This window comes from Oncorhynchus keta, chromosome 35 (genome assembly GCF_023373465.1).
Source record: "Oncorhynchus keta strain PuntledgeMale-10-30-2019 chromosome 35, Oket_V2, whole genome shotgun sequence".
Classification (NCBI taxonomy): Eukaryota; Metazoa; Chordata; class Actinopteri; order Salmoniformes; family Salmonidae; genus Oncorhynchus; species Oncorhynchus keta.
This window is the reverse complement of record NC_068455.1, coordinates 8,879,175-8,951,263: the sequence shown is the minus strand read 5'-3', so window position 1 is coordinate 8,951,263 and position 72,089 is coordinate 8,879,175. Positions and strand designations below refer to the sequence as shown.

General features: G+C 46.4%; 2 protein-coding genes across 40 annotated transcripts; one reads left to right on the top strand and one right to left on the bottom strand.

Annotated features, from left to right (window-relative positions):
• Positions 1–27,675: 27,675 nt before the first annotated feature.
• Positions 27,676–61,285, top strand: LOC118381214 (retinitis pigmentosa 1-like 1 protein; the record flags this gene model as incomplete). The annotated part of the gene is made up of 11 exons (XM_052495850.1): positions 27,676–28,018; positions 46,498–46,753; positions 48,882–49,054; positions 49,193–49,421; positions 50,104–50,234; positions 50,311–50,447; positions 51,906–52,231; positions 52,375–58,206; positions 58,501–59,853; positions 59,984–60,178; positions 60,614–61,285. Coding segments are annotated over exons 2-11 (9,285 nt in total), but the record flags the coding sequence as incomplete, so codon positions are not given.
• Positions 61,286–61,309: 24 nt separating this feature from the next.
• LOC127915815 (polycystic kidney disease protein 1-like 3) lies at positions 61,310–66,355 on the bottom strand. 39 transcript variants are annotated; one of them, XM_052496318.1, is made up of 3 exons: positions 65,146–66,355; positions 64,974–65,059; positions 61,310–64,629 (listed from the first exon to the last, which is right to left on the bottom strand). In XM_052496318.1, exon 3 carries the CDS (start codon positions 62,572–62,574, stop codon positions 61,375–61,377), a length of 1,200 nt encoding a protein of 399 aa, XP_052352278.1. In that variant the 5' UTR covers positions 62,575–64,629; positions 64,974–65,059; positions 65,146–66,355; the 3' UTR covers positions 61,310–61,374. The 39 variants fall into 39 exon arrangements, with proteins under 39 accessions (XP_052352278.1, XP_052352279.1, XP_052352284.1 ...); XM_052496319.1 differs by lacking the exon at positions 64,974–65,059 and adding an exon at positions 64,802–64,887; XM_052496324.1 differs by having other exon boundaries at positions 65,232–66,355.
• Between the last annotated feature and the right edge of the window lie 5,734 nt (positions 66,356–72,089).

Genomic DNA, 72,089 nt, shown 5'->3' with positions numbered 1-72,089 from the left:
TCTTAAAAAATATGACTTGATAATTAGTTGAGTGCATCATTCATACTGTACCTCCCATTGAAGTTTTCATCAAATGCATTGTTAACAATGTGACATTTTGCTTTATCTGACCATATTAATATTACTAAGCTTTCTCCCAGTGTTATTACGATGTTGATACTGAATGGAAATATATCTGTCCTGATGAATAACATATTAAAGCCCTTGTCATCATTTTTAAGCAGTACAGTGGTTCCTCCTATAAAGGGTTGTGTTATACTGCGGCTCACCTTTCGTGCTGCTGCAGCATTCTGTGGCACGTTATCTAATTGTCAGCCATTTTTTCTGTTAATGCAAGTTATTGCTAGTTTGACCACCAGAGGGCATCTTTGAGAAGCATTTGATAGTCTTCCATATTGGCATTACCAAAGAATTTTAAACCTTTTTTTTAATAACATGGTATATGGGATTGATTTTAAGAAATTTGGCTTCATTAATTGTATTAATATTATGGTGTTTCTATTCCGAGATAAACGGAAAACGTTGATCATCTCAGCAAGGTTTTACCTGTCCTTCGTGGAGCTGGGTGGAAGTGTGACTAAAATGTAGTTTATATAAAACATCCGCATTTGCATTTCTTTTTTCTTGTTATTTTGTTAACAGAGCATAAAGATGTTGATGAATAAATACTGGACTGCTGTTTTGAGTTAGAAATGTAACACTTTAGAGTACTTAAAGCATCGAATACATTGCAAATTGAGGGTTTTTCATAAACAGTAGTTGGGCTATAAAAAGTCTATTGTCCTGCTAATAGGATCCATTTGCATGATGGGCTTCACCTGCTACAGTTGTGGAAAACAAGTGTTTGAAAACCTGTTTTCAAAATGCCTCCAGTTGTCCATCACTACTGTAAATAAAAACACAGTGTCTTGTTTACATCTTGTTCATTCTTTATTGTAAACACAATGACACACATCATTTGTATCTACCTTTCCAATTACTTTTAAAGTTTGGGGATTACAAATATGTGCTTTCTTTTTAATTACATTGTTTTAGTTTGAACGTGCAGACTTTTTCTATTTAAATTATTGTTTTATGTCGGATGCTACATTTTTGACCAGTTGCAATTGCACTACGCTTGTGAAAAACTAATAATAATACCCTTTCCCCTTTCCACATGTTAAAGATTCCAAAAGATAAAGTGTTTTTAGCCACAATCGGCCCCAACCCCAAATAATACATTTGGGCACAGTCAATGGCGTGCTGGACTTCGGGCTAGAATGTTGAGGGTGCGAAACCTGCTCCTTGCTTCTTTCAGTGCATTCTTATGCAGATCACAGAGGAAATAGCCTGGATTGTTACTCCCTTCCCGTTCCTCCCCCTCTTCCACATGTCATTCTCCGCCTGAGTGGCTCGCTTGTGGGCGTGCTGGCACGAAGTACTGTTTTTTATTCTGTATATATGAATTACAAATCAGCCTTTACTTAAATCATGTTTCTAGTCTACTGCATAGTTACAATGTGTAATCATTGATGTCCCAGGAGCAGGAGTGGTAAACACTGTTGAAGTGTATATCTGTAATATATACATGCAGACACAGCATCATTCAGAGAATGAGTTTGATACACCTGGTATTGGATATGACTGGAAAACAACTTGCTAAATAGCGATTTTCATCAATTAACTTTATGACAAAAATATGCACATCATTTGACTAACATATTCCTGTCAATTGTACATTTTTTGCTTGACTCATTATGACGTTATAACTACTTACATTTGTTTCCACTATAATGTTTTGTCAGCCATCTTTGCTGAAGAAAGTCACCAGGGATGGGTGGCTTGTGTCAAATTCGTCATTGGAACCACTCAATATGATTGGTCATATAAAAACCTTGGGACCCAAATGCATAATGAGTGCTCTATCGCCCCCTTGTGGTGGTCTGGAGTAATAATATAATAATAAATAATATATGCCATTTAGCAGACGCTTTTATCCAAAGCGACTTACAGTCATGTGTGCATACATTCTACGTATGGGTGGTCCCGGGAATCGCCCACTACCCTGGCGTTACAAGCGCCATGCTCTACCAACTGAGCTACAGAAGGACCACTACCTCTAACTCCCCCTTGTGGTGGTCTGGAGCAATGATGCCGTGACGACTCTGGGTACCTCTATCTCCCCCTTGTGGTGGTCTGGAGCAATGACGCCGTGACAACGCTGGGTACCTCTAACTCCCCCTTTTGGTGGTCTGGAGCAATGACGCCGTGAAACTCTGGTTTATCTCCCCCTTGTGGTGGTCTGGAGCAATGATGCCGTGACGACGCTGGGTACCTCTAACTCCCCCTTGTGGTGGTCTGGAGCAATGACGCCGTGACGACGCTGGGTACCTCTAAGCTCGCAACTTTTAAAGGACTGTAGTTGAAATATTGTTTATTACTGTGTTTTTTTTAAAACAAAACATGTGTCTGTAACCCCAGCCTCTTGCCCAGACCCTCTCACCTCCTCTTGGGTTTGGCTGTGTCTGTAACCCCAGCCTCTTGCCCAGACCCTCTCACCTCCTCTTGGGTTTGGCTGTGTCTGTAACCCCAGCCTCTTGCCCAAACCCTCTCACCTCCTCTTGGGTTTGGCTGTGTCTGTAACCCCAGCCTCTTGCCCAGATCCTCTCACCTCCTCTTGGGTTTGGCTGTGTCTGTAACCCCAGCCTCTTGCCCAGACCCTCTCACCTCCTCTTGGGTTTGGCTGTGTCTGTAACCCCAGCCTCTTGCCCAGATCCTCTCACCTCCTCTTGGGTTTGGCTGTGTCTGTAACCCCAGCCTCTTGCCCAGATCCTCTCACCTCCTCTTGGGTTTGGCTGTGTCTGTAACCCCAGCCTCTTGCCCAGACCCTCTCACCTCCTCTTGGGTTTGGCTGTGTCTGTAACCCCAGCCTCTTGCCCAGACCCTCTCACCTCCTCTTGGGTTTGGCTGTGTCTGTAACCCCAGCCTCTTGCCCAGACCCTCTCACCTCCTCTTGGGTTTGGCTGTGTCTGTAACCCCAGCCTCTTGCCCAGACCCTCTCACCTCCTCTTGGGTTTGGCTGTGTCTGTAACCCCAGCCTCTTGCCCAGACCCTCTCACTTCCTTTTGGGTTTGGCTGTGTCTGTAACCCAAGCCTCTTTCAGCATTCTCCCTAGCAGCAGCTCTTCTTCAACAGCCTCCCCAGCAGCAGCTCTCCTCTGGCTTTCACAGTAGACTGGACAAGGTCTGCCCCCTCCTGGAGAAACAGTACAACTACATAGTCACAGCACTCCACTCCACAGTGGTGTGTGGTTTTATTTTTATTTAACCAGGTAGGCTAGTTGAGAACAAGTTCTCATTTACAACTGCAACCTGGCCAAGATAAAGAAAAGCAGTTTGACACTTACAACAACACAGAGTTACACATGGAATAAACAAAACACAGTCAATAATACAGTAGAACAAAATAAAACAAAAAGTCTATATACAGTGAGTGCAAATGAGGTAAGATAAGGGAGTTAAGGCAGTAAATAGGCCATGGTGGTGAAATAATTACAATATAGCAATAAAACACTGGAATGGTAGATGTGCAGAAGATGAATGTGCAAGTAGAGATACTGGGGTGCAAAGCAGCAAGATAAATAAATAAATACAGTATGGGGATGAGGTAGGTAGATAGATGGGCTATGAACAGGTCCAGTGATCTGTGAGCTGCTCTGACAGCTGGTGCTTAAAATTAGTGAGGGAGATATGAGTCTCCAGCTTCAGAGATTTTTGCAGTTCGTTCCAGTCATTGGCAGCAGAGAACTGGAAGGAAAGACGATCAAAGGAGGAATTGGCTTTGGGGGTGACCAGTGAGATATACATGCTGGAGCGCGTGCTACAAGTGGGTGCTGCTATGGTGACCAGTGAGCTAGGTCAGAACTGTCCAGAGTAGTGATGCAAGTTGGGCGGGCGGGTGCGGGCAGCGAACGGTTGGTTTTACTGGCATTTAAGAGCAGTTGGAGGCCACGGAAGGAGTGTTGTATGACCAGTGAGCTGAGATAAGGCGAGGCTTTACCTAGCAGAGACTTGTAGATAACCTGTAGCCAGTGGGTTTGGCGACGAGTATGAAGCGAGGGCGAACCAACGAGAGCGTACAGGTCGCAATGGTGGGTAGTGTATGGGGATTTGGTGACAAAACGGATGGCACTGTGATAGACTGCATCCAGTTTGTTGAGTAGAGTGTTGGAGGCTAGATGACATCACCGAAGTCGAGGATCGGTAGGATGATCAGTATGTTTGGCAGTATGTTTGGTAGCATGAGTGAAGGATGCTTTGTTGCGATATAGGAAGCCAATTCTAGATTTAATTTTGGATTGGAGATGCGAGAGAAAGAGGGTCCAGAAGTGTCGTCTGCGTAGAGGTGTATCAGAGAATCACCAGCAGCAAGAGCGACATCATTGATGTATACAGAGAAGAGAGTCGGCCCAAGAATTGAACCCTGTGGCACCCCCATAGAGACTGCCAGAGGTCCGGACAACAGGCCCTCCAATTTGACACACTGAACTCTATCATGGAAGTAGTTGGTAAACCAGGCGAGGCAATCATCTGAGAAACCTGTCCAGTCTGCCAATAAGAATGTGGTGATTGACCGTCAAAAGCCTTGACCAGGTCGATGAATACGGCTGCACAGTAATGTCTCTTATCGATGGCGGTTATTATGTCATTTAGGACCTTGAGCGTGGCTGAGGTACACCCATGACCAGCTCTGAAACCAGATTGCATAGCGGAGAAGGTACGGTGGGATTCGAAATGGTCGGTAATCTGTTTGTTAACTTGGCTTTCGAAGACCTTAGAAAGACAGGGTAGGATGGATATAGGTCTGTAGCCAATTGAGTCTAGAGTGTCACCCCCTTTGAAGAGGGGGATGATCGTGGCAGCTTTCCAATCTTTTGGAATCTCGTACGATACGAAAGAGAGGTTGAACAGGCTAGTATTAGAGGTTGCAACAATTTTGGCAGATCATTTTAGAAAGATAGGGTCCAGATTGTCTAGCCCGGCTGATTTGTAGGGGTCCAGATTTTGTAGCTCTTTCAGAACATCAGCTATCTGGATTTGGGTAAAGGAGAAATGGTGTAGGCTTCTAATGTTAACATGCATAAAACCAAGGCTTTGCGGTTGCAGAAGTCAACCAATGAGAGCACCTAAGGAGTGGGGGTGGAGCTAGGCACAGCAGGACCTGGATTACCCTCTACATCACCAGAGGAACATAGGAGAAGTAGGATAAGGGTACGGCTAAAGACTATACGAACTGGCTGCCTAGCACGTTCGGAACAGAGGGTAAAAGGAGCAGGTTTCTTGGAACGATAGCATAGATTAAATGCATAGTGTACAGACAAAGGTAAGGTACAATGTGAGTACATTGGAGGTAAACTAAGGCATTGAGTAATGACGAGAGAGATATAGTTTCTAGAGATGTTTAAACCAGGTGATGTTATCGCATATATAGGAGGTGGGACAACATGGTTGGTTAAGGCATATTGAGCAGGGCTAAAGGCTCTATAGTGAAATAAGACAGTAATCACTAACCAGGACAGTAATGGACGAGGCATATTGATATTAGAGAGAGGCATGCGTAGCCAAGTGAACGTATGGGTCCAGTGAGTGGTTGGGCTGACTGGGGACGCGGCAATTCAGACAGTTATCAGGCCGATGCTAACACGCTAACAGTTAGAAGGCCGAGGCTAGCAGTTAGCAGATCAGGGCTGGCAAGCTAGCAGTTAGCAGACCGGGTTAGCAAGCAATCAGTTAACAGGGGCTAGCAGGCTAGTAGACCGGGGCAGGCAAGTTAGCAGTTAGCAGACCGGGGCAGGCAAACTAGCAATTAGCAGACCGGGGCAGGCAAGCTAGCAGTGTGTGTATATGTGTCACAACATCACTCTGAGAGACAGAACACCCACATCACCCTGAGAGACAGTACACACTCATCATCACGCTGAGAGACAGAACACACTCATCATCACCCTGAGAGACAGTACACCCACATCATCACCCTGAGAGACAGAACACACTCATCATCACCCTGAGAGACAGTACACCCACATCATCACCCTGAGAGACAGAACACACTCATCATCACCCTGAGAGACAGTACACCCACATCATCACCCTGAGAGACAGAACACACTCATCATCACCCTGAGAGACAGTACACCCACATCATCACCCTGAGAGACAGAACACCCACATCATCACCCTGAGAGACAGAACACTCATCATCATCACCCTGAGAGACAGAACACACTCATCATCACCCTGAGAGACAGTACACCCACATCATCACCCTGAGAGACAGAACACTCATCATCATCACCCTGAGAGATAGTACACCCTCATCATCACCCTGAGAGACAGAACACCCACATCATCACCCTGAGAGACAGTACACCCTCATCATCACTCTGAGAGACAGAACACCCTCATCATCACGCTGAGAGACAGAACATCCTCATCATCACTCTGAGAGACAGAACATCCTCATCATCACTCTGAGAGACAGAACATCCTCGTCATCACCCTGAGAGACAGTACACCCTCATCATCACCCTGAGAGACAGAACATCCTCATCATCACTCTGAGAGACAGAACATCCTCATCATCACTCTGAGAGACAGAACATCCTCGTCATCACCGTGAGAGACAGTACACCCTCATCATCACCCTGAGAGACAGAACATCCTCATCATCACTCTGAGAGACAGAACATCCTCATCATCACTCTGAGAGACAGAACATCCTCGTCATCACCCTGAGAGACAGAACATCCTCATCATCACTCTGAGAGACAGAACATCCTCATCATCACCCTGAGAGACAGAACATCCTCATCATCACTCTGAGAGACAGAACACCCTCGTCATCACTCTGAGAGACAGTACACCCTCATCATCACTCTGAGAGACAGAACATCCTCATCATCACCCTGAGAGACAGAACATCCTCATCATCACCCTGGGAGACAGAACACCCTCATCATCACCCTGAGAGACAGAACATCCTCATCATCACCCTGAGAGACAGAACACCCTCATCATCACTCTGAGAGACAGAACATCCTCATCATCACTCTGAGAGACAGTACACCCTCATCATCACTCTGAGAGACAGAACATCCTCATCATCACCCTGAGAGACAGAACACCCTCATCATCACTCTGAGAGACAGAACATCCTCATCATCACTCTGAGAGACAGAACATCCTCATCATCACCCTGAGAGACAGAACACCCTCATCATCACCCTGAGAGACAGTACACCCTCATCATCACTCTGAGAGACAGAACACCCTCATCATCACCCTGAGAGACAGAACACCCACATCATCACCCTGAGAGACAGAACATCCTCATCATCACTCTGAGAGACAGAACACTCATCATCACTCTGAGAGACAGAACACTCATCATCACTCTGAGAGACAGAACACTCATCATCACTCTGAGAGACAGAACACCCTCATCATCACCCTGAGAGACAGAACACCCTCATCATCACCCTGAGAGACAGAACATCCTCATCATCACTCTGAGAGACAGAACATCCTCATCATCACCCTGAGAGACAGAACACTCATCATCACTCTGAGAGACAGAACACCCTCATCATCACCCTGAGAGACAGAACATCCTCATCATCACTCTGAGAGACAGAACATCCTCATCATCACCCTGAGAGACAGAACATCCTCATCATCACTCTGAGAGACAGAACACTCATCATCACTCTGAGAGACAGAACATCCTCGTCATCACTCTGAGAGACAGAACATCCTCATCATCACTCTGAGAGACAGAACACTCATCATCACCCTGAGAGACAGAACATCCTCATCATCACACTGAGAGACAGAACATCCTCATCATCACTCTGAGAGACAGAACATCCTCATCATCACTCTGAGAGACAGAACACTCATCATCACCCTGAGAGACAGAACATCCTCATCATCACCCTGAGAGACAGAACATCCTCGTCATCACTCTGAGAGACAGAACACTCATCATCACCCTGAGAGACAGAACATCCTCATCATCACTCTGAGAGACAGAACACTCATCATCACTCTGAGAGACAGAACATCCTCATCATCACCCTGAGAGACAGAACACTCATCATCACTCTGAGAGACAGAACACCCTCATCATCACTCTGAGAGACAGAACATCCTCATCATCACCCTGAGAGACAGAACACTCATCATCACGCTGAGAGACAGAACACCCTCATCATCACTCTGAGAGACAGTACACCCTCATCATCACCCTGAGAGACAGAACACTCATCATCACGCTGAGAGACAGAACACCCTCATCATCACCTTGAGAGACAGTACACCCTCATCATCACCCTGAGAGACAGAACACCCTCATCATCACCCTGAGAGACAGTACACCCTCATCATCACTCTGAGAGACAGAACACTCATCATCACCCTGAGAGACAGTACACCCTCATCATCACCCTGAGAGACAGAACACCCTCATCATCACCCTGAGAGACAGAACACCCTCATCATCACCCTGAGAGACAGAACACTCATCATCATCACCCTGAGAGACAGAACACCCTCATCATCACTCTGAGAGACAGAACACCCTCATCATCACCCTGAGAGACAGTACACCCTCATCATCACTCTGAGAGACAGAACACCCTCATCATCACCCTGAGAGACAGAACACTCATCATCACGCTGAGAGACAGAACACCCTCATCATCACCCTGAGAGACAGTACACCCTCATCATCACCCTGAGAGACAGAACACCCTCATCATCACGCTGAGAGACAGAACACCCTCATCATCACCCTGAGAGACAGAACACCCTCATCATCACCCTGAGAGACAGACACCCTCATCATCACTCTGAGAGACAGAACACCCTCATCATCACTCTGAGAGACAGAACACCCTCATCATCACCCTGAGAGACAGTACACCCTCATCATCACCCTGAGAGACAGAACACCCTCATCATCACCCTGAGAGACAGTACACCCTCATCATCACTCTGAGAGACAGAACACCCTCATCATCACCCTGAGAGACAGTACACCCTCATCATCACCCTGAGAGACAGAACACCCTCATCATCACTCTGAGAGACAGAACACCCTCATCATCACTCTGAGAGACAGAACATCCTCATCATCACCCTGAGAGACAGTACACCCTCATCATCACTCTGAGAGACAGAACACCCTCATCATCACCCTGAGAGACAGTACACCCGTCATCACCCTGAGAGACAGAACACCCTCATCATCACTCTGAGAGACAGAACATCCTCATCATCACCCTGAGAGACAGTACACCCTCATCATCACTCTGAGAGACAGAACACCCTCATCATCACCCTGAGAGACAGTACACCCGTCATCACCCTGAGAGACAGTACACCCGTCATCACCCTGAGAGACAGTACACCCTCATCATCACTCTGAGAGACAGTACACCCGTCATCACCCTGAGAGACAGAACACCCACATCATCACTCTGAGAGACAGAACACTCACATCATCACCCTGAGAGACAGTACACCCTCATCATCACTCTGAGAGACAGAACATCCTCATCATCACTCTGAGAGACAGTACACCCGTCATCACCCTGAGAGACAGAACACCCACATCATCACCCTGAGAGACAGTACACCCGTCATCACCCTGAGAGACAGAACACCCACATCATCACTCTGAGAGACAGTACACCCTCATCATCACTCTGAGAGACAGTACACCCACATCATCACTCTGAGAGACAGAACACCCACATCATCACTCTGAGAGACAGTACACCCTCATCATCACTCTGAGAGACAGTACACCCGTCATCACCCTGAGAGACAGAACATCCTCATCATCACCCTGAGAGACAGTACACTCATCATCACCCTGAGAGACAGTACACTCATCATCACCCTGAGAGACAGTACAGTCATCATCACCCTGAGAGACAGTACACACTCATCATCACCCTGAGAGACAGTACACCCTCATCATCACCCTGAGAGACAGTACACACTCATCATCACCCTGAGAGACAGAACACCCTCATCATCACGCTGAGAGACAGTACACCCTCATCATCACCCTGAGAGACAGAACATCCTCATCATCACCCTGAGAGACAGTACACACTCATCATCACCCTGAGAGACAGTACACTTATATCATCACCCTGGGAGACAGTACACCCTCATCATTGTCCAGAGAGACAGAACACACTCATCAACATCCAGAGAGAGAGAGTGGAACCACACACACACACGTTCTATATCACCTTTGCCTGGGGGAAGGATGTAGGGGTTACTTCCACCTCCAGGTGTTTCTGTCTGATTGACAGGTGACTGGTTCCGCCCACCACAGCTTGTAGCAGCATTTGCCTAGATGATGGCAACAGAACTTTGTGTATATATACCATCACTTCAACACAGACACACGCCCAGTGACACAGGTGTCAGTTAGGAAGTGGAAGAGTATGCTCTGGTGAACAGGAGGGAGGCGGGGCAAACACTGTCAGCCAATCCGAGAAAGCAAAGAAAGCATTTTGGGCAAGTCCAATCTAGGGGAAATAAACATGCAATATATCAATATAAGAAAGGCAGGGTTTCTTCAACTATGGTTTGGGACCCAAAGTGGGCCCTGGGCATGTCAGCGGTGGGTCACAAGTTATGAGAATATATCTAGAATCACAAACAGTTTCTTCTTAATTTTGGTTGTTGGTGGACGATTTGGGTCACTGGAGGATGGTCAACTTCTCGAGGTGAAAAAAGTTTAAGAATCGCTGAATAAAGGTTAAAGATCTGACTGACCAGCTAGCTGAGGGAACAGGTCTCGGATCATCCCGGCTATTGATCTGACAGCACTCCGGGGCAGGCCGCGATCCGACACAAACTTGGCACAGTTGTAAACAAACTGCTGATGGCTCTGCCATATAAATCTCCCCCAGGAACTCCAGCCACGAGAAGTGACCACTCAGCATTAGCACACCATCCACTCTTTGAGAAAACACAGTAGAGTTAACAGAGCTCAGTAAACCAATTTATCCATATGAAGTCTGCATTTCACAAAAATATACATTGTATATAGTGCCTTCAGAAAGTATTGGTGGACTGTTGGAAAGCAGATTGAACCAGGTTTTTGTCTAGGATTTTGCCTGTGCTTAGCTCCATTCCATCTCTTTTCTAACCTGAAAAACTCCCCAGTCCTTAACGATTACAAGCAGACCCATAACATGGTGCAGCCACCACTATGCTTGAAAATTTGGAGAGTGATATGAGGTAATGTGTTGTATTGTATTTTTCCAAAACATAACACTTTGTATTCAGGACAAAAGGTTTATTGCTTTGCCACATATTTTGCAGTATTACTTTAGTACATTGCTGTAAACAGGACACATGTTTTTCTAATATTTTTTAGTCTGTACAGGCTTCCTTCTTTTCACTCTGTCAATCAGGTTACTATTGTGGAGTAACTACAATGTTGTTGATCCATCCTCAGTTTTCTCCTATCACAGCCATTAAACTCTGTTAGTGTTTTATAGTCGCCATTGGCCTCATGGTGAAATCCCTGAGCAGTTTCTTCCTTCCTTTTCCTTGTTCCTGGACCTTTTGGGTCACTGGAGGATTCCTCCTTCCTTCCTTCCTTCCTTCCTTCCTTCCTTCCTGGCAACTGAAAAAGGGCGTCTTAAGAATCTTTGAATGGCTGGTTAAACACCTGAATGTGCAATTACCAGCTAGCTGCTCAAAGACATATTCAATGTCCGTTTCTTATTTTTACCTGTCTACCAATAGGTGCCCTTCCTTGTGAGGCATTGGAAAACCTCCCTGGACATTGTGGTTGAATCTGTGTTTGAAATTCACTGTTAACTGAGGAACATTACAAACTGTCTGTGTGGCTCTAGATGAGGTAGTCCAAAAATCATGTTAAACACTTTTATTGCACCACGAACTCCATGTGACTTGTTAAGCACATTTTTACCCTCAACTTATTTAGGCCATAAAAAAAAACAAAGGGGTTGAATACTTTCTTGACTCAAGACATTTCAGCTTTTCATGTTCAATTCATTTGAGCTTTTGAAAAACATAATTTACTTTGACATTATGGGGTGTTGTGATTTGACACAAAAATCCATTTAATCCATTGTAAATTCAGTAACACAACAAAATGTGGAAAAAGTCAAGAGATGAAGACTTACTGAAGGCGCTGGAACCAGATTTTTGTTTACGTCACAATTTTGGCTTGGAATTTTGTATGACTCTAAACATGTACAGTGCATTCAGAGAGAATACTCCCTTCCTTTTCAGCTTTATTCTAAAATTAATTGAATAATCTTTTTTTCTTATGAATCTACACTCAATACCGCATAATGACAAAGCAAAACAGGTTTTTGGAAATGGTGCAGATGTATTGCAAATAAACAACAGAAATACCGTTGTAAAATTTGGAAATGATGTAATGGATTTAGAAGCTTCTGGTTGGCTAATTTTTCATTTGAAACATAACGTGTTCATGTGGATGTATTTCAGGACCTTCAAAAGGTGCCTTTGCTTGACATCATGGGAAATAAAAAATTCAAAAGATATCAGCCACATCACAGTTGACTGTGCCTTTAAACAGGAAATTCAGAAAATGATGTCATAGCTTTTTTCTGATAAGCTAATTTTTTGAGCCAATTGGAGGTGTACCTGTGGATGTATTTCAAGGCCTACTTTTCAGTGCCTCTTTGCTTGACATCATGGGAAAATCAAAAGATATCAGCCAAGACCTCAGGAAAAAATGTGTAGACCATCCACAAGTCTGGTTAATCCTATCACAGCAATTTTAAAGGTTTTAATCTGTACAAACAATAGTACTCCTCATGGGAAATGCCGCTCAGGAAGGAGACTTCTGTCTCCTTGAACCTTTGGTGTGAAAAGTGCTCAATCCTTCCTTCAGCAAAGGACCTTCCTTGCTGGAGGAAACAGGTCCTATCTATATCCACATTACAGGTGGACTGGTCACTTCACAAAATAGATGGCCTTGAGGCAGGGAAATGATGTGGATATATTGAAAAGAAATCTCAAGACATCAGTTGTAAAGTGGCTGGGTGTATTGGACAATGACGCCAGCATACTTCCAAAGTTGTGGCAAATTGGCTTAAGGACAACAAAGTCAAGGTATTGGAGTGGCCATCACAAAGCCCTGACCTCAATCCTTTTGAAAATGTGTGGGCAGAACTGAAAAAGCGTGTGCGAGCAAGGAGGCCTTACAAACCTGACTCAGTTACACCAGCTCTGTCAGGAGGAATGGGCCAAAATTCACCCAACTTATTGTGGGAAGCTTGTGGAACGCTATCCGAAACAGTTTACCAAAGTTAAACAATTTAAAGGCAATTCTACCAAATACTAATACCCACTGGGGATGTGATAAAATAAATAAAAGCTGAAATAGATCATTCTCTCTACTATTATTTTGACATTTCACATTCTTAAAAGAAAGTGGTGATCTTAACTGACCTAAAACAGGGAATTGTTACTCGGATTAAATGCAGGAATTGTGAAAAACTGAGTTTAAATGTATTTGGCTAAGGTGTACGTAAACTTCCGACTTCAACTGTAAGTTTTCAGACCCTTTGCTATAAGACGGCTGGCCCTCACTACATATTCGTCGCCAGACCCACTGGCTCCAGGTCATCTACAAGTCCATGCTAGGTAAAGCTCCGCCTTATCTCAGTTCACTGGTCACGATGGCAACACCCATCCGTAGCACGCGCTCCAGCAGGTGTATCTCACTGATCATCCCTAAAGCCAACACCTCATTTGGCCGCCTTTCGTTCCAGTACTCTGCTGCCTGTGACTGGAACGAACTGCAAAAATCGCTGAAGTTGGAGACTTTTATCTCCCTCACCAACTTCAAACATCAGCTATCCGAGCAGCTAACCGATCGCTGCAGCTGTACATAGTCTATCAGTAAATAGCCCACCCATTTTCACCTACCTCATTCCCATACTGTTTTTATACTGTTTTTTATTTATTTACTTTTCTGCTCTTTTGCACACCAATATCTCTACCTGTACATGACCATCTGATCATTTATCACTCCAGTGTTAATCTGCAAAATTGTATTATTCGCCTACCTCCTCATGCCTTTTGCACACATTGTATATAGACTGCCCATTTTTTTCTACTGTGTTATTGACTTGTTAATTGTTTACTCCATGTGTAACTCTGTGTTGTCTGTTCACACTGCTATGCTTTATTTTGGCCAGGTCGCAGTTGCAAATGAGAACTTGTTCTCAACTAGCCTACCTGGTTAAATAAAGGTGAAATAAATCAAATAAATAAAAAGACTCGAAATTGAGCTCAGGTGCATCCTGTTTCCATTGATTATCCTTGAGATGTTTTCACAACTTGATTGGAGTCCACCTGTGGTAAATTCAATTGATTGGACATGATTTGGAATGACACACAATTGTCTACGTAAGATCCCACAGTTGATAGTGCATGTCAGAGCAAAAACCAAGCCATGTGGTCGAAGTAATTGTCAAATGAATTGTTGGTAAAGCTCTGAGACAAGATTGTGTTCTGCAGCATTGAAGGTCCCCAAGAAAACAGTGGCCTCCATCATTCTTAAGTGGAAGAAGTTGGAAACCACCAAGACTCTTCCTAGAGCTGGCCACCTGGCCAAACTGAGCAATCGGGGAGAAGGGCCTTGGTCAGGGAGGTGACCAAGAACCCAATGGCCACTCCGCCAGATCTCCAGAGTTCTTCTGTGGAGATGGGAGAACCTTCCAGAAGAACAACCATCTCTGCTGCACTCTACCAATCAGGCCTTTATGGTAGAGTGGCCAGATGGAAGACACTCCTCAGTAAAAATCACATGACAGCACACTTGGAGTTTGCCAAAAGGCATACTCTCAGACCATGAGAAACAAGATTATCTGGTCTGATGAAACCAAGATTGAACTCTTTGGCCTGAATGCCAACTGTCACATCTGGAGGAAACCTGGCACCATCCCTACTGTGAAGCATGATAGTGGCAGCATCATGCTGTGGGGATGTTTTTCAGTGGCAGGGACTGGGAGACTAGTCAGGATTGAGGGAAATATGAACAGATAAAAGTACAGAGAGATACTTGATGAAAACCTTCTCCAGAGCACTCAGGACCTCAGACTGGGGGTGAAGGTTCACCTTCCAAGAGTGGCCCAGCCAAAGCCCAGACTTGAACCCAATCGAACATCTCTGTGCAGCGATGCTCCCCATCCAACCTGACAGAGCTTGAAAGGATCTGCAGAGAAGAATGGGAGTAACTCCCCAAATAAAGCTGTGCCAAGCTTGTAGTGTCTTACCCAAGAAGAATCAATGCTGTAATCGCTGCCAAAGGTGCTTTAACAAAGTACTAAGTAAAGGGTCTGAATATACTACTGTAAATGTAATATTTCAGTTTTTTATAGTAATACATTTGCAAACATTTCTAAAAACCTGTCTTTGCCTTGTCATTATGGGGTATTGTGATGTCATTATGGGGTATTGTGATGTCATTATGGGGTATTATGGGGTATTGTTATGGGGTACTTTTTTTTGGTTCTACAGCACCTCCAGAGACAAATGTTCTACAGTATATACCCTCTTTAAAGGTGGAAGCCTTCCCAAGAAAATAAAAACTCACAAGGCACTGGACAAATACAGCATTATTTTTATGATGTCATGGTTAAAGTCTCCATAGGCTGCGCACAGAATCTCCTGCTGTTCTGCACATCTGTCATTCGTTGTTTTGTGGGCCGGGCGTGTGCATCTACTGAAGGTAAGATAGACAGATACATTACATGGACAAAATATATTTATCCTGGTAGCCTACTTTGTGGCAGAATTTCTTAACTACGATGTGTGTGTGTGTGTGTTGTGTGTGTGTGTTTGTGTGTGTGTGTGTGTGGTGTTTTCAGAACCACCCCACCAGCCACCATAAAATATATCGTCTCCGTAGAGAACTTGTTGATTCAACAGGGGGCTTCTGGGGTGGTTTCAGCGTTGTCAAGGGGGCGTTTTGGTTGCTACGGGAATCATTGTCCAGGTGTTGACCTGGGCTGGTGACGTCGGCTGACTGGAATCTCCCCCGAGTTTCCTCCGGTATCTGAGGCTACCTAACCTTCAACACCACTATTTGTCTATTCTGATGTTCCATTTGGAGTTGACACCCTGTCTGGTCTGTCTTGTCTGTCTGTATTGTCTGTCTGTATTGTCTGTCTGTGTGTCCGTGTGTCCGGTGTGTATAGAGTGTATATTACGGGGGGACCAGGACAGGGACATCAGTGGGTCTGGCAGGGCAGCATTTGTTATACCCTAGCTCCCTGTGGGGATGGAGTTCTCAGGGTGGTGAGAAATGTTGGGTTTGCGCCAGACATAGCATTTTCCTTGATGGCCAAAAAGCTAAATTTTAGTCTCATCTGACCGGAGTACCTTCTTCCATATGTTTGGGGAGTCTCCCACATGCCTTTTGGTGAACACCAAACGTGTTTGCTTATTTTTTTCTTTAAGCAATGTATTTTTTCTGGACACTCTTCCATCAGTCCAGCTCTGTGGAGTGTACGGCTTAAAGTGGTCCTACGGACAGATACTCCAATCTCCGCTGTGGAGCTTTGCAGCTCCTTCAGGGTTATCTTTGGTCTCTTTGTTGCCTCACCGTTTAATGCCCTACTTGCCTGGTCTGTGAGTTTTGGTGGGCGGCCCTCTCTTGGCAGGTTTGTTGTGGTACCAAATTCTTTACATTCTTTACAATAGATTTAATGGTGCTCCGTGGGATGTTCAGAATGTTTGATATATTTTAATAACCGAACCCTGGTCTGTAGTTCTCCATAACTTTGTCCCTGACCTGTTTGGAGAACTCCTTGGTCTTCATGATGCCGCTTGCTTGGTGGTGCCCCTTTGTTTCGTGGGGTTGCAGACTCTGGGGCCTTTCAGAACAGGTGTATATATACTGAGATCATGTGACTTATCATGTGACACTTAGATGGCACACAGGTGGACTTTATTTAACTAATTATATGACTTCTGAAGGTAATTGGTTGCACCAGATCTTATTTAGGGGTGAATACATATGCACGCACCACTTTTCTGGTTTTATATTTTGTATAATTATTTGAAACAAGTCTTTTTTTTTTCATTTCATTTCACTAAATTTGGACTCTTTTGTGTATGTCCATTACATGAGATCCAAATTAAAATATATTTCAATTACAGGTTGAAATGCAACAAAATAGGAAAAACACCAAGGGGGATGAATACTTTCGCAAAGAACTGTAGTTAGTACCAACAAAAATAAGGGGATAAATGTGTGTCCAAAAAGGCAAAAATATTTCCTGCTATTTTATATCTTATATCATATCTTATCTTATATCTTATCTTATATCTTATATTATATCTTAGATGTAGGACAGACACTTCAAAACCGTATTCCTTAGGATTGTTGTCTTTACTGCCATTAATGAATGTGTTATTCAATGTGTTTCTATGGGCCATAGAGCTGTAGTAGAATAGAGATATAGTAGTAAAGAGATATAGTAGTATAGAGATATAGTAGTATAGAGATATAGTAGAATAGAGATATAGTAGTATAGAGATATAGTAGTATAGAGCTGTAGTAGAATAGAGATATAGTAGTATAGAGATATAGTAGTAAAGAGATATAGTAGTAAAGAGATATAGTAGTAAAGAGATATAGTAGAATAAAGATATAGTAGTATAGAGATATAGTAGTAAAGAGATATAGTAGAATAGAGATATAGTAGTATAGAGATATAGTAGTAAAGAGATATAGTAGTAAAGAGATATAGTAGTATAGAGATATAGTAGTATAGAGATATAGTAGTATAGAGATATAGTAGTAAAGAGATATAGTAGTATAGAGCTGTAGTAGAATAGAGATATAGTAGTATAGAGATATAGTAGTAAAGAGATATAGTAGTAAAGAGATATAGTAGTATAGAGATATAGTAGTAAAGAGATATAGTAGTAAAGAGATATAGTAGAATAGAGATATAGTAGTATAGAGATATAGTAGTAAAGAGATATAGTAGTAAAGAGATATAGTAGAATAGAGATATAGTAGTATAGAGATATAGTAGTAAAGAGATATAGTAGTATAGAGATATAGTAGTAAAGAGATATAGAGCTGTAGTAGTAAAGAGATATAGTAGTATAGAGATATAGTAGTAACTAGATATAGTAGTAACTAGATATAGTAGTAAAGAGATATAGTAGTATAGAGATATAGTAGTATAGAGATATAGTAGTATAGAGACATAGTAGTATAGAGATATAGTAGTAAAGAGATATAGTAGTAAAGAGATATAGTAGTATAGAGATATAGTAGTATAGAGATATAGTAGTAAAGAGATATAGTAGTATAGAGATATAGTAGTAACTAGATATAGTAGTAAAGAGATATAGTAGTAAAGAGATATAGTAGTATAGAGATATAGTAGTATAGAGATATAGTAGTATAGAGATATAGTAGTAAAGAGATGTAGTAGTATAGAGATATAGTAGTATAGAGATATAGTAGTAAAGAGATATAGTAGTATAGAGATATAGTAGTAAAGAGATATAGTAGTATAGAGATATAGTAGTATAGAGATATAGTAGTAAAGAGATATAGTAGTATAGAGATATAGTAGTATAGAGATATAGTAGTAACTAGATATAGTAGTAAAGCGATATAGTAGTATAGAGATATAGTAGTATAGAGATATAGTAGTATAGAGATATAGTAATATAGAGATATAGTAGTATATAGATATAGTAGTAAAGAGATGTAGTAGTAAAGAGATGTAGTAGTATAGAGATGTAGTAGTATAGAGATATAGTAGTAAAGAGATATAGTAGTAAAGAGATATAGTAGTATAGAGATATAGTAGTATAATATAGAGATATAGTAGTATAGAGTACAGAATTAAAGGACAAATTCAATATTTTATTAACTATTTTCAGTCCTGTATCTCAGTCCCTTTTCAGGTGTCATTACAGGACAGTCCTGTATCTCAGTCCCTTTTCAGGTGTCATTATAGGACAGTCCTGTATCTCAGTCCCTTTTCAGGTGTCATTACAGGACAGTCCTGTATCTCAGTCCCTTTTCAGGTGTCATCTCAGGACAGTCACATATCTTTTCAGCTGTCATCTCAGGACAGTCCCATATCTTTTCAGCTGTCATCTCAGGACAGTCACATATCTTTTCAGCTGTCATCTCAGGACAGTCCCATATCTTTTCAGCTGTCATCTCAGGACAGTCTCATATCTTTTCAGCTGTCATCTCAGGACAGTCACATATCTTTTCAGCTGTCATCTCAGGACAGTCTCATATCTTTTCAGCTGTCATCTCAGGACAGTCTCATATCTTTTCAGACGTGTCCCCCTGCTTAAGTACATGTCAGTACATGTCCAGGCCCGTCTGAAGTTTGCTGGAGAGCATTTGGATGATCCAGAAGAAGATTGGGAGAATGTCATATGGTCAGATGAAACCAAAATATAACTTTTTGGTAAAAACTCAACTCGTCGTGTTTGGAGGACAAAGAATGCTGAGTTGCATCCAAAGAACACCATACCTACTGTGAAGCATGGGGGTGGAAACATCATGCTTTGGGGCTGTTTTTCTGCAAAGGGACCAGGACGACTGATCCGTGTAAAGGAAAGAATGAATGGGTGAAAACCTCCTTCCATCAGCAAGAGCATTGAAGATGAAACCTGGCTTGTTCTTTCAGCATGACAATGATCCCAAACATACCACCCGGGCAACGAAGGAGTGGCTTCGTAAGAAGCATTTCAAGGTCCTGGAGTGTGTAGTCTAGAGCGATTTTCTAGGTTAGCTAGCCAGCTATTGTCGTTCTTTTAACGCAAAGTAACGTAATCAACACTGCTAGCTAGCCAGCTAGCCCCCGAATAGCTGCACTGTAGAAACTATTACACTCAACGGAACGACTTGATTAGTGTAGTGTCAACAACGCAGCCACTGCCAGCTAGCCTACTTCAGCAGTACTGTATCATTTTAATCATTTTAGTCAATAAGATTCTTGCTACGTAAGCTTAACTTTCTGAACATTCGAGACGTGTAGTCCACTTGTCATTCCAATCTCCTTGCATTAGCGTAGCCTCTTCTGCAGCCTGTCAACTATGTGTCTGTCTATCCCTGTTCTCTCCTCTCTGCACAGACCATACAAACGCTCCACACCGCGTGGCCGCGGCCACCCTAATCTGGTGGTCCCAGCGCACGACCCACGTGGAGTTCCAGGTCTCCGGTAGCCTCTGGAACTGCCGATCTGAGGCCAACAAGGCAGAGTTCATCTCAGCCTATGCCTCCCTCCAGTCCCTCGACTTCTTGGCACTGACGGAAACATGGATCACCACAGATAACACTGCTACTCCTACTGCTCTCTCCTCGTCCGCCCACGTGTTCTCGCACACCCCGAGAGCTTCTGGTCAGCGGGGTGGTGGCACCGGGATCCTCATCTCTCCCAAGTGGTCATTCTCTCTTTCTCCACTTACCCATCTGTCTATCGCCTCCTTTGAATTCCATGCTGTCACAGTTACCAGCCCTTTCAAGCTTAACATCCTTATCATTTATCGCCCTCCAGGTTCCCTCGGAGAGTTCATCAATGAGCTTGATGCCTTGATAAGCTCCTTTCCTGAGGACGGCTCACCTCTCACAGTTCTGGGCGACTTTAACCTCCCCACGTCTACCTTTGACTCATTCCTCTCTGCCTCCTTCTTTCCACTCCTCTCCTCTTTTGACCTCACCCTCTCACCTTCCCCCTACTCACAAGGCAGGCAATACGCTCGACCTCATCTTTACTAGATGTTGTTCTTCCACTAACCTCATTGCAACTCCCCTCCAAGTCTCCGACCACTACCTTGTATCCTTTTCCCTCTCGCTCTCATCCAACACTTCCCACACTGCCCCTACTCGGATGGTATCGCGCCGTCCCAACCTTCGCTCTCTCTCCCCCGCTACTCTCTCCTCTTCCATCCTATCATCTCTTCCCTCTGCTCAAACCTTCTCCAACCTATCTCCTGATTCTGCCTCCTCAACCCTCCTCTCCTCCCTTTCTGCATCCTTTGACTCTCTATGTCCCCTATCCTCCAGGCCGGCTCGGTCCTCCCTCCCCGCTCCGTGGCTCGACGACTCATTGCGAGATCACAGAACAGGGCTCCGGGCAGCCGAGCGGAAATGGAGGAAAACTCGCCTCCCTGCGGACCTGGCATCCTTTCACTCCCTCCTCTCTACATTTTCCTCCTCTGTCTCTGCTGCTAAAGCCACTTTCTACCACTCTAAATTCCAAGCATCTGCCTCTAACCCTAGGAAGCTCTTTGCCACCTTCTCCTCCCTCCTGAATCCTCCTCCCCCTCCCCCTCCTCCCTCTCTGCAGATGACTTCGTCAACCATTTTGAAAAGAAGGTCGACGACATCCGATCCTCGTTTGCTAAGTCAAACGACACCGCTGGTTCTGCTCACACTGCCCTACCCTGTGCTCTGACCTCTTTCTCCCCTCTCTCTCCAGATGAAATCTCGCGTCTTGTGACGGCCGGCCGCCCAACAACCTGCCCGCTTGACCCTATCCCCTCCTCTCTTCTCCAGACCATTTCCGGAGACCTTCTCCCTTACCTCACCTCGATCAACTCATCCCTGACCGCTGGCTACGTCCCTTCCGTCTTCAAGAGACGAGAGTTGCACCCCTTCTGAAAAAACCTACACTTCCCTCCAATGTCAACAACTACAGACCAGTATCCCTTCTTTCTTTTCTCTCCAAAACTCTTGAGCGTGCCGTCCTTGGCCAGCTCTACCGCTATCTCTCTCAGAATGACCTTCTTGATCCAAATCAGTCAGGTTTCAAGACTAGTCATTCAACTGAGACTCTCTTCTCTGCATCACGGAGGCGCTCCGCACTGCTAAAGCTAACTCTCTCTCCTCTGCTCTCATCCTTCTAGACCTATCGGCTGCCTTCGATACTGTGAACCATCAGATCCTCCTCTCCACCCTCTCCGAGTTGGGCATCTCCGGTTTTGCGTCCTACCTGACAGGTCGCTCCTACCAGGTGGCGTGGCGAGAATCTGTCTTCACCACGTTCTAACCACTGGTGTCCCCAGGGCTCTGTTCTAGGCCCTCTCCTATTCTCGCTATACACCAAGTCACTTGGCTCTGTCATAACCTCACATGGTCTCTCCTATCATTGCTATGCAGACGACACACAATTAATCTTCTCCTTTCCCCCTTCTGATGACCAGGTGGCGAATCGCATCTCTGCATGTCTGGCAGACATATCAGTGTGGATGACGGATCACCACCTCAAGCTGAACCTCGGCAAGACGGAGCTCCTCTTCCTCCCGGGGAAGGACTGCCCGTTCCATGATCTCATCACGGTTGACAACTCCATTGTGTCAGCTCCTCCCAGAGCGCTAAGAACCTTGGCGTGATCTGGACAACACCCTGTCGTTCTCAACTAACATCAAGGCGGTGGCCCGTTCCTGTAGGTTCATGCTCTACAACATCTGCAGAGTGACCCTGCCTCACACAGGAAGCGGCGCAGGTCCTAATCCAGGCACTTGTCATCTCCCGTCTGGATTACTGCAACTCGCTGTTGGCTGGGCTCCCTGCCTGTGCCATTAAACCCCTACAACTCATCCAGAACGCCGCAGCCCGTCTGGTGTTCAACCTTCCTAAGTTCTCTCACGTCACCCCGCTCCTCCGCTCTCTCCACTGGCTTCCAGTTGAAGCTTGCATCCGCTACAAGACCATGGTGCTTGCCTACGGAGCTGTGAGGGGAACGGCACCTCAGTACCTCCAGGCTCTGATCAGGCCCTACACCCAAACAAGGGCACTGCGTTCATCCACCTCTGGCCTGCTCGCCTCCCTACCACTGAGGAAGTACAGTTCCTGCTCAGCCCAGTCAAAACTGTTCCTGCTCTGGCCCCCAATGGTGGAACAAACTCCCTCACGACGCCAGGACAGCGGAGTCAATCACCACCTTCCGGAGACACCTGAAACCCCACCTCTTTAAGGAATACCTAGGATAGGATAAGTAATCCTTCTCACCCCCCCCCCCCTAAAAGATTTAGATGCACTATTGTAAAGTGGCTGTTCCACTGGATGTCATAAGGTGAATGCACCAATTTGTAAGTCGCTCTGGATAAGAGCGTCTGCTAAATGACTTAAATGTAAATGTTAAAATGGAGTGGCCTAGCCAGTCTCCAGATCTCAACCCCATAGAAAATCTTTGGAGGGAGTTGAAAGTCCATGTCGCCCAGCAACAGCCCCAAAACATCACTGCTCTAGAGAAGATCTGCATGGGGGAATGGGCCAAAATACCAGCAACAGTGTGTGAAAACCTTGTGAAGACTTACAGAAAGCGTTTGACCTCTGTCTTGGCCAACAAAGGGTATATAACAAAGTATTGAGATAAACTTTTGTTTTTGACCAAATACTTTTTTCCACCATAATTTGCAAATAAATTCATTAAAAATCCTACAATGTGATTTTCTGGATGTTTTTTTCTCATTTTGTCTGTCATAGTTGAAGTGTACTTATGATGATAATTACAAGCCTCTCTCATCTTTTTAAGTGGGAGAACTTGCACAATTGGTGGCCGACTAAATACTTTTTTGCCCCACTGTACATTAATTCAGGCTAGAAGAGTGTAGACCCAATGACAAACGCCCAATGTCATTACACTTTTTGGTGTTTTCTGTGTCTGTGTGTCTGTATGTCTGTACTCCTGTCTTTGTTTGTGTGTGTCTGCGTGTATCAGTGCTTGTGTGTGTGTGTGTGTGTGTGTGTGTGTGTGTGTGTGTGTGTGTGTGTGTGTGTGTGTGTGTCATGTTTTGTCTTATATTGTCTTGTCATTATGCTTTCCCTTCTGTTCGGCTGGTCTTATTAGGTTCGTTCCCTTTTTCTATCCCTCTCTCTCCCCCTCCCTCTCTCTCCTCTCTCTATGTTCCGTTCCTGCTCCCAGCTGTTCCTCATTCTCCTAACTCACTCATTTAGTCTTTTCACACCTGTCCCCTATTCTGTCCTCTGATTAGAGTCCCTATTTCTCCCCTTGTTTTCCGCTTCTGTCCTTGTCGGATCCTTGTATGAAGTTCGCTGTGCTGTGTCTTTGTCTCGCCCTATCGTATCTTGTCTCCTTCAGATGCTGCGTTTGAGCAGGTGTCTGAGTCTGCTACGGTCGGTGCCTTCCCGAGGCAACCTACAGTTAATGGTCGAGTCTCCAGTCTGTCTTCGTCACTACGAGTGATTAAGTTTTGTTTTCTGCTCTGATTGTCCAGGAGTATTGCTTATATCCTTTACTGGAATAAAGACTCTGTTTTCGCCAAGTCGCTTTTGACCTCATTCATCTGCATAACAGAAGGATCCGACCAAGAATGGACCCAGCCACCTGGATTCTCTCTACTCTACTCTCGAGTTCCAGGGAGATGCTTGGAGCAGGAATTGTCTGCTGCTCGGCATGCCGTTGAGACCCTGGCCGCTCAGGTCTCCGACCTCTCAGGACAGTATCAGAGTCTTCGTCTCGTGCCACCAGCTACTTCCGAGTCTCCGGAACCTAGGGTTAATAACCCACCATGTTACTCTGGGCAGCCCACTGAGTGCCGCTCCTTTCTCACCCAGTGTGATATTGTGTTCTCTCTCAGCCCAACACATACTCAAGAGAGAGAGCTCGGATTGCCTGGATATCACTCCTTACTGGTCCTCGGCAGTGGGGCACAGCTATCTGGGAGGCAAGCTGTACTAACGATTATCTGAACTTTAAAGAGGAGATGATAAGGGTTTTTGATCGTTCTGTTTTTGGGAAAGAAGCTTCCTGGTCCCTGTCTTCCCTATGTCAAGGTAATCGATCCATAACGGATTACTCTATAGAGTTTCGCACTCTTGCTGCCTCCAGTAACTGGAACGAGCAGGCGTTGCTCGCTCGTTTTCTGGAGGGACTCCACGCTAAGGTTAAGGATGAGATTCTCTCTCGGGAGGTTCCATCCAGCGTGGATTCTTTGATTGAACTCGCTATTCGCATTGAACGACGGGTAGATCTTCCACTGCTCATAGAAGAGAGCTCGCGTTAACTGTGTCCCCTCTCTCTCCGACACTACCATCTTTCCCCACTGACTCAGGTGTTGAGCCCATGCAGCTGGGGGTATTCGCATTTCGACTAAGGAGAGGGAACGGAGAATCACCAACCGCCTCTGTCTCTATTGCGGTTCCGCTGGTCATTTTGTCATTTCATGTCCAGTTAAAGGCCAGAGCTCATCAGTAAGCGGAGGGCGACTGATAAGCGCTACTAGACTGTCCTCTCCGTCAAGTACCTGTACTACCTTGCCGGTCCATCTACGCTGGACCGGATCGGCAGCTTCCTGCAGTGCATTAATAGACTCTGGGGCGGAAGGCTGTTTTATGGACGAAGCCTGGGCTCGGGAACATGACATTCCTCTCAGACAGTTAGGGAGCCCACGGTCATGTTCGCCTTGGATGGTAGTCCTCCCCCAGTATATTATGTGAAACACTACCTTTAACCCTCACAGTATCTGGTAACCATAGTGAGACCATTTCTTTTTTGATTTTTTGTTCACCTTTTACACCTGTTGTTTTGGGTCATCCCTGGCTAGTGAGTCATAATCCTTCTTTTGATTGGTCTAGTAATTCTATCCTTTCCTGGAATGTTTCTTGTCATGTGAAGTGTTTAATGTCTGCTATCCCTCCTGTTTCTTCTGCTCCCTCTTCACAGGAGGAACCTGGTGATTTGAAGGAGTGCCGGAGGAAAATCATGATCTGCGACGCTTCAGTCGGTCCAGAACCAACTCCCTTCCTCCTCACCGGTCGTATGATTGTTGTTCTGATCTCCTCAAGAAGCCACCGCTGTTGCACCTGACGTCACTAAACAGTTCATTGTCGAGGTTTTGGGCGTGGGAGCCATTCTGTCCCAGCGCTCTGAGACTGACGATGGGGTCCACCCTTGCTATTTTTCTCAAATCGCCTGTCGCCGTCGGAATGTAAATGTTAAAACTGCTCGCCATCCGTTTAGCCCTAGGCGAATGGCGACAGTGGTTGGAGGGGGCAGTGTTCCTTTTGTTGTTTGGACTGACCAAAGGAACCTTGAGTAAATCCGTTTGCCAGGACGTTGAATGCGCGTCATGCTCGTTGGGCGTTGTTTTTCGCCGTTTCAGTTCAATTTCTTATTGCCCCTAAAACATCATGCTTTATCCCGCTCTTTAGTTCTTCTGTGGCTTCTACCGAAGGGGATTCTTCATGGGGAATGGGCTGTCTGTGGAATTGAAAAGGTACCAGCACTCACAGTGTGCCACGCGCTGTCCTAAACCTTCTTTTCGTTCCTGTCTCTAGACTGGCTGTTCTTCAGTGGGCGCACTCTGCCAAGTTAGCTGGCCACCCCGGCGTTGACGCTCTGTCTGGTGGCCTACAAAGGGTTTATGGCTGCTTGTTCGGACTGCGCGCAGAATAAGTCTGGTAATTTTTTTTCTGCTTCTGCTCCTGGTCTTGCTGGGTCTCAGTCTGTCCCCAGCCACCGCATCTTTCCTGCCCTTGCTGTGTCTCAAATCTGTTCCCTGCCACCGCATCTTCCTGGTCCTGCTCCTGCACTTGCTGTGTCTCAGTCTGTCCAATGCCACCGATTTTCTGGATGTTCCTGGTCTTAGCCTTTTTGTCTGTCCCTAGTTGTTACTCTCCTGGCCTGTTTGGTCCTGTTTGCTCTAAAGCTTACAGTTCTCTACCCGTGTCTCATTTTTTTTTAGAGTAGTAGGATTCCCTCTTCTTCACAATTACGGGCCTGAGGAGAGGAGTTGGGTTCTTTTTGCTGGACCGTTTGTGATCTATGATTTCTCCGTGGCCAGTGTTCCTCCTCAGTGCGCCAGGAGGCGCTCGGTGAGTGGGGGTACTGTCATGTTTTGTCTTATATTGTCTTGTCATTATGCTTTCCCTTCTGTTCGTTTCCCCTGCTGGTCTTATTAGGTTCGTTCCCTTTTCTATCCCTCTCTCTCCCCCTCCCTCTCTCTCTCCTCTCTATGTTCCGTTCCTGCTCCCAGCTGTTCCTCATTCTCCTAACTCACTCATTTAGTCTTTTCACACTTCCCCTATTCTGTCCTCTGATTAGAGTCCCTATTTCTCCCCTTGTTTTCCGTCTGTCCTTGTCGGATCCTTTGAAGTTTGTGCTGTGTCTTTGTCTCGCCCTATCATCTTGTCTCCTTCAGATGCTGCGTTTGAGCAGGTGTCTGAGTGTGGTCGTGCCTTCCCGAGGCAACCTACAGTTAATGTGTCTCCAGTCTGTCCTCGTCACTACGAGTGGATTAAAGTTTTTTATGTTTTGTTTTCTGCTCTGATTGTCCAGGAGTATTGCTTATATCCTTTACTGGAATAAAGACTCTGTTTTCGCCAAGTCGCTTTTGGGTCCTCATTCACCTGCATAACAGTGTGTGTGTGTGTGTGTGTGTGTGTGTGTGTGTGTTCCTGTCTCTGTCTGTCTGCTTGATTGTGTGTACGGTACAGTAGTGGTTAATTCCCCCTGAACACAGATGGCTCAGGCGTTCTAATCCTCTTATGAATCCCACCCCTCCTTCTCTCCTGCACTGTCGTGTCCTGGGGATCATAATTAGTTAAATAGAGTGAGCAACAGCGCGAGGAGGACAACAATGCACCTGCCGTTATTTTCGGGGGTCAGTAACGGAGGAAGAGAACGGATGCGTGTTGTTCAGACTGGGACATGGGACTAATACTCCCTCGTGCACAGATAGAAGAGGCACACCTGGAGTTTAGTGTTGCGTATCTGAACTGGAGTTTACCGTTCCGTATCTGAAATGGAGTTTACCGTTCCGTATCTGAACTGGAGTTTACCGTTCCGTATCTGAACTGGAGTTTATCGTTCCGTATCTGAACTGGAGTTTATCGTTCCGTATCTGAACTGGAGTTTATCGTTCCGTATCTATGGATTACGTCTAAGACGCAGCTTCTTCCTGTGAGGCAGAGGGGTGTGGAGGTAATCAACCGACTAGAGTAGAATGTAAGACACATATACCTGTAGAAGACACTTAGTTGATAAAAGCCCTACATCCTGCAGTGAGGATTTGACTGGCTGAATCATATGTTTCTGGGGAGTTGACTGGCTGAATCATCTGTTTCTGGTAACTGACCTGAGGAGTTGACTGGCTGAATCATCTGTTTCTGGTAACTGACCTGGGGAGTTGACTGGCTGAATCATCTGTTTCTGGTAATTGACCTGGGGAGTTGACTGGCTGAATCATCTGTTTCTGGTAACTGACCTGGGGAGTTGACTGGCTGAATCATCTGTTTCTGGTAACTGACCTGGGGAGTTGACTGGCTGAATCATCTGTTTCTGGTAACTGACCTGAGGAGTTGACTGGCTGAATCATCTGTTTCTGGTAACTGACCTGGGGAGTTGACTGGCTGAATCATCTGTTTCTGGTAACTGACCTGAGGAGTTGACTGGCTGAATCATCTGTTTCTGGTAACTGACCTGAGGAGTTGACTGGCTGAATCATCTGTTTCTGGTAACTGACCTGGGGAGTTGTGGCTGAATCATCTGTTTCTGTGTGTGTGTTGACTGTGAATGTCTGTTTCTGTAACTGTGTGTGTTGACTGTGAATCATCTGTTTCTGGTAACTGACCTGTGTGTGACTGGCTGTCATCTGTTTGTGGTAACTGACCTGGGGAGTTGTGTGTGTGTGTGTGTGTGTGTGTGTATTAGGCCTATAGCTCCAGTGGTGAGGTGGATTAGGATGTTTGTTCAGATGAGTCACAGCTGCTTAGGAAGGGATGAGGGTCAGAGAGGAGAGGAGAGGAGAGGAGGGAGGGAGGATAGGAGAGGAGAGGAGAGGAGAGAGGGAGGAGAGGAGAGGAGGAGGGAGGAGACAGGAAGGGGGTGAATTATGGTTGAGGTGCAGCCAGAGTTATGCATTTGAACTCCCAGGAGAAACACTTCCTGTCTAGGTCTTGTCGTCACAGGAAGTTGACAGGCTGTCATACTCAAGGGGCCCAGCCCACACACACACGCACGCACACGCAAACACACACATGCACGCACACACACCACACCACACACACACCACACCACACACACACACACACACACACACACACACACACACACACACACACACACACACACACACACACACACACACACACACACACACACACACACACACACACACACACACACACACTCCAGTTTCACAGATAGTGGAGCTGGTGTCCTCAAAATTGCCAAGGCGGATCTGAATAAAACCCACACAGGAGGCGTTTTCTCTCTGGCTCTGAGAGAAAGCATCGACCTCTCTTACCAGCAGAGGGCTCTCTAGCTCTGAGAGAGAGCATCAACCTCTCTTACCAGCAGAGGGCTCTCTGGTTGCCTCTCCTTCAGTAATAACCAGAGAGGTGTGACAGACAGACAGACAGACAGACAGACAGACAGACAGACAGACAGACAGACAGACAGACAGACAGACAGACAGACAGACAGACAGACAGACAGACAGACAGAGACAGACAGACAGACAGACAGACAGACAGACAGACAGAGAGATAGAAAGAGACAAATAGACAGAGAGATAGAGAGAGAAAGAGACAGAGAGATAGAGAGAGAAAGAGACAGAGAGATAGAGAGACAGAGAGATAGAAAGAGACAGAGAGATAGAGAGAGAAAGAGACAGAGAGATAGAGAGAGAGAAAGAGACAGAGAGAGAGAAAGAGACAGAGAGATAGAGAGAGAAAGAGACAGAGACAGAGAGAGAGATAGAGAGAGAAAGAGACAGAGAGAGAGAGAGACTTCCTCTGGTATCCAACAGACAGTCTCACCTCCTAGGCTTCTGATGTCTGACACTTTTATATCTAAGCTCATAAAGTACCTTATGTTCTGACTCAAATGCTCTGTTTGGTAAAATGTAAGTAAGATGTCATTCTCTAACGGTGCTCTTTGTGTGTGAAGGGGAGGACGAGGGGGGGATTAGCTAATCCCTAACCAGGGAGCCTTTCAGCTGGCAGCCACTGTGAACTGTGAGTCCTACCCTCTGCTCTGACACAGGGGTGGCCAAGCCTGCTCTTGAAGCGCTTCTGGGTGTGCATGCTTTTGTTCCAGCCTTGCTCTAACATACCCGATTCAACTAATCAATTTCCTGATTCAGGTGCGTTAGATTAGGACGGGAACAGAATGTTAGCTCTCCATGGGGAATCTTAGTTGCATGTTCCTCGTGTCCTCTCTCCTCTCTCCTTGCTGCCTTCTCAAAACCCATTGGAGGAGAAGGTCAGAGGGGAAGGACCTCTGTCTTTCTCTTCCAATGGGTTTTGGAGAAGGAGGTGAGTAGTATTTAATTGAGATTCCCTCTCACGAGGAGGGTTGAACATCCCTATCCTGATCCCTGACCCCTGACCCCTAACCCCTGAACCCATACCACAACACTTGTGTAAAAAAAAAAGTGGTTCAGAAAAGTGAGTTGTATTTTGCTGCTTCACTGATGAGCTGTAGATTCTCACTCATTACTGCTTATAGTGGTGTCCTAGATCACAGTGTGTGGATTTCAACTGAGGTTGGACTTCATAAAAGCAAACAGGTGACACATTCATCCAATTTTGGCACAATCTAATTTAGTAATAATAATTTATTACATTTGTAAAGTGCTTTTCATTGTACAAGATTAATCTCGAAGTGCATAAATAAAAGATAAACAATTGAAAAAAAAATATATATATATGACTGTATACAGTTGAAGTAGGAAGTTTACATACACGTAGGTTGGAGTCATTAAAACTTGTTTTTCAACCACTCCACAAATTTCTTGTGAACAAACTATAGTTTGGGCAAGTCGGTTAGGACATCTACTTTGTGCATGACACAGGTAATTTTTCCCCAAATTGTTTACAGACAGATTATTTCACTTATAATTCACTGTATCACAATTCCAGTGGGTCAGAAGTTTACATACACTAAGTTGACTGTGCCTTTAAACAGCTTGGAAAATTCAGAAAAATGATGTCATGGATATAGAAGGGTCTGATAGGCTAACCTGTGGATAGATAGAACTGCCAAAGGGGGCGGAGTCGCAGTCTACTGCAGAGATAGCCTGCAAAGTAATGTCATACTTTCCAGGTCCATACCCAAACAGTTTGAACTACTAATTTTGAAAATTACTCTCTCCAGAAATAAGTCTCTCACTGTTGCCGCCTGCTACCGACCACCCTCAGCTCCCAGCTGTGCCCTGGACACCATTTGTGAATTGATCGACCCCCATCTAGCTTCAGAGTTTGTTCTGTTAGGTGACCTAAACTGGGATATGCTTAACACCCCGGCAGTCCTACAATCTAAGCTAGATGCCCTCAATCTCACTCAAATCATCAAGGAACCCACCAGGTACAACCCTAACTCTGTAAACAAGGGCACCCTCATAGACGTCATCCTGACCAACTGGCCCTCCAAATACACCTCCGCTGTCTTCAACCAGGATCTCAGCGACCACTGCCTCATTGCCTGTATCCGCCACGGAGCCGCAGTCAAACGACCACCCCTCATCACTGTCAAACGCTCCCTAAAACACTTCTGTGAGCAGGCCTTTCTAATCGACCTGGCCCGGGTATCCTGGAAGGACATTGACCTCATCCCGTCAGTTGAGGATGCCTGGTCATTCTTTAAGAGTAACTTCCTCACCATTTTAGATAAGCATGCTCCGTTCAAAAATGCAGAACCAAGAACAGATACAGCCCTTGGTTCACTCCAGACCTGACTGCCCTCGACCAGCACAAAAACATCCTGTGGCGGACTGCAATAGCATCGAATAGCCCCCGTGATATGCAACTGTTCAGGGAAGTCAGGAACCAACACACGCAGTCAGTCAGGAAAGCTAAGGCCAGCTTCTTCAGGCAGAAGTTTGCATCCTGTAGCTCCAACTCCAAACAGTTCTGGGACACTGTGAAGTCCATGGAGAACAAGAGCACCTCCTCCCAGCTGCCCACTGCACTGAGGCTAGGTAACACGGTCTCCACCGATAAATCCATGATTATCGAAAACTTCAATCTGGCTACTCCAACCTCGGCCAACAGCTCTGCCCCCCCCGCAGCTCCTCGCCCAAGCCTCTCCAGGTTCTCCTTTACCCAAATCCAGATAGCAGATGTTCTGAAAGAGCTGCAAAACCTGGACCCGTACAAATCAGCTGGGCTTGACAATCTGGACCCTCTATTTCTGAAACTATCTGCCGCCATTGTCGCAACCCCTATTACCAGCCTGTTCAACCTCTCTTTCATATCGTCTGAGATCCCCAAGGATTGGAAAGCTGCCACAGTCATCCCCCTCTTCAAAGGGGGAGACACCCTGGACCCAAACTGTTATAGACCTATATCCATCCTGCCCTGCCTATCTAAGGTCTTCGAAAGCCAAGTCAACAAACAGGTCACTGACCATCTCGAATCCCACCGTACCTTCTCTGCTGTGCAATCTGGTTTCCGAGCCGGTCACGGGTGCACCTCAGCCACACTCAAGGTAATAAAACGATATCATAACTGCCATCGATAAAAGACAGTACTGTGCAGCCGTCTTCATCGACCTCGCCAAGGCTTTCGACTCTGTCAATCACCATATTCTTATCGGCAGACTCAATAGCCTCGGTTTTTCGGATGACTGCCTTGCCTGGTTCACCAATTACTTTGCAGACAGAGTTCAGTGTGTCAAATCGGAGGGCATGCTGTCCGGTCCTCTGGCAGTCTCTATGGGGGTGCCACAGGGTTCAATTCTCGGGCCGACTCTTTTCTCTGTATATATCAATGATGTTGCTCTTGCTGCGGGCGATTCCCTGATCCACCTCTACGCAGACGACACCATTCTATATACTTTTGGCCCGTCATTGGACACTGTGCTATCTAACCTCCAAACAAGCTTCAATGCCATACAGCACTCCTTCCTTGGCCTCCAACTGCTCTTAAACGCGAGTAAAACCAAATGCATGCTTTTCAACCGATCGCTGCCTGCACCCGCATGCCCGACTAACATCACCACCCTGGATGGTTCCGACCTTGAATATGTGGACATCTATAAGTACCTAGGTGTCTGGCTAGACTGCAAACTCTCCTTCCAGACTCACATCAAACATCTCCAATCGAAAATCAAATCAAGAGTCGGCTTTCTATTCCGCAACAAAGCCTCCTTCACTCACGCCGCCAAGCTTACCCTAGTAAAACTGACTATCCTACCGATCCTCGACTTCGGCGATGTCATCTACAAAATGGCTTCCAACACTCTACTCAGCAAACTGGATGCAGTCTATCACAGTGCCATCCGTTTTGTCACTAAAGCACCTTATACCACCCACCACTGCGACTTGTATGCTCTAGTCGGCTGGCCCTCACTACATATTCGTCGCCAGACCCACTGGCTCTAGGTCATCTACAAGTCCATGCTAGGTAAAGCTCCGCCTTATCTCAGTTCACTGGTCACGATGGCAACACCCATCCGTAGCACGCGCTCCAGCAGGTGTATCTCACTGATCATCCCTAAAGCCAACACCTCATTTGGCCGCCTTTCGTTCCAGTACTCTGCTGCCTGTGACTGGAACGAACTGCAAAAATCGCTGAAGTTGGAGACTTTTATCTCCCTCACCAACTTCAAACATCAGCTATCCGAGCAGCTAACCGATCGCTGCAGCTGTACATAGTCTATCGGTAAATAGCCCACCCATTTTCACCTACCTCATTTCCATACTGTTTTTATACTGTTTTTTATTTATTTACTTTTCTGCTCTTTTGCACACCAATATCTCTACCTGTACATGACCATCTGATCATTTATCACTCCAGTGTTAATCTGCAAAATTGTATTATTCGCCTACCTCCTCATGCCTCTTGCACACATTGTATATAGACTGCCCATTTTTTTCTACTGTGTTATTGACTTGTTAATTGTTTACTCCATGTGTAACTCTGTGTTGTCTGTTCACACTGCTATGCTTTATTTTGGCCAGGTCGCAGTTGCAAATGAGAACTTGTTCTCAACTAGCCTACCTGGTTAAATAAAGGTGAAATAAAAAATAAAATAAAATAATTTCAAGGCCTACCTTCAAGCTCCGTGCCTCTTTGCTTGACATCATGGAAAAATCAAAAGAAATCAGCCAAGACCTCAGCATAAAATTGTAGACCACAAGTCTGGTTTGTCCTTGGGAGCAATTTCTAAATGCCTAAATGTACCACGTTCATCTGTACAACAATAGTACGCAAGAATAAACACCATGGGACCACACAACTGTCATACCAGTCAGGAAGGAGATGTGTTCTGTCTCCTAGAGATGAATGTACTTTGGTGCGAAAAGTGCAAATCAATCCCAGAACAACAGTAAAGGATCTTGTGAAGATGCTGGAGGAAACATGTACAAAAGTATCTATATCAACAGTAATATGAGTCCTATATCGACATAATCTGAAAGGCCACTCAGCAAGGAAGATGCCACTGCAAGCCGAAGAACACCATCCCAACCGTGAAGCACGGGGGTGGCAGAATCATGTTGTGGGGGTGCATTGCTGCAGGAGGGACTAGTGCACTTCACAAAATAGATGGCATCATGAGGAAAAATTATGTGGATATATTAAAGCATCATCTCAAGACATCAGTCATGAAGTTAAAGCTTGGTCGCAAATGGGTCTTCCAAATGGACAATGACCCCAAGCATACTTCCAAAGTTGTGGCAAAATGGCTTTAGGACAACAAAGTCAAGGTATTGGAGTGGCCATCACAAAGCCCTGACCTCAATCCTATAGAAACCTGACTCAGTTACACCAGCTCTGTCGGGAGGATTGGGCCAAAATTCACCCAACTTATTGCGGAAAGCTTGTGGAAGGCTACCCGAAAAGTTTGACCCAAGTTAAACCATTTAAAGGCAATTGCTACCAAATACTAATTGAGTGTATATAAACTTCTAACCCACTGGGAATGTGATGAAAGAAATTAAAGCTAAAATAAATAATTCTCTCTACATTATTCTGACATTTCACATTCTTAAAATAAAGTGGTGATCCTAACTGACCTAAAACAGGGAATTTTTACTTGGTTTAAATGTAAAGAATTGTGAAAAACTGAGTTTAAATGTATTTGGCTGAAGCTGTTTGTAAAACATCCGACTTCAACTGTATATACTGTATATAACAATATAATTTAAGCACCAATCAATGTCTAGAAGGAAGGGTAGGAAAGCCAATAGAGATCTAAGGCCTTCTTTAAAAGCCCCAAAAGTCTGAATACAGGGGAAGTGGATCAGGTTTCAGTAGGATGACCATATGCTCTGGCTCTGTGGTCTATTCCCTCTGTCTGATGCCTCCCTGAGCTAGTCAGTCAACTCCCCTCTCTAACTAACGTGTTCTGTATGGAACTGTGTGTGCATGTCTGTCTGTGTGGTCGACCCCCTCCCCCCCGTCAGATCTCAGCTGATTAAGGAGGCTTTGCTTTCTATCCTTAGCTTCCATATTCCTCCTCCCCCTCTTCCCTCCTTCTCTCCTCCCCCTCTCTCCCCCTCTCCTCCCCCTCTCTCCTCCCTATTCCTCCTCCCCCTCTCTCCCCCTCTCCCCTCCTTCTCTCCTCCCCCTCTCTCCTCCCTATTCCTCTTTCACCTCTCCCCTCCTCTCCTCTTCACCCTGTCCCCCTCCCACTCTCCTCCCCCTCTCCCCCTCCTCCCATTCATTCCTACTCTCCTCCCCCTCTCCCCTCCTCCCCTCCACGTCTGATTAGCTAGCAGCCATCTTACAGGAGTGGGTTTGAACCTGTTTCAGGCTAACGCTAACGCTAACCACAGTGTCAGTGTGTGGACTAGTGGCTAATGGTAGGCACGGCTAGCTCAAACACTCTCACACACAGACACTGGTACAGGTAGACACCGAAAGTGGTACAGGTAGACAGACACCGTGTGTGAGCCAGACACAGAATAAATTCAAGGAATTCCCCTCAGACTGCTTCTATCTGATTGGATCATGTTTCCAGAATATGTGAGTAGAATGTCTGGAAGTTAAGGGCTCTGGTGTGTTAGGGTGTGTAGTGGTCCGTTTGTGTGGTGGTCAGGGTGTGTAGTGGTCAGGGTGTGTAGTGGTCAGGGTGTGTAGTGGTTAGGGTGTGTGGTGGTCAGGGTGTGTAGTGGTCAGGGTGTGTAGTGGTCAGGGTGTGTAGTGGTCAGGGTGTGTAGTGGTCAGGGTGTGTAGTGGTCAGGGTGTGTAGTGGTCAGGGTGTATAGTGGTCAGGGTGTGTAGTGGTTAGGGTGTGTGGTGGTCAGGGTGTGTAGTGGTCAGGGTGTGTAGTGGTCAGGGTGTGTAGTGGTCAGGGTGTGTAGTGGTTAGGGTGTGTAGTGGTCAGGGTGTGTAGTGGTCAGGGTGTGTGGTGGTCAGGGTGTGTGGTGGTCAGGGTGTGTAGTGGTTAGGGTGTGTAGTGGTCAGGGTGTGTAGTGGTCAGGGTGTGTGGTGGTCAGGGTGTGTGGTGGTCAGGGTGTGTAGTGGTCAGGGTGTGTAGTGGTCAGGGTGTGTGGTGGTCAGGGTGTGTAGTGGTCAGGGTGTGTAGTGGTTAGGGTGTGTAGTGGTCAGGGTGTGTGTTGGTCAGGGTGTGTGTAGTGGTCAGGGTGTGTGGTGGTCAGGGTGTGTAGTGGTCAGGGTGTGTAGTGGTCAGGGTGTGTAGTGGTCAGGGTGTGTGGTGGTCAGGGTGTGTAGTGGTCAGGGTGTGTAGTGGTCAGGGTGTGTGGTGGTCAGGGTGTGTAGTGGTCAGGGTGTGTAGTGGTCAGGGTGTGTAGTGGTCAGGGTGTGTAGTGGTCAGGGTGTGTAGTGGTTAGGGTGTGTGGTGGTCAGGGTGTGTAGTGGTCAGGGTGTGTAGTGGTCAGGGTGTGTAGTGGTCAGGGTGTGTAGTGGTTAGGGTGTGTGTGGTCAGGGTGTGTGGTGGTCAGGGTGTGTGGTGGTCAGGGTGTGTGGTGGTGGTCGGTGTGTGGTGGTGGTCAGGGTGTGTAGTGGTCAGGGTGTGTGGTGGTCAGGGTGTGTGGTGGTCAGGGTGTGTAGTGGTTAGGGTGTGTAGTGGTCAGGGTGTGTAGTGGTCAGGGTGTGTGGTGGTCAGGGTGTGTGGTGGTCAGGGTGTGTAGTGGTCAGGGTGTGTAGTGGTCAGGGTGTGTGGTGGTCAGGGTGTGTAGTGGTCAGGGTGTGTAGTGGTTAGGGTGTGTAGTGGTCAGGGTGTGTGTTGGTCAGGGTGTGTGTAGTGGTCAGGGTGTGTGGTGGTCAGGGTGTGTGGTGGTGGTCAGGGTGTGTAGTGGTTAGGGTGTGTGGTGGTCAGGGTGGGTGGTGGTTAGGGTGTGTGGTGGTCAGAGTGTGTGGTGGTCAGAGTGTGTGGTGGTCAGAGTGTGTGGTGGTCAGGGTGTGGTGGTCAGAGTGTGTGGTGGTCAGGGTGTGTGGTGGTCAGGGTGTGTGGTGGTTGGTGGTTAGGGTGTGTGGTGGTCAGGGTGTGTGGTGGTTGGTGGTTAGGGTGTGTGGTGGTCAGGGTGTGTGGTGGTTGGGGGTTAGGGTGTGTGGTGGTCAGGGTGTGTGGTGGTTAGGGTGTGTGGTGGTTGGGGGTTAGGGTGTGTAGTGGTCAGGGTGTGTGGTGGTTAGGGTGTGTGGTGGTCAAGGTGTGTGGTGGTTGGGGGTTAGGGTGTGTAGTGGTCAGGGTGTGTGGTGGTTGGGGGTTAGGGTGTGTGGTGGTCAGGGTGTGTGGTGGTCAAGGTGTGTGGTGGTTGGGGGTTCGGGTGTGTGGTGGTCAGGGTGTGTAGGGGTCAGGTTGTGTGGTGGTCAGGGTGTGTGGTGGTCAGGGTGTGTGGTGGTCAGGGTGTGTGGTGGTCAGGGTGTGTAGGGGTCAGGGTGTGTGGTGGTCAGGGTGTGTAGGGGTCAGGGTGTGTGGTGGTCAGGGTGTGTGGTGGTTAGGGTGTGTAGTGGTTAGGGTGTGTAGTGGTTAGGGTGTGTGGTGGTCAGGGTGTGTAAGGGTCAGGGTGTGTAGGGGTCAGGGTGTGTGGTGGTCAGAGTGTGTAGTGGTCAGAGTGTGTAGTGGTCAGGGTGTGTGGTGGTCAGGGTGTGTGGTGGTTAGGGTGTGTAGTGGTTAGGGTGTGTAGTGGTTAGGGTGTGTGTGGTCAGGGTGTGTAAGGGTCAGGGTGTGTAGGGGTCAGGGTGTGTGGTGGTCAGAGTGTGTAGTGGTCAGAGTGTGTAGTGGTCAGGGTGTGTGGTGGTCAGGGTGTGTGGTGGTCAAGGTTTGTGGTGGTCAAGGTGTGTGGTGGTCAGGGTGTGTGGTGGTCAGGGTGTGTAGGGGTCAGGGTGTGTGGTGGTCAGGGTGTGTGGTGGTCTAGGTTTGTGGTGGTCAAGGTGTGTGGTGGTCAGGGTGTGTAGGGGTCAGGGTGTGTGGTGGTCAGGGTGTGTAGGGGTCAGGGTGTGTGGTGGTCAAGGTTTGTGGTGGTCAAGGTGTGTGGTGGTCAGGGTGTGTGTGGTGGTCAGGGTGTGTGTGGTGGTCACAGTGTGTGGTGGTCAGGGTGTGTAGGGGTCAGGGTGTGTGGTGGTCAGGGTGTGTGTGGTGGTCACGGTGTGTGGTGGTCAGGGTGTGTAGGGGTCAGAGTGTGTAGTGGTCAAGGTTTATGGTGGTCAGGGTGTGTAGGGGTCAGGGTGTCTGGTGGTCAGGGTGTGTGTGGTGGTCACGGTGTGTGGTGGTCAGGGTGTGTGGTGGTCAGGGTGTGTGTGGTGGTCACGGTGTGTGGTGGTCAGGGTGTGTAGTGGTTAGGGTGTGTGGTGGTTAAGGTGTGTGGTGGTCAGAGTGTGTGGTGGTTAGGGTGTGTGGTGGTCAGAGTGTGTGGTGGTTAGGGTGTGTGGTGGTCAGAGTGTGTGGTGGTCAGAGTGTGTGGTGGTCAGGGTGTGTGGTGGTCAGGGTGTGTGGTGGTCAGGGTGTGTGGTGGTCAGGGTGTGTGGTGGTCAGGGTGTGTAGTGGTCAGGGTGTGTGGTGGTCAGGGTGTGTGGTGGTCAGAGTGTGTGGTGGTCAGAGTGTGTGGTGGTCAGGGTGTGTGGTGGTCAGGGTGTGTTTTATTGTTTTCAAAATGTACAGATAGCCAGGGGAACACTACAACACTCAGACATGATTTACAGATAGCCAGGAGAACACTACAACACTCAGACATGATTTACAGATAGCCAGGGGCACACGACAACACTCAGACATTATTCACAGATAGCCAGGGGAACACTAAAACACTCAGACATGATTTACAGATAGCCAGGGGAACACTACAACACTCAGACATTGTTTACAGATAGCCAGGTGCACCCTACAACACTCAGACATAATTTACAGATAGCCAAGGGCACACGACAACACTCAGACATGATTTACAGATAGCCAGGGGCACACGACAACACTCAGACATGATTTACAGATAGCCAGGGGAACACGACAACACTCAGACATGATTTACAGATAGCCAGGGGCACACGACAACACTCAGACAAAAGTTGACATTGTGTTTAGTGAGTCCGCCAGATCAGAGGCGCAAGGGATGACCATGTGTTGTCTTGATAAGTGTGTGACTTGGTCCATTGTTCCTGTCCTGCTAAGCATCACAATGCTGGTCATGTATGTAGTTGTCACGTTCTGTCAGGTCACTGAACATGGAGCAATTAATGTGGAGTCTGTGACGGTGGAGAGAGTGTGTGTGTGTGTGTGTGTGTGTGTGTGTGTGTGTGTGTGTGTGTGTGTGTGTGTGTGTGTGTGTGTGTGTGTGTGTGTGTGTGTGTGTGTGTGTGTGTGTGTGTGTGTGTGTGTGTGCGTGTGCGCGTGTGCATGTGTGTGTGTCCGTGTGTGTGTGCTAACTAAAACAAGGAACGTTTGCCAGGTCCCCAGAGGACTAAGGCTATTTTAGGCTAAAGGATTAGGGTTACAATTAGGATTAGGGGTTTGTGTTATAATTAACGTTAGGGTTAGGGTTAGTTTTAAGGTTAGGGTTAGGGTTGAGGTAAGGGTTAGGTTTAGGGTTAGGGTTGAGGTAAGGGTTAGGTTTAAATTAAGGGTTAGGTTAGGGTTAAGGTTAGGGTTAGGGTTGAGGTAAGGGTTAGGTTAGGGTTAGGGTTAAGGTTAGGGTTAGGGTTAGGGTTGAGGTATGGGTTAGGTTTAGGGTTAGGGTTAGGGTTTGTGTTATAATTAACGTTAGAGTTAGGTGCCCGCACCGTGCTCCAACCCACTCAACTGCCTGGTGGTGCCAGCACTGTGCTCCAACCCACTCCACCACCTGGTGGTGCCAGCACCGTGCTCCAACCCACTCAACCACCTGGTGGTGCCAGCACCGTGCTCCAACCCACTCAACCACCTGGTGGTGCCAGCACCGTGCTCCAACCCACTCAACCACCTGGTGGTGCCAGCACCGTGCTCCAACCCACTCAACCACCTGGTGGTGCCAGCACCGTGCTCCAACCCACTCAACCACCTGGTGGTGCCAGCACCGTGCTCCAACCCACTCAACCATCTGCTCTACCAACTGTCTGGCGTTGTTTCTGCCCAGCCTGTAGCTCGTTTAATCTCAATGCATTAGTCTCAATCAGGGGTAGGATTGCAAAAGGCCATGGAATTACCAGGGTTGGGGTCAATTTGAATTAAAGACAGTCAATTCAGGATGAAAAAATAAATAAATGGAAAAACGTTTGAAAAAATATTGCTTATATTTTTCCGTTTGTTAATAATTAATTGAATATATTTGCCCCTTTTCCAATTATTGGTAATTACAATAGGAACTTGTAATAGTTAATTACAACTAAACTCAGCAAAAAAAGAAACGTCCTCTCACTGTCAACTGCGTTTATTTTCAGCAAACTTAACATAAATATTTGCATGAACATAACAAGATTCAACAACTGAGACATAAACTGACACATGACTAACATAAATGGAATAATGTGTCCCTGAACAAAGGGGAGGTCAAAATCCAAAGAGACAGTCAGCCCTCAACCTATTGCAGACAGTATCTGGTGTGGCCACCAGCTGCATTAAGTACTGCAGTGCATCTCCTCCTCATGGACTGCTCCAGATTTGGCAGTTCTTGCTATGAGATGTTACCCCACTCTTCTACCAAGGCACCTGCAAGTTCCAGGACATTTCTTGGGGGAATGACCCTAGCCCTCACCCTCCAATCCAACAGGTCCCAGACGTGCTCAATGGGATTGAGATCCGGGCTCTTCACTGGCCATGGCAGAACACTGACACTTCTGTCTTGCAGGAAATCATGCACAGAATGAGCAGTTTGGCTGGTGGCATTGTCATGCTGGAGGGTCATGTCAGAATGAGCCTGCAGGAAGGGTACCACATGAGGGAGGAGGATGTCTTCTCTGTAATGCACAGCATTGAGATTGCCTGCAATGACAACAAGCTCAGTCCGATGATGCTGTGACACACCGCCCCAGACCATAACAGACCCTCCACCTCCAAATTGATTCCACTCCAGAGTACAGGCCTCAGTTTAACGCTCAGTCCTTCGACAATAAACGCGAATCCGACCATCACCTCTGGTGAGACAAAACCGCGACTCGTCAGTGAAGAGCATTTTTTGGTCCAGTGACGGTGGATTTGTGCCCATAGGCAGCGTTGTGTTGCCGGTGATGTCTGGTGAGGACCTGCCTTACAACAGGCCTTCAAGCCCTCAGTCCAGCCTCTCTCAGCCTATTGCGGTCAGTCTGAGCACTGATGGAGGGATTGTGCGTTCCTGTTGTAACTCGGGAAGATGTTGTTGCCATCCTGTACCTGTCCCGCGGTGTTATGTTGGGATGTACTGATCCTGTGCAGGTGTTGTTACATGTGGTTTTCCACTGCGAGGTCGATCAGCTGTCCGTCATGTCTCCCTGTAGCTCTGTCTTAGGCGTCTAACAGTATGGACATTGCAATTTATTGCCCTGGCTACATCTGCAGTCCTCATGCCTCCTTGCAGCATGCCTAAGGCACGTTCACGCAGATGAGCAGGGACCCTGGGCATCTTTCTTTTGGTGTTTTTCAGAGTCAGTAGAAAGGCCTCTTTAGTGTCCTAAGTTTTCCTAACTGTGACTCCGTCTGTAAGCTGTTAGTGTCGTAACGACCGTTCCACAGGTTCATGTTCATTAATTGTTTATGGTTCATTGAACAAGCACGGGAAACAGTGTTTAAACCCTTTACAATGAAGATCTGTGACGTTATTTGGATTAATACACATTATCTTTGAAAGACCGGATCCTGAAAAAGGGACTTTATTGTTGTTATTGTTGTTGTTATTGTTGTTATTGTTGTTGTTATTGTTATTGTTGTTGTTATTATTATTATTGTTGTTGTTGTTATTGTTGTTGTTGTTATTATTGTTATTGTTGTTGTTGTTGTTGCTGAGTTTAGTAATTTCGAGAAATCTATGGATACGTTATAATGTTATATGGCTACTAGAATGAATTGGTAGAAATGTATGTGTAGGTGTTTGACACAGGCTTATGTAATGTCCTTTGGTCAGCGTGTACAGCTGCAGGGATGATCTCAACAAGTGCCACCCGTTTAAAGTCCCAAATAGGATTGTCAGACCAACAGAGACTCTAAACATAGTCTGCACTGTCCTACCTCTTTACCTTGTTACCTTCAGTTAGGATACGTCTGTGTGTGTGTGTGTGTGTGTGTGTGTGTGTGTGTGTGTGTGTGTGTGTGTGTGTGTGTGTGTGTGTGTGTGTGTGTGTGGTCTGAGTGTTATACAATAGTGTACAAAACATTAGGAACACCTTCCTAATATTGTAGTTGCACTCCCTTTTGCCCTCAGAACAGCCTCAATTCATCAGGGCATGGACTCTACAAGGAATTGAAAGCGTTCCACAGGGATGCTGGTCCATGTTGACTCCAATCTTCCCACAGTTGTGTCAAATTGGCTGGATGTCCTTTGGGTGGTGGACCATTCTTGATACACACAGGAAACTGTTGCGCGTGAAAAACCCAGAAGCGTTGTCGTTCTTGACACAAACCGGAGCTCCTGTTACCTACTACCAAACCCCCGTTCAAAGGCACTTCAATATTTTGTCTTGTCCATTCACCCTCTGAATGACACACACACACATTCCATGTCTGAATTGTCTCAAGGCTTAAAAATTATTATTTAACCTGTCTCCTTCATCTACACTGATTTGAAGTGGATTTAATAGGTGACAATAAGGGATCAGAGCTTTCACCTGGATTCACCTGGTCATTCTATGTCATGGAAACAGCTGGTGTTCATAATGTTTATATACTCAGTGTGTGTTTCTGTGGTCCTTTCATGTGTTATCTGATTCTAGGATTCTGTGACCATCAAAAATACTGTTTGGTACTATCATGATGCAGCAATAAGTTAGAAAGAGTTAAACTATTGGCCAGTCTCTGTAGTTCTAATGTTCCACAATACTGTATGAAGGATCAATAAGCTAGAAAGAGTTCAACTATTGGCCAGTCTCTGTAGTTCTAATGTTCCACAATACTGTATGAAGGATCAATAAGCTAGAAAGAGTTAAACTATTGGCCAGTCTCTGTAGTTCTAATGTTCCACAATACTGTATGAAGGATCAATAAGCTAGAAAGAGTTCAACTATTGGCCAGTCTCTGTAGTTCTAATGTTCCACAATACTGTATGAAGGATCAATAAGCTAGAAAGAGTTCAACTATTGACCAGTCTCTGTAGTTCTAATGTTCCACAATACTGTATGAAGGATCAATAAGTTAGAAAGAGTTGAACTATTGGCCAGTCTCTGTAGTTCTAATGTTCCACAATACTGTATGAAGGATCAATAAGCTAGAAAGAGTTAAACTATTGGCCAGTCTCTGTAGTTCTAATGTTCCACAATACTGTATGAAGGATCAATAAGCTAGAAAGAGTTCAACTATTGGCCAGTCTCTGTAGTTCTAATGTTCCACAATACTGTATGAAGGATCAATAAGTTAGAAAGAGTTGAACTATTGACCAGTCTCTGTAGTTCTAATGTTCCACAATACTGTATGAAGGATCAATAAGCTAGAAAGAGTTCAACTATTGACCAGTCTCTGTAGTTCTAATGTTCCACAATACTGTATGAAGGATCAATAAGTTAGAAAGAGTTGAACTATTGGCCAGTCTCTGTAGTTCTAATGTTCCACAATACTGTATGAAGGATCAATAAGTTAGAAAGAGTTGAACTATTGGCCAGTCTCTGTAGTTCTAATGTTCCACAATACTGTATGAAGGATCAATAAGCTAGAAAGAGTTCAACTATTGACCAGTCTCTGTAGTTCTAATGTTCCACAATACTGTATGAAGGATCAATAAGCTAGAAAGAGTTCAACTATTGGCCAGTCTCTGTAGTTCTAATGTTCCACAATACTGTATGAAGGATCAATAAGTTAGAAAGAGTTCAACTATTGGCCAGTCTCTGTAGTTCTAATGTTCCACAATACTGTATGAAGGATCAATAAGCTAGAAAGAGTTAAACTATTGGCCAGTCTCTGTAGTTCTAATGTTCCACAATACTGTATGAAGGATCAATAAGCTAGAAAGAGTTCAACTATTGGCCAGTCTCTGTAGTTTTAATGTTCCACAATACTGTATGAAGGATCAATAAGTTAGAAAGAGTTAAACTATTGGCCAGTCTCTGTAGTTGTAATACTGTACATAGGCTCATAATATCATAGCATAATACATCAACACATGAACAATCATCTGGTGCCTGAATAACCCAGTCACAGTCACGGGTATAAAATAGCTTAGAATATGACTGTAGGTTGTATATCTGCCAAAAAGAAAAGCCAAGCAGCTGACACGGTCCTGCTCTGTGCCAGCTGGGTCCTGTTCTGTGCCAGCTGGGTCCTGCTCTGTGCCAGCTGGGTCCTGCTGGGTCCTGCTCTGTGCCAGCTGGGTCCTGCTCTGTGCCAGCTGGGTTCTGCTGGGTCCTGCTCTGTACCAGCTGGGTCCTGCTCTGTGCCAGCCGGGTCCTGCTGGGTCCAGCTGGGTCCTGCTCTGTGCCAGCTGGGTCCAGCTGGGTCCAGCTGGGTCCTGCTCTGTGCCAGCTGGGTCCTGCTGGGTCCAGCTGGGTCCTGCTCTGTGCCAGCTGGGTCCTGCTGGGTCCAGCTGGGTCCTGCTCTGTGCCAGCTGGGTCCTGCTGGGTCCAGCTGGGTCCTGCTCTGTGCCAGCTGGGTCCTGCTGGGTCCAGCTGGGTCCTGCTCTGTGCCAGCTGGGTCCAGTTTATCTAATTGGAGGATATGGTTATTCCGGTTTTTAATTTCTGATGACGATGAGACGGCCTATAGGGAGGAGGTCAGAGACCTGGCAGTATGTTGCCAGGACAACAACCTCACCCTCAACGGCAGCAAGACCGCTGAACATCGTCGTCTGTGATCAGGCCTACATCCGCCGTCTCGTCAGCAAACTTAATGATGTTGTTGGGAGTCGTGCGCGGCACTGAGTCGTGGGACAGGAAGTGGACAGGGAGAACAGGAGGGGACTGAGCACGCACCCCTGAGCCCCCCCCCGATTTGAGGGTCAGCGTGGCAGACATGTTGTTACCTACCCTCACCACCAGGGGGCGGCCCGTTAGTAAAAGTCCAGGATCCAGTATCAAAGGGAAGTGTTTAGTCCCAGGGTCCTTAGCTTAGTGATGAGCTTTGAGGGCACTATGGTGTTGAACGCTGAGTTGTAGTCAATGAACATCATTCTCACATAGGTGTTCCTTCTGTCCAGGTGGGAAAGTGTGGAGTGCAAAAGAGATTGTGTCATCCGTGGATCTATTGGGGCGGTAATTAATGCAAATTGTAGTTGGTCCAGTGTTTCTGATGGAGTTGATGTGAGCCATGACCAGCCTTTCAAAGCATTTCATGGCTACATATGAGAGTGCTACGGCGCGATAGTCATTTAGACACGTTACCTTAGTGTTCTTGGGCACAGGGGACTATGGTGGTCTGTGTGTGTTATGTGTGTGTTATGTGTTAACACACATGACCAGCACACACAAACATTTCACACACTGTTACACACACACACACACTCTGTTACCAGTGTGTGTGTGTGTGTGTGTGTGTGTGTGTGTGTGTGTGTGTGTGTGTGTGTGTGTGTGTGTGTGTGTGTGTGTGTGTGTGTGTGTGTGTGTGTGTGTGTTATGTATTAACAGTGTGTGTGTGTGTGTGTGTGTGTGTGTGTGTGTGTGTGTGTGTGTGTGTGTGTGTGTGTGTGTGTGTGTGTGTGTGTGTGTGTGTGTGTTATGTATTAACAGTGTGTGTGTGTGTGTGTGTGTGTGTGTGTGTGTGTGTGTGTGTGTGTGTGTGTGTGTGTGTGTGTGTGTGTGTGTGTGTGTTATGTGTTAACAGTGTGTGTGTGTGTGTGTGTGTGTGTGTGTGTGTGTGTGTGTATGTATTAACAGTGTGTGTGTGTGTGTGTGTGTGTGTGTGTGTGTGTGTGTGTGTGTGTGTGTGTGTGTGTGTGTGTGTGTGTGTGTGTGTGTGTGTGTTTTCTCTAGGTGTATGTGAGAGAGCAGCATGCAGTCGGCTCCAGCAGGTTTGTGGGACCCCCATGGACCCCAGTCTAAAGATGTCTCCTCTCTCCCCGTACACACACCCTCCGCCTCTCGCCTCTCCCATTTGATCGCTGCACCACCGACTAAGAGAATCACCTTCTACAAGAGCGGCGACACTAAGTTTGCGGGAGTGAGGATGGCCGTCCACAAACGCAGCTTCAAATGCTTTGACGCACTACTGGACGACCTGTCGCAGAAGGTCAGAACACACACAGTACACACACACACACACACAGTACACACACACAGTACACACACACAGTACACACACACACACACAGTACACACACACACACACAGTACACACACACACAGTACACACACACACAGTACACACACACAGTACACACACACACAGCACACACACACACACACACAGTACACACACACAGTACACACACACACAGTACACACACACAGTTTACACACACACAGTACACACACACAGTACACACACACACAGTACACACACACAGAGTACACACACACAGTACACACAGTACACACACACAGTACACACACACAGTACACACACACAGTACACACACACACAGTACACACACACACACACACACACACACACACACAGTACACACACACACAGTACACACATAGACACAGTACACACACACACAGTACACACACACACACACACAGTACACACACACACAGTACACACACACAGCGCACACACACACAGTACACACATACACACAGTACACACACACACAGTACACACACACACACAGTACACACACACACACTACCCCGTGCATCCACTCAGTACTGGTACCATGTCTATATACTCATGTTATTATATAGAGTCATGTTATTGTATATAGTCATGTTATTGTATATAGTCATGTTATTGTATATAGTCATGTTATTGTATATAGCCATGTCATTGTATATAGCTATGTTATTGTATATAGTCATGTCATTGTATATAGCCATGTCATTGTATATAGCCATGTTATTGTATATAGTCATGTTATTGTATATAGCCATGTCATTGTATATAGCCATGTCATTGTATATAGTCATGTTATTGTATATAGTCATGTCATTGTATATAGCCATGTTATTGTATATAGTCATGTTATTGTATATAGCCATGTTATTGTATTTAGCCATGTTATTGTATATAGCCATGTTATTGTATTTAGCCATGTTATTGTATATAGTCATGTTATTGTATATAGCCATGTCATTGTATATAGCCATGTTATTGTATATAGTCATGTTATTGTATATAGCCATGTCATTGTATATAGCCATGTTATTGTATATAGCCATGTTATTGTATATAGTCATGTTATTGTATATAGTCATGTTATTGTATATAGTCATGTTATTGTATATAGTCATGTTATTGTATATAGTTATGTTATCATATAGAGCCATGTTATTGTATATAGTCATGTTATTGTATAGAGCCATGTTATCATATAGAGCCACGTCATTGTATATAGTTATGTTATTGTATATAGCCATGTTATTGTATTTAGCCATGTTATTGTATATAGCCATGTTATTGTATTTAGCCATGTTATTGTATATAGCCATGTTATTGTATTTAGCCATGTTATTGTATATAGCCATGTTATTGTATTTAGCCATGTTATTGTATATAGCCATGTTATTGTATATAGCCATGTTATTGTATTTAGCCATGTTATTGTATATAGCCATGTTATTGTATATAGCCATGTTATTGTATATAGCCATGTCATTGTATTTAGCCATGTTATTGTATATAGTCATGTTATTGTATATAGCCATGTTATTGTATATAGCCATGTTATTGTATTTAGCCATGTTATTGTATATAGCCATGTTATTGTATTTAGCCATGTTATTGTATATAGCCATGTTATTGTATATAGCCATGTCATTGTATTTAGCCATGTTATTGTATATAGCCATGTTATTGTATTTAGCCATGTTATTGTATATAGCCATGTCATTGTATTTAGCCATGTTATTGTATATAGCCATGTTATTGTATATAGCCATGTTATTGTATTTAGTCATGTTATTGTATTTAGCCATGTCATTGTATATAGCCATGTCATTGTATTTAGCCATGTCATTGTATTTAGCCATGTCATTGTATTTAGCCATGTTATTGTATATAGCCAAGTTATTGTATGGTGGTCATATAAATGAACATATATCTCTGTATTGGTGTATCTGATATTTTAACATTTTGTGTGTGTGTGTGCGTGTGCGTGTGTGTGTGTGTGTGTGCGTGCGTGCGTGCGTGCGTGTGTGTGTGTGTGTGCGTGCGCGTGTGCGTGCGTGCGTGCGTGTGTGTGTGTGTGTAGGTGCCCCTGCCGTTTGGAGTACGTACGGTCACCACTCCCAGAGGAATCCACAGTATTAAACATCTAGAGCAGCTGGAGGACGGTGGGTGCTACCTCTGCTCTGACAGACGGCAGGCTAAACCAATCAACATAGAGCTGGCTGGCAAACGTCCCGCCCTCTGGCACCACAACAGGTGAGTGTTTGAATGAATGTCTATGTGTATATAATACTGTAAATATGATGTGTGTATGTCTATGGCATCTGTGTATGATGCTTAACATGTGTATAGTACAGTATATGTATAGTGTGTGTGTTCATGGTGTGTGTACAGTCGAAGAGTGCCACAGCGACCAGCAGAAGACCCTCCTCCTCCCAGTGCTCCAAGCCACACCCCAACACGGCAGCGACGCATCCTATTGGTCAGGAACAGCGACCCTGCAGTGAGGAGGAGTGTGATTCTGAGTCGCCGCTCGGCCCGGAGCCTCCGAGTGTTTCTGGAGGGCATCTCGGAAATTATGCAGTGTCACGTCAGGAAATTATACACGCTGGAGGGACGCAAGGTACATCTGGGAGGAGGGAGGGGGAGGGGGAGGAGGGAGGAGGAGGGGGACGCAAGGTACATCTGGGAGGAGGGAGGGGGAGGGGGAGGAGGGAGGAGGAGGGGGACGCAAGGTACATCTGGGAGGAGGAAGGAGGGAGGGGAGGGGGAGGGGGGAGGGGAGGTAGGACTGGGAGTGTGGTGTGTTGGGGAGGGGGAGGTAGGACTGGGAGTGTGGTGTGTTGGGGAGGTAGGACTGGGAGTGTGGTGTGTTGGGGAGGTAGGACTGGGAGTGTGGTGTGTTGGGGAGGTAGGACTGGGAGTGTGGTGTGTTGGGGAGGGGGAGGTAGGACTGGGAGTGTGGTGTGTTGGGGAGGTAGGACTGGGAGTGTGGTGTGTTGGGGAGGGGGAGGTAGGACTGGGAGTGTGGTGTGTTGGGGAGGTAGGACTGGGAGTGTGGTGTGTTGGGGAGAGGGAGGTAGGACTGGGAGTGTGGTATGTTGGGGAGGTAGGACTGGGAGTGTGGTGTGTTGGGGAGGGGGGAGGTAGGACTGGGAGTGTGTGGTTTCTTGGAGGGGGGGGAAGTTTAGAGTTGTGTAGATTGTCCAGGTGTACACCTGATGTATCCAGGTTTGTTAGTGTATGTGCACTAATGTGTGTGTGTGCCTGTGTGTGTGTGTTTGCCTGTGTGTGTGTGCGTGTAGATTGACAGTGCACAGAGCCTGATGACGTGTCCAGGTGTGTTGGTGTGTGTAGGTCGAGAGCCCTTCAGACCTCTACTCCTGAACTATGTAGCCAAGCACTCTGAGGAGAAACTACCTGGACTGGGGACGCGGTTAGTATACGGATCTATGCTATTACACTGTATTCTATTGTGGTATTTTGATTGTTTTTTTGATTGATTGACACAGGTCACCTGGCAATGGGGCCCGGTCTCCCGGTACTGGGGCCCGGTCTCCCGGTACTGGGGCCCGGTCACCTCGTAATGGTCAGGGAGCTCGGTCACGGTCTAGTGTCTGCAGCGAAGGACACGGCAGCAAGAAGAACGGTAGGTCATGATGATGTGTGTGTCTGTGAGTGGTAGTGTGTGTCTATGAGTGGTAGTGTGTGTCTGTGAGTGGTAGTGTGTGTCTGTGAGTGGTAGTGTATGTCTGTGAGTGGTAGTGTGTGTCTGTGAGTGATAGTGTGTGTCTGTGAGTGATAGTGTGTGTCTGTGAGTGGTAGTGTGTGTCTGTGTGTGGTAGTGTGTGTCTGTGTGGTGGTGGTGGTGTGTCTGTGAGTGGTAGTGTGTGTCTGTAAGTGGTAGTGTATGTCTGTGAGTGGTAGTGTGTCTGTGGTGGTATGTGTGTCTGTGAGTGGTAGTGTGTGTCTGTGAGTGGTAGTGTATGTCTGTGAGTGGTAGTGTGTGTCTGTGAGTGGTAGTGTGTGTCTGTGAGTGGTAGTGTGTGTCTGTGAGTGGTAGTGTGTGTCTGTGAGTGGTAGTGTATGTCTGTGAGTGGTAGTGTGTGTCTGTGAGTGATAGTGTGTGTCTGTGAGTGGTAGTGTGTGTCTGTGAGTGGTAGTGTGTGTCTGTGAGTGGTAGTGTGTGTCTGTGAGTGGTAGTGTGTGTCTGTGAGTGATAGTGTGTGTCTGTGTGTGGTAGTGTGTGTCTGTGTGTGGTAGTGTGTGTCTGTGAGTGGTAGTGTATGTCTGTGAGTGGTAGTGTGTGTTTGTGAGTGGTAGTGTGTGTCTGTGTGTGGTAGTGTGTGTCTGTGAGTGGTAGTGTGTGTCTGTGAGTGATAGTGTGTGTCTGTGAGTGGTAGTGTGTGTCTGTGAGTGGTAGTGTGTGTTTGTGAGTGGTAGTGTATGTCTGTGAGTGATAGTGTGTGTCTGTGAGTGGTAGTGTGTGTCTGTGAGTGGTAGTGTGTGTCTGTGAGTGGTAGTGTGTGTCTGTGAGTGATAGTGTGTGTCTGTGAGTGGTAGTGTGTGTCTGTGAGTGGTAGTGTGTGTTTGTGAGTGGTAGTGTGTGTCTGTGAGTGGTAGTGTGTGTCTGTGAGTGGTAGTGTGTGTCTGTGAGTGGTAGTGTGTGTCTGTGAGTGGTAGTGTGTGTCTGTGAGTGGTAGTGTGTGTTTGTGAGTGGTAGTGTGTGTCTGTGAGTGGTAGTGTGTGTTGCTATTGAATATTCAGTGAACATTGTGACTAATCTTTCCAATCTGTTTTGCTCTCTCTCTCTCTCTCTCTCTCTCTCTCTCTCTCTCTCTCTCTCTCTCTCTCTCTCTCTCTCTCTCTCTCTCTGTCTCTCTCTCTCTCTCTCTCTGTCTCTCTCTCTCTCTCTCTCTCTCTCTCTCTCTCTCTCTCTCTCTCTCTCTCTCTCTCTCTCTCTCTCTCTCTCTCTCTCTCTCTCTCTCTCTCTCTCTCTCTCTCTCTCTCTCTCTCTCTCTCTCTCTCTCTCTCTCTCTCTCTCTCTCTCTCTCTCTCTCTCTCTCTCTCTCTCTCTCTCTCTCTCTCTCTGTCTCTCTCTCTCTAGTGAACTTTGGTCTGGAGACTAAGAAGACCATCATCCATCCTCTCTCAGACTCTTCCAACCTCTCCACCCGCTTCTCTCTGTCCTCTGACAAGTCCTACCCTAATGGCCTCAGCAGCCAAGGTGGCAAGGAGGCGGTGCTTAACGATGACATCGAGAAACGGGTACTGGTGAACAAAGACGGCAGCCTGTCTGTGGAGATGAGGGTGCGGTTTCGTCTCCATAACGACGAGAGGCTCCAGTGGTCCACGGAGATTAAGAAGTCTCCCTCTGACTCTCTGACCAATGACTGCTGTCCCCTCAGGGAAGCCCCGCCCTGCTTCCTACAGGTTCACTTTAACATGCCTTTTTGCTTTTGTTGTTTTATATTACTCTAGTTTTGTAATATATATTTGTATTTGTTCAGTAAACTGCTGTGTGTATGAAATGTGCTTTACAAATAAAAATCTATTGCTATCGTTGTTTCCTGCAGCAAGGCCAATCAGAAAGCTGCTCAGACCATGACTCCGCCTCCTGTGTTGTTGAAGCTGCCGACTACACCCCCAAGCCTCCACAGCGCTCCCTGGAGGAGCCACAGTCACATTATGCCTGCTGCTTCCAGAGACAGGAGTATGACCTTTGGGAGAACCCCGCCCACATCCAGACTTCTAAGCATTCACACTCCAGGGTTAGACACACCCACTCCTCAAGTTCCTCCTCCTCCTGCCGCTCCAGCAAGTTGGTGAGGAGGCGTGCGACCCACAGGGAGTGCTCAGAGCTCGGAAGGGTTGTAAATGGAATGGTGGAGGTGTGTACAGTCAGCAGCAGCTGCAGCCACAGCGAGCTTAGCCTGGGTGCCACAGACAACCAGGGGGAGGAGCGTCCTCTGTCTAGCTCCTCCCATGTGCTCCAAGCACTTCAGGACGATGTGGATGACCTCCCTCCCAGCGTCTCACGCTGCTGCCATAGCAATGACCCCCCACAAGCCCTCCCCTTGACCCCACAGCCTCCCAGCCCTATGTCTACTTCCTCCAGGAGCAGAAAACACACCCCTGCCCTACAGGGAGAGGAGAGGGGGAGCAAAACCTCCTTCCGGCGTTCTAGTAACTCGTGCTCCTGCTGCAGAGGAGAAGTCACCCCTAAGGCCAACGAGGAGAGAGTGGACAGCTCGTTGTCGAAGGCCAGCCAAGCTTCCCACGGATCCAGAGCTCCCTCCAATAGAATCAGGATCCCTGTGGCTCCAGAGGAGGGAGATGATGAAGCTGAGCAGGGTGGGAAGAGGGCAGTCAGCGTCTCCGGTGGCTCAGGGGGGTCCATTGGGTCAGTGGGGTCTATAGGCTCCAGTGTATGTTCTCACTGTGGGGGGTGTGACCAAGGTTACGACCTTGTGTCCTGCCACTCACAGAAGTCACATAGGTCAAAGCGATCTCAAGAAGAAGAAGAGGAGAGGTCAGGGAGAGGACTCTCAGGTGGCTCAGATGAGTGTGGATTTTCTCAGAGGACCAACAAGTCCAACTGTACCCACTTCTACCAAGAGGGCCGAGCAGCCAGCATGATGTCACACATGTCTCTGCCCGAGGAGGGAGAAGATACAGGGAAGGAGGGAGAGGTAGAGGTTGGAGAGAAAATAGAGGAAGGGGAGAAAGACGAGAGAGCAGCCAATGTCCTCTCAGCCAAATGCTTCTCTTCAGTCAAGGGCAGGACCTCTAGAACCTCCCAGAAGTCTAAGGCCTCAGAATCCCTTGCAGACATGGAGGAACAAATGGAAGAACCGATGGAGGGAGAAGAGAAAGAGGGAGAGGTAGAAGATGGATCAGAGCAGAGAGCAGCAAGCATTATGTCAGTTAAATCTAATCTCTCAGCCAAGTCCAGCAGATCTCATACATCTACCTGTAGCAAAGCAGATGGGTCCACCAAAGCTTCAGAGAGGGCATCGTCTCCCAGATCAGAACCAGACGTTGCTGAGGATACAGGAGCAGCAGAGACAGAGGAGAGAGGAGCCAGTGTTATGTCAGCTAAAACTAACACTTCAGCAAATTACAGCAGATCCCATAAGTCTACCAAAAGTCCTAATGCTGGGGCTGCTTCTGCCAGCTCTGAAACACCTGACATCAATGCTATTGAGACAACAGGCGAAGGTGAAGAGGAAGAAGTGGGAGAGAAAACAGAGGAGAGGTTAGAGAGCTCCATGTCTGTTAGATCTAACCTCTCAGCAAAGTCTTGTAGGTCCTGTAAGTCTACCTGCAGCAAAGCAGAACAGGTCCTTTCCGCCTACTCACCAGAGGTACCAGCTACTGAACCTGAACCTACTGGAGAGGATGAGGGAGAGGAGAGAGCAACGATCTCCACGTCTGTTAAATCTAACCTCTCAGCCAAGTCCAGCAGGTCTCATAAGTCAACCTGCAGTAGGAGTATTAGAGTTGTTTCTCCAAAACCAGCAGCGAGTGAAACTCTAGTCAACGATCCAGCAGACGTGGTTGCAGCGGGTGCATTGTCAGCTAAAACCAATGCTTCAGCAAAGTCCCGTAGGTCTTGTAAGTCTACAGGAGATGATGAGGGAGAGGAGAGAGAAGCAAGAGCCATGTCAGCTAAAACGAGGGCTTCTATCAAGTTCAGCAGGACCCACAAGTCTGCCTGTAAAGCTGCCTCTCCAAAGCCAGCCGCATGTGAAACTCCTGTCAACGATCCAGAGGAGAAAACAGAGGAAGAGAAGACAGCGAGTGCATTGTCAGCTAAAACCAGTGCTTCTGTCAGATCTAGCAGGTCTCACAAGTCTACCTGTAGTAGGAGTGTGAGGGCTGAGACACCTGTTGCTAAAGACATCCCTGCTATTGAAACAACAGAGGGAGATGAGAATGGGTCTGCTGCTGCTGCCGGAGAAACAGAGGAGAGACCAGCGAGCGCCATTTTGGATGACAATAATGCCTCAGTGAAATCTAGCATATCTCACAAGTCTACCTGCAGCAAAGCAGAACGGGCCCCTTCCTCCAACTCACCAGAGGTGCCAGCGACTGAGCCTGAACCTACTGGAGATGATGAGGGAGAGAAGAGAGCAGCAGGTGCCACGTCAAAGTCCAGCAGGTCCCTCAAGTCTACCTGCAGTAGGAATGTCTGGGCTGAGACTCCGGGGACTAAAGACATCCCTGTTATTACGACGACAGGGGGAGAGGAGATGGTTGACGATACAACTGCTGCTGGAGACACAGAGGAGAGACCGTCGAGCGCCGTCTCAGCTAAAACCAGTGCTTCTGTCAAGTCCAGCAGGTCTCATAAATCTACCTGCAGTAGGAGGGCTGAGAGTCAAAGATCTCAACCAGCCGATGTCCCTGTTATTGAAACAACAGGAAGAGACGAGGTCGGAGAGAAGAAAGAGAGAGCAGAAAGTGTCATGTCAGCTAAATCTAATGATTCAGCAATGTCCCGCAAGTCTAACAGGCCCACCTGTAATGGAAGTAGTAGAGCAGTCTCTCCAGTGGCTCAAGATGTTCCTGCTATCGAGACGACAGGTGGAAAAGAACACAGAGACAAATCCACCGCCTCTGTCAAGACCAACAGGTCTCATAAGTCGTCCAGTGGTAGGAGGGCTGAAACTCCAACTGCAGAACAAGCTGATGTTAATGAGACCACCGGAAGGGACGAGAAGGGAGAGGGGACAGTGAGACCAGCGAGTGCCATGTCGACTAAATATAGTGCTTCAGCAAAGTCCAGCAGATCTCACAAGTCCACCTGTAATAGTGGAAGTGCTAGAGCGATCTCTCCAGCACCTAAAACAGCAGACGTCCCTGCCATTGAAACAACAGGGGTTGACAGGGAGGGAGAGAAAACAGAGGAGAGACCAGCTAGCGCCATGTTGGCTAAATCTCACATCTCAGCGAAGTCCAGTACATCTCATACGTCTAATGGTAGTAACAGAAGTACGTTTCTGCACCTGAAAAAAGAGAGAGGTGAGAGAGGTGTTAGACCTGCCCCCAGCACTACAGGAAATGACCTTGAGACAGGCAGTGTGAAATCTGCAAAACCCCCAAAAAACGCAGATTCCTCCACCAGACCCCTCTCCACAGCATCACAGGCTAATGCTAAATCCACCAATCAGACACCGCCTGCCACCACCGAGACCAAAGAGGAGTCTCAAAGTCATGCCACGAGCCGACCTGCCAGCACGGCTGCACACAGAGATGATGATGTCAGAGATCATGTCACAGAGAAGAAAGCTCCCAGCGTACGTTCTAAGAGCCCTGCTAAAGCAGAAGGAGACTCAAGAGTGGCTTCCTTCGCCCGCTCCACCAGGTCAAAGGTGAAAGTTCAGAAGGCCAGCGAGGCCCAGGACGATGAGATGCCAGAGACAAGGGCCTCCTTAATGCAAGTGAAAGGTCACAGGGTTAAAGCTCAGAGTGACACGGGCAGCGTTCACTCCGTGAAAACCTCCAAAACGGATAAGATTGTGATAAAAGGGAATTCCAAACCAAAGTCGGCCCAAGTGGGAAACACTACCTCCCAGTCCTTCAATCCCCCTGAGGGCTCCAGACCCGCCATCCAGCTGGGTACGGCCAGCGTCAGCGATAGCCTCCTCTCCCAGTCCCTGTCTGCAGCTGACCTGCTCAGGGGGAACATGGCCGCCTCGCGCCTCTCCAGCCCTGCAGGGTCAAAGGTTAGCATCCCTGATAGTGGGAAGAGTGGGAAGAGTGGGAGTAGCCAGAGGAGAAGGAAGCTCAAACAGGAAGAGGTGGAGCTAGAGGAGCTGGGTCCCCTCTGTCTGCCCAAAACCTCACCCATTGACATTGTCAGTGATTGGCTGAGAGGCATCCCTGCTGACAGCGGCATGGATAACCCTGAAGATGAGATGAACGAGGGAATTGAAGAGACAGAAGTAAAAAGAGAGGAAGGAGATGAGAAAGGAGGGGAAACAGAGGGACAAGGAGGAGAGGAGACTGAGGAGAAACAAGAACCGATTGAAACTACAGAGATGGAGCAGGAGAACACGGCTGAAACAGGAAAACAGGAAGAGGAAGAGGAGCAGGAGAAGACGGCTGAAACAGGACAACAGGAAGAGGAAGAGGAGCAGGAGAACACGGCTGAAACAGGACAACAGGAAGAGGAAGAGGAGCAGGAGAACACGGCTGAAACAGGACAACAGGAAGAGGAAGAGGAGCAGGAGAACACGGCTGAAACAGGACAACAGGAAGAGGAAGAGGAAGAGGAGCAGGAGAACACGGCTGAAACAGGACAACAGGAAGAGGAAGAGGAAGTGGAGCAGGAGAACATGGCTGAAACAGGACAACAGGAAGAGGAAGAGGAAGAGGAGCAGGAGAACACGGCTGACACAGGACAACAGGAAGAGGAAGAGGAAGAGGAGCAGGAGAACACGGCTGAAACAGGACAACAGGAAGAGGAAGAGGAAGTGGAGCAGGAGAACATGGCTGAAACAGGACAACAGGAAGAGGAAGAGGAAGAGGAGCAGGAGAACACGGCTGAAACAGGACAAGAGGAAGAGGAGCAGGAGAACACGGCTGAAACAGGACAACAGGAAGAGGAAGAGGAGCAGGAGAACACGGCTGAAACAGGACAACAAGAAGAGGAAGAGGAGCAGGAGAACATGGCTGAAACAGGACAACAGGATGAAGAGGAGCAGGAGAACACGGCTGAAACAGGACAACAAGAAGAGGAAGAGGAGCAGGAGAACACGGCTGAAACAGGACAACAGGAAGAGGAAGAGGAGCAGGAGAACACGGCTGAAACAGGACAACAGGAAGAGGAAGAGGAGCAGGAGAACACGGCTGAAACAGGACAACAAGAAGAGGAAGAGGAGCAGGAGAACACGGCTGAAACAGGAAAACAGGATGAAGAGGAGCAGGAGAACATGGCTGAAACAGGACAAGAGGAAGAGGAAGAGGAAGAGGAGCAGGAGAACACGGCTGAAACAGGACAAGAGGAAGAGGAAGAGGAGCAGGAGAACATGCCTGAAACAGGACAAAAGAAGGCTGCCCGGCAACCAGAGGAAGAGGGAGAGGTGAAAGAGGAAGAGGAAGAGAGGGGAGAGGAGGAGGAGGAAGCAGCAGTGGGGGAGAAGGAGAAGAAAGATAAAGAAGAAGAGGAGGTAAAAAAAGAAGAAGAGGGGGAGGTGGGAGCAGAGGAGGAGGGAGAGTGCTCTGAGTGTGCTGACTGCTGCCCTGACCCAGCCCCACCCAACAATGACATCAGTTCTCCTTGTCATCGCCACCTGTTCCTCAGTAGAGAGTCAGAGCTGCCTTGGAGCTGCCACTCATCTGTGGCAGTAATGAAGGTTTTACTGAACCCTACACTGGGCCGGTGCAGCTCCCTACCCGAGGTATTTCCTGTTTCTAGAATTTTACTTACATACTTTTACTTCCCAGTGAGCATAAGATGTTAAAAACAGATATTTTCAATGTCTTTTAACTTACATGTATTTTACTCATAGGGTAATATACGTTACAGTATAGTTTTACTTATATATTGTATACTAATAACTGTTATTATTTGCAAACTTTTATTGTCATATTCACATGGTTTGTGTGACTTTCAGGGGGAGAATGAAACACTTTTTTGATATGATTTACAGTATTCCTAATCCTTATTCCTCCCACCTGTCTCTTTACTCCAGATAAGTCCAGTGTACGGACGCAGACTGAGCTCCTCTGCTAAAGGTCTGCTGGACTGTCTGGCCCAGCTGCAGCTCATCGACCCACCCCCTTCTCCAGCTGCAGCCCCAGGCCCTGACCGGTACCAGCGGTACCAAGAGGTCATGGATATACTAGAGTCACTGTGGCTGTCTAAGCCTGACCTCGAGAAGAGGAAGGAGGGAGAGACAGAGGAGAAGGAGAGGCTAAAAGATTCTGGTGTGGACCTGAGCAGCGGCTCAGCAGGGTCTGGGGGTTCTGGGAAGACCAGACCAGATGAAACAGCGGGTGACATCACTCTCATAGCGAAGGGAGAAGGAGGGGAAGGAGGAGGAGAGGGGGAGACAGACGGAAGAGGAGGAGGAGGAGAGGGAGAGACAGATGGAGGAGGAGAGGGAGAGATAGATGGAGGAGGAGAGGGAGAGATAGATGGAGGAGGAGAGGGAGAGATAGATGGAGAGACAGATGGAGGAGGAGAGGGAGAGATAGATGGAGGAGGAGAGGGAGAGATAGATGGAGAAGGAGAAGGAGAGATAGATGGAGGAGGAGAGGGGGAGGTAGGAGAGGGAGAGATAGATGGAGAAGGAGAAGGAGAGACAGATGGAGGAGGAGAGGGAGAGACAGATGGAGGAGGAGAGGGAGAGACAGATGGAGGAGGAGAGGGAGAGATAGATGGAGGAGGAGAAGGAGAGACAGATGGAGGAGGAGAGGGGGAGACAGATGGAGAGGGAGAGACATATGGAGGAGGAGAGGGAGAGACAGATGGAGGAGGAGAGGGGGAGACATATGGAGGAGGAGAGGGAGAGACAGATGGAGGAGGAGAGGGGGAGACAGATGGAGAGGGAGAGACATATGGAGGAGGAGAGGGAGAGACAGATGGAGGAGGAGAGGGGGAGACAGATGGAGGAGGAGAGGGAGAGACATATGGAGGGGGAGAGGGAGAGACATATGGAGGAGGAGAGGAAGCAACATCAGCAGAGCTGCTTTCAGACGCGGCTACCCCAGACATCGCCAGCCAAGTGCAGAGCAGCCCAGGGGAGGATGAGTCGTCCCCAGAGTCACCCCCAGGGACAGGTGAGATGCTGCAGACCCTTGAGAGACTCAAAACCCCAGGGAGCCCATCCTCTTCAGACAGCACAGCCTACAAATCCCCCACTGACACAGAGACAGACACCCCGGAGGACACCCCCAGCTCAGGGACACCCCCGTCAGTCCAACGACCGCTGCTCACCAAGCGTGTCTCCCAGGACCCTGACCCGGTCTGGGTTCTCAACCTGCTGAAGAAGTTGGAGAAGCAGTTCATGGCCCACTACGTGGACGCCATGGCCGAGTTAAAGGTACTGATACAACAATAATAAAAACCACAACAACAAACACAACAGCATTAATAATTAGCATCATCATGAAAATCATAAATATATATATTTTTTTATAAATAATCTGGATAATACTGTTGTGTTTGTGAAGGTGCGTTGGGACCTAGACAACAATGTGATGTTGGACACTATGATCACTGAGCTGAGAGATGAGGTGAAGAAGAGGATCCAGATGAGCATTGATCGTGAACTGAGGAAGATTCGGGGACGGGCGGGCCGGGGGCCGCGACCCCCTAACATGTCCCGGGAGTCAACCGTAACAGACCAGAGGAGGCGGAGGTTGAAGGTGAGAGGGGGCAGTTAGTGATATTTTATTTGAACAGCTTTAAAACAAACTTTTAGTAAATGTATAGATATTTTGGCAGTGAATGCACAATGAATTCTGGCATGCTGATCCCCAAGAATTCCATTCATTGCGCTAATGCTTGTTAGCAATTTCCCTAACGTTAGTTAGCAATTTCGCTAACTTTAGTTAGCAATTTCCCTAACGCTAGTTAACAATTTCGCTAACGTCAGTTAGCAATTTCGCTAACGCTAGTTAGCAATTTCATTCATGCTAGTTAGCAACTTCCTACATCTTATTCTGGGTAAGTAGAAAAATCTTGCACTATCCATTTAAAACATGTGTTGTTCCTACTTTATTGTCAACTGTAGACTCTACTGTAGACTCTATTGCTTTATTTTAAATACACTCCTAATAAAGTTTGACTTTGCTTTAAAGGTCATGAAGGTCCAGTCGGTAAACGAGAGTGACGGAGAGCAGGGTTCAGGCGATGTTAGCGACCAGCGCAGTGAGGACGAGTACTGTCCCTGCGACGCCTGCATACGGAAAAAGGCGGAGGACAAGGCAATCAAAATGGAGGCTGTGGTTGCCAAGGCGCCGGTGATGATGGCGTTTGATCTGCGTAAGATCCTGCAGATGAAGAAAGACCCAGAGTCTCCGGTGCCCCCTAGCCCCACACAGGGGAAGAACAATGACAAACTGGAAGAGGGGGAGGAGGAACAGGTTGGGAATCTAGAGGTGGTACAGGAAGACGAGGAAGAGGAGGAGGAGGAACAGGTTGGGAATCTAGAGGTGGTACACGAAGACGAGGAAGAGGAGGAGAGAAAGGAGGATATTATACCAACTGTTATAGAGGAAGATATCTCTGAGAAGGAAGAGGAAGGAGTGACTGGGGGAGAGGAGGGAGAGGAGGAGGGACAGGAGAGTCACGGAGCTGAGTCTCTGATGAGTGAAGTAGAGGAGGAAATAGCTGAGGAGATAGGGGCTGAAGAACAGGAGGAGGATGGAGTGGTAGAGGGAACTGAGGATGAGGAGGAAGAAGCAGGGGAAGGAGAGACGGGGTGTGAAAGTGCAGGAGAAGATGGTGTGGAGGGGGCGGAGACTGGGGAGGGGGAGGAGTTAGTAGAAGGGGAGGAGGAAGAAGCAGGGGAAGCTGAAGCAGGAGATCAGGAAAAAGCTGGAGGAGATGAAGCAGGAGTTCAGGAGGAAGCTGCAGGAGATGAAGAGACCGGAGTAGCGGGAGAGACAGGGGGAGAGGAGAAGACTCCTGAGGAAGAAACAGAGGTTAATGTGGGGGTGTCAGCAGAGGATGAGGAAGAGGGAGGAGAGGAGGAGGTGCAGTTGAATGCTGTGGCGGAGCTTAATCCTGAAGACGAGGAGGGTGAGGAGATGGAGGGAAATAGAGAAATCCCTCTGATCCACCAGATGACCAGAACCTCTGTGGAGTCCCAGCCAGGATCAATTTCACAAATGTGCTCCTTAACCCTGATAGAGCCCAATGAATCTGTCTCTGATGGACACCAGATGGCATCTGCGGGGGAAGGGTCAGGGGGGAAAGGCCAGAGGAGGAGCCGATCTCCAGCCAGAACCAAACGCAGGAAACCAAAAGAGAACGGCATAGAACTGGACGTCCTAGATCTGTAACCCTCACAGGACATAGAACTGGGCGTCCTAGATCTGTAACACTCACAGGACATAGAACAGGACGTCCTAGATCTGTAACCCTCACAGGACATAGAACTGGGCGTCCTAGATCTGTAACCCTCACAGGACATAGAACTGGACGTCCTAGATCTGTAACCCTCACAGGACATAGAACTGGGCGTCCTAGATCTGTAACCCTCACAGGACATAGAACTGGACGTCCTAGATCTGTAACCCTCACAGGACATAGAACTGGGCGTCCTAGATCTGTAACACTCACAGGACATAGAACAGGACGTCCTAGATCTGTAACCCTCACAGGACATAGAACTGGGCGTCCTAGATCTGTAACCCTCACAGGACATAGAACTGGATGTCCTAGATCTGTAACCCTCACAGGACATAGAACTGGGCGTCCTAGATCTGTAACCCTCACAGGACATAGAACTGGACATCCTAGATCTGTAACCCTCACAGGACATAGAACTGGGCGTCCTAGATCTGTAACCCTCACAGGACATAGAACTGGATGTCCTAGATCTGTAACCCTCACAGGACATAGAACTGGGCGTCCTAGATCTGTAACCCTCACAGGACATAGAACTGGACGTCCTAGATCTGTAACCCTCACAGGACATAGAACTGGACGTCCTAGATATGTAACCCTCACAGGACATAGAACTGGACGTCCTAGATCTGTAACCCTCACAGGACATAGACCTGGACGTCCTAGATCTGTAACCCTCACAGGACATAAAACTGGACGTCCTAGATCTGTAACCCTCACAGGACAGACTGAGTCACAGAAAGCACTTTATAATCTCCTCTCTGAGTTAGGAATATCTATATGGGAGGTAATGCACAGGTTTCTGCCAGGTCAGAGTGGCATATACTCATTATTTTAATAGAAGGGTTTAACTGAAACGTGGAACAATCATAGTATTGTACGAACCATAAGATATCATGTGAAATGTATATTTGTATATTTCAAAAAACAAATTACATGTATGTATGATTTTATTTTCACGGAGGGCTGTATATTCTCTACTGTATAGAGGGGTGTATATACTCTACTGTATAGAGGGGTGTATATACTCTACTGTATAGAGGGGTGTATATACTCTACTGTATAGAGGGGTGTATATACTCTACTGTATAGAGGGGTGTATATACTCTACAGTATAGAGGGGTGTATATACTCTACTGTATAGAGGGGTGTATATTCTCTACTGTATAGAGGGGTATATAATCTCTACTGTATAGAGGGGTATATAATCTCTACTGTATAGAGGGGTGTATATTCTCTACTGTATAGAGGGGTGTATATACTCTACTGTATGGAGGGGTGTATATTCTCTACTGTATAGAGGGGTGTATATTCTCTACTGTATGGAGGGGTGTATATTCTCTACTGTATAGAGGGGTGTATATTCTCTACAGTATAGAGGGGTGTATATACTCTACTGTATGGAGGGGTGTATATACTCTACTGTGTACAGGGGTGTATATTCTCTACTGTATAGAGGGGTGTATATTCTCTACTGTATGGAGGGGTGTATATTCTCTACTGTATAGAGGGGTGTATATTATCTACTGTATGGAGGGGTGTATATTCTCTACTGTATGGAGGGGTGTATATTCTCTACTGTATAGAGGGGTGTATATTATCTACTGTATAGAGGGGTGTATATACTCTACTGTATGGAGGGGTGCATTTACTCTACTGTATAGAGGGGTGTATATACTCTACTGTATGGAGGGGTGTATATACTCTACTGTATGGAGGGGTGTATATTCTCTACTGTATGGAGGGGTGTATATACTCTACTGTATGGAGGGGTGTATATACTCTACTGTATGGAGGGGTGTATATTCTCTACTGTATGGAGGGGTGTATATTCTCTACTGTATGGAGGGGTGTATATTCTCTACTGTATAGAGGGGTGTATATTCTCTACTGTATAGAGGGGTGTATATTCTCTACTGTATGGAGGGGTGTATATTCTCTACTGTATGGAGGGGTGTATAGTTTGGGTTGTTGTGACATGAGGTTCCAAGGTATTTAACCATGTGGGACGGTATTATAACAGAATCTACTCAGGACTTCAACCAATGCTTTACTGGCACCGTGGTGACAGGAGAGAGAGACGAGAGAGATAATATGTTTTCAAGATACAGTAAATTAAAATACAGTAATACATCATATCGGCTGTACTTCTGTATTTTGAAGGATATACATCTTGAAAACATTTTCAGACCTTATCAACAATGGACTGATGAAACAAATACCTTTTTCACCTTTAATATCATGATCAATAGTGCAGAAGTTGTTGTTGTTGGAGTACCTGACAAAGAGGTTGTTTTATAAGGCGTCTAGATATATTGTTTATCTTGAATATATTGAATGTATTCATGTTTTGTATAGATATAGTGGAGATAAGGGCGGCAGGGTAGCTTAGTGGGTAGAGTGTTGGACTAGTAACCGAAAGGTTGCAAGTTCGAATCCCCGAGCTGACAAGGTACAAATCTGTCGTTCTGCCCCTGAACAGGCAGTTAACCCACTGTTCCTAGGCCGTCATTGAAAATAAGAATTTGTTCTTAACTGACTTGCCTAGTAAAATAAAGGTAAAATAAAAAATAAAATAAGTATGGATATATTGTTTAGAACAAAGCATCTGCAGTTGTATAAAAATATATTGGCACTTTTTAATTCCATATTTCTTCTAGAATAAGTTGAAACAGTCCAATAACTCTTCTTGAACCATTCCTTGTCATATTGGGGGTCATTGTCCTGCTGGAAGACACACAACCTTCAATGGAGACCCAGTTTGTAGACACTGAGTTGAACCATTCCTTGTCATATTGGGGGTCATTGTCCTGCTGGGAGACACACAACCTTCAATGGAGACCCAGTTTGTAGACACTGAGTTGAACCATTCCTTGTCATATTGGGGGTCGTTGTCCTGCTGGGAGACACACAACCTTCAATGGAGACCCAGTTTGTAGACACTGAGTTGAACCATTCCTTGTCATATTGGGGGTCGTTGTCCTGCTGGAAGACACACAACCTTCAATGGAGACCCAGTTTGTAGACACTGAGTTGAACCATTCCTTGTCATATTGGGGGTCGTTGTCCTGCTGGGAGACACACAACCTTCAATGGAGACCCAGTTTGTAGACACTGAGTTGAACCATTCCTTGTCATATTGGGGGTCGTTGTCCTGCTGGGAGACACACAACCTTCAATGGAGACCCAGTTTGTAGACACTGAGTTGAACCATTCTTTGTCATATTGGGGGTCGTTGTCCTGCTGGAAGACACACAACCTTCAATGGAGACCCAGTTTGTAGACACTGAGTTGAACCATTCCTTGTCATATTGGGGGTCGTTGTCCTGCTGGAAGACACACAACCTTCAATGGAGACCCAGTTTGTAGACACTGAGTTGAACCATTCCTTGTCATATTGGGGGTCGTTGTCCTGCTGGAAGACACACAACCTTCAATGGAGACCCAGTTTGTAGACACTGAGTTGAACCATTCCTTGTCATATTGGGGGTCGTTGTCCTGCTGGAAGACACACAACCTTCAATGGAGACCCAGTTTGTAGACACTGAGTTGAACCATTCCTTGTCATATTGGGGGTCATTGTCCTGCTGGAAGACACACAACCTTCAATGGAGACCCAGTTTGTAGACACTGAGTTGAACCATTCCTTGTCATATTGGGGGTCATTGTCCTGCTGGAAGACACACAACCTTCAATGGAGACCCAGTTTGTAGACACTGAGTTGAACCATTCCTTGTCATATTGGGGGTCGTTGTCCTGCTGGAAGACACACAACCTTCAATGGAGACCCAGTTTGTAGACACTGAGTTGAACCATTCCTTGTCATATTGGGGGTCGTTGTCCTGCTGGAAGACACACAACCTTCAATGGAGACCCAGTTTGTAGACACTGAGTTGAACGTTGGACTACAAAACACCTGATAATCTGATGATTCCCATGATGCCTTGCGCACGTTCACAGCCCCCAGGACCAGCGGCTGAAAACCAAGAACTACCTCTGGGGTGCTTTATTTTCTGTGTCAACTTAAGTTTACAAAAATAAAATTGGTTCAACAATGTTGAACATCCAATAACAAGGAGTGGAGAACAAACATTTTTATTTTTTTCAATTTTAACTAATTTCAGAAGAAATAGGGAACTATTTAAGAAAAGTGCAAGGGTGCCAATATATTAGTCCGCAACTGAATAAAAGCATGTGTATGTTGTAACATATTATTGTACAGGGTTGAAACAGAGATGTGCACCATGATTCTCTCAGGCTCTGACTACAAGGGGTGCTATGGTTTTATAGTCTATAGTCAATCATAAAGTCCTATTGGTAGGTGCTGTGGGATATGTCTATGCTGCTATTGGTCCGTTCGGCTGTCAATCTTCTTCTGTGACATAACCTAGGGAACACCATGTAAAGTCTCAAACAACAATGTAAATGTATTTTAATGTATAACTATTTATGAAATTAAATGTTTTTAAACTAAATTATGTTTAGTTGAAATATATTGCTGCTTAAAAGTGCCATGCATCTCATTTCCTCTAACTACACCATTTCAACTCTTTGGTAAAGACTAGTTCAGATAAATACTTGAACTCTTTTGGCTTGCTCCATCCGCACCATTTCAAGCTAGCTGTGGAGGGACTTTATGGTACGTTCTTAACTCTGTTACAATGGCATCACTGCTAAAAGGTCAGCTGTCAGGTTCCAGGGAAAGCTTTCCCAACACTCACTATTAGGCTCACTACACCCAGCCACCAAAACAGATTGTGGCCAGTAAAAGGTTAAATGGTCATTTGAATAACTGGCCCAGCCTTATCAGAACAGTCTCCCACTACACCCAGCCACCAAGCAGATTGTGGCCAGTAAAATATGAAATGTTCATTTGAATAACTGGCCCAGCCTTATCAGAACAGTCTCCTACTAAATGCAGCCACCAAAACAGATTATGGCCAGTAAAAGGTTAAATGGTCATTTGAATAACCGGCCCAGCCTTGTATGACAAAGACTTCAATGGACGGATCCAAGAGAAATCTGATTATTTCATGAGTTGGATGATCGCTTGTCCAAATATTCTAAATGTAGACTATTCACAGTTTGCAAAACACGTTGATCGCTATGCAAATACAGACCAGTAGATTTTAGTGTCCTCATTTCCACTGAAACTTAGGGTTTAGCTAAGTAAGCAGTTCATTTGTTATATGTGTCATCCCAGTGCTCGGGGAACAGGAAGGAGTGTCGTCCCAGTGCTCGGGGAACAGGAAGGAGTGTCGTCCCAGTGCTCGGGGAACAGGAAGGAGTGTCGTGCCAGTGCTCGGGGAACAGGAAGGAGTGTCGTCCCAGTGCTCGGGGAACAGGAAGGAGTGTCGTGCCAGTGCTCGGGGAACAGGAAGGAGTGTCGTCCCAGTGCTCGGGGAACAGGAAGGAGTGTCGTCCCAGTGCTCGGGGAACAGGAAGGAGTGTCGTCCCAGTGCTCGGGGAACAGGAAGGAGTGTCGTCCCAGTGCTCGGGGAACAGGAAGGAGTGTCGTCCCCAGTGCTCGGGGAACAGGAAGGAGTGTCGTCCCAGTGCTCGGGGAACAGGAAGGAGTGTCGTCCCAGTGCTCGGGGAACAGGAAGGAGTGTCGTCCCAGTGCTCGGGGAACAGGAAGGAGTGTCGTCCCAGTGCTCGGGGAACAGGAAGGAGTGTCGTCCCAGTGCTCGGGGAACAGGAAGGAATGTCGTCCCAGTGCTCGGGGAACAGGAAGGAGTGTCGTCCCAGTGCTCGGGGAACAGGAAGGAGTGTCGTCCCAGTGCTCGGGGAACAGGAAGGAGTGTCCCAGTGCTCCAGGAAGGAGTGCTCCCAGTGCTCGGGAACAGGAAGGAGTGTCGTCCCAGTGCTCGGGGAACAGGAAGGAGTGTCGTCCCAGTGCTCGGGGAACAGGAAGGAGTGTCGTCCCAGTGCTCGGGGAACAGGAAGGAGTGTCGTCCCAGTGCTCGGGGAACAGGAAGGAGAGTGTTGACTGATTAAACATGTCATTTTAACACACAGATCCTGATGTAACGTGGGAAGGATGCCGTTTTTGGTTTAAAAACTGTGGAAATCAACCAAGAAGTTTTTAAGATTTCAAAATATATTTGAACAGAAAGGAAAGGAAAAGTAACCACTGAAAGGTGTGTGGCTCAGCACTGCTTTCAAAGATCTGCCATTTCCAAGGTTACATCTTGAAATGTAATTAACTGTTATCGGATGACATTTGTTTAATGTCATCTGGGCTGATTAAAGATACTTCATTTCAAATCAAATTCAAATCAAATTTATTTATATAGCCCTTCGTACATCAGCTGATATCTCAAAGTGCTGTACAGAAACCCAGCCTAAAACCCCAAACAGCAAACAATGCAGGTGTAAAAGCACGGTGGCTAGGAAAAACTCCCTAGAAAGGCCAAAACCTAGGAAGAAACCTAGAGAGGAACCGGGCTATGTGGGGTGGCCAGTCCTCTTCTGGCTGTGCCGGGTAGAGATTATAACAGAACATGACCAAGATGTTCAAATGTTCATAAATGACCAGCATGGTCGAATAATAATAAGGCAGAACAGTTGAAACTGGAGCAGCAGCAGTCAGGTGGAATGGGGACAGCAAGGAGCCATCATGTCAGGTAGTCCTGGGGCACTGTCCTAGGGCTCAGGTCCTCCGAGAGAGAGAGAAAGAAAGAGAGAATTAGAGAGAGCATATGTGGGGTGGCCAGTCCTCTTTTGGCTGTGCCGGGTGGAGATTATAACAGAACGTGGCCAAGATGTTCAAATGTTCATAAATGACCAGCATGGTTGAATAATAGTAAGGCAGAACAGTTGAAACTGGAGCAGGAGCATGGCCAGGTGGACTGGGGACAGCAAGGAGTCCTCATGTCAGGTAGTCCTGGGACATGGTCCTAGGGCCCAGGCCAGTTGAAACTGGAGCAGCAGCATGGCCAGGTGGACTGGGGACAGCAAGGAGTCATCATGTCAGGTAGTCCTGGGGCATGGTCCTAGGGCTCAGGTCCTCCGAGAGAGAGAAAGAAAGAGAGAAGGAGAGAATTAGAGAACGCACACTTAGATTCACACAGGACACCGAATAGGACAGGAGAAGTACTCCAGATATAACAAACTGACCCTAGCCCCCCGACACATAAACTACTGCAGCATAAATACTGGAGGCTGAGACAGGACTTTGTTTGTACTTTGTTACTATAAAACCCTGGTGTGAGAACATATTGAGAGAGACCCCAGTGTTTCCTCATTCCTCTATATGCATATATCTCTCATTCTGGACTGGACTCTCACACTGAAGGGGGTATATCAGGAAATCAATACCACCTTTAATACATATTCTAAATCAAATATATATTTCTTTACCTAAACCCTCTTACACTTTATTTATTGTTGTAACAGGCTTACACTTCTTTAATAACGTAAAAGGTTGGGAGCAGCACAGGATTAATGGTTACTGCTTATAGGCTAAACAAGTCTGCAAGTTGTGACCGGAAATGGCGTAAGCAATCAATCTATCACATTAAGACATTGATCGCAGTGTTCCGTACACTTGACTTCATTTTATTATTTATTTTTATTTGACCAAAAAATGACATACTTTCAGGTCGATCTGTAATTTGACGAGACCTTCATGCTGCCAGAAGAAGGCAACGGAGCCGGGTCGAAAGCTACTGAGTGAAAGGGGGAGATATATTGTGTGGGGAAACAGCTTTTTTCACCCAATTTGTCCAACATATATAACCCACTGCTAATACACCACACTGACTGTACCATATAACCACTGCTAATACACCACACTGACTGTACCATATAACCACTGCTAATACACCACACTGACTGTACCATATAACCACTGCTAATACACCACACTGACTGTACCATATAACCCACTGCTAATACACCACACTGACTGTAACATATAACCACTGCTAATACACCACACTGACTGTACCATATAACCACTGCTAATACACCACACTGACTGTAACATATAACCACTGTTAATACACCACACTGACTGTAACATATAACCACTGCTAATACACCACACTGACTGTAACATATAACCACTGCTAATACACCTGACTGACTGTAACATATAACCACTGTTAATACACCACACTGACTGTAACATATAACCACTGTTAATACACCACACTGACTGTACCATATAACCACTGCTAATACACCACACTGACTGTAACATATAACCACTGCTAATACACCACACTGACTGTAACATATAACCACTGTTAATACACCACACTGACTGTACCATATAACCACTGCTAATACACCACACTGACTGTAACATATAACCACTGCTAATACACCACACTGACTGTAACATATAACCACTGCTAATACACCACACTGACTGTAACATATAACCACTGCTAATACACCACACTGACTGTAACATATAACCACTGCTAATACACCACACTGACTGTAACATATAACCACTGCTAATACACCACACTGACTGTAACATATAACCACTGCTAATACACCTGACTGACTGTAACATATAACCACTGCTAATACACCTGACTGACTGTAACATATAACCACTGCTAATACACCACACTGACTGTAACATATAACCACTGCTAATACACCACACTGACTGTAACATATAACCACTGCTAATACACCTGACTGACTGTAACATATAACCACTGCTAATACACCACACTGACTGTAACATATAACCACTGCTAATACACCACACTGACTGTAACATATAACCACTGCTAATACATCACACTGACTGTAACATATAACCACTGCTAATACACCACACTGACTGTAACATATAACCACTGCTAATACACCACACTGACTGTAACATATAACCACTGCTAATACACCACACTGACTGTAACATATAACCACTGCTAATACACCACACTGACTGTAACATATAACCACTGTTAATACACCACACTCACTGTAACATATAACCACTGTTAATACACCACACTGACTGTAACATATAACCACTGCTAATACACCACACTGACTGTAACATATAACCACTGCTAATACACCACACTGACTGTAACATATAACCACTGTTAATACACCACACTGACTGTAACATATAACCACTGCTAATACACCACACTGACTGTAACATATAACCACTGCTAATACACCTGACTGACTGTAACATATAACCACTGTTAATACACCACACTGACTGTAACATATAACCACTGTTAATACACCACACTGACTGTACCATATAACCACTGCTAATACACCACACTGACTGTAACATATAACCACTGCTAATACACCACACTGACTGTAACATATAACCACTGTTAATACACCACACTGACTGTACCATATAACCACTGCTAATACACCACACTGACTGTAACATATAACCACTGCTAATACACCACACTGACTGTAACATATAACCACTGCTAATACACCTGACTGACTGTAACATATAACCACTGCTAATACACCACACTGACTGTAACATATAACCACTGCTAATACACCACACTGACTGTAACATATAACCACTGCTAATACACCACACTGACTGTAACATATAACCACTGCTAATACACCTGACTGACTTAACATATAACCACTGCTAATACACCTGACTGACTGTAACATATAACCACTGCTAATACACCACACTGACTGTAACATATAACCACTGCTAATACACCACACTGACTGTAACATATAACCACTGCTAATACACCTGACTGACTGTAACATATAACCACTGCTAATACACCTGACTGACTGTAACATATAACCACTGCTAATACACCACACTGACTGTAACATATAACCACTGCTAATACACCACACTGACTGTAACATATAACCACTGCTAATACATCACACTGACTGTAACATATAACCACTGCTAATACACCACACTGACTGTAACATATAACCACTGCTAATACACCACACTGACTGTAACATATAACCACTGCTAATACACCACACTGACTGTAACATATAACCACTGCTAATACACCACACTGACTGTAACATATAACCACTGTTAATACACCACACTCACTGTAACATATAACCACTGTTAATACACCACACTGACTGTAACATATAACCACTGCTAATACACCACACTGACTGTACCATATAACCACTGTTAATACACCACACTGACTGTAACATATAACCACTGCTAATACA

What these genes read in the sequence shown, in the direction of transcription:
- LOC127915815 (XM_052496302.1), bottom strand. Translation starts at nt 62,574, where the DNA reads ATGTCCTGTGAGGGTTACAGATCTAGGACGTCCAGGTCTATGTCCTGT.